General features: G+C 44.3%; 2 protein-coding genes across 2 annotated transcripts; one reads left to right on the top strand and one right to left on the bottom strand.

Moving 5' to 3' along the window:
* Nucleotides 1-13323: 13323 nt before the first annotated feature.
* On the bottom strand, nt 13324-36688 carry LOC149470666 (pancreatic secretory granule membrane major glycoprotein GP2-like). The gene is made up of 7 exons (XM_089661345.1): nt 36545-36688; nt 30799-30880; nt 23323-23531; nt 20732-20895; nt 17578-17820; nt 13889-14051; nt 13324-13338 (listed from the first exon to the last, which is right to left on the bottom strand). The coding sequence occupies exons 1-7, from the start codon at nt 36686-36688 to the stop codon at nt 13324-13326; spliced, it is 1020 nt and encodes a 339-aa protein (XP_089517471.1).
* Nucleotides 36689-51762: 15074 nt separating this feature from the next.
* Nucleotides 51763-52683, top strand: LOC149470665 (taste receptor type 2 member 8-like). Its single transcript, XM_089661343.1, has one exon. The coding sequence runs from the start codon at nt 51763-51765 to the stop codon at nt 52681-52683; it is 921 nt and encodes a 306-aa protein (XP_089517469.1).
* Nucleotides 52684-66305: the final 13622 nt, after the last annotated feature.

Raw genomic sequence — 66305 nt, 5'->3', positions numbered from 1 at the left:
CGTACATCTACCTGATCTGGTATTTCTGGGTAGGGGGCGGATGTGCTGTCATTCGCTACAGCACAAACCAATCAATGCCAGTTATGGTAGCGCAGTGCTGAATAGCAAAAAAAATGGCCTGGTCATGAAGGGGGGAACATCTTCTGGAGATGAAGTAGTTAATAAGACCAAAAATGCATTTATTTCTAACACATAATAAAATCTGCAGCATTTGCTAGAAAACTATTTAAACCCCAACAACAGTCATATAAATTCTTGAAGCACATGTTCTGTAGAACAAAATGGTGGCAATTTAATTTTTTTTCAATTATATTTGTAAAAATATTTATCAAACGTAAACTTTTAGGAAAAAAATGCACTGAAATGAGTTGCTTACCAACACAATATAATATTTACATTTTTGGTAAAGTATAAAAAATAGTCCCATAGTTCCATAGTTAGTCTGGCTGAAAAAAGACAAAAGTCCATCCAGATCAAACATAGAAAAAAAAAAAAGTTATAATCCTCCATCCACAGTTGATCCAGAGGAAGGCAAAAACCCAGCAAAGTACGATCCAATCTGCTCCTGCAGGGGAAATATTCCTTCCTGACCCCCCGAGAGGCAATCGGATATTCCCGGGATCAACTTTCCCTATAAATGTTCTATCCAGTTATATTCTGTGTATCCAAGAAAGAATCCAGGACTTTTTATTATAAAAAATGAAATGAAAGATAAAAGATGAACTTGTGTGGAATAAACAAATACCTAACGTGACAAACTTTAAAATTGTGCATTCCCATAAAATGACAAAAATCTGGTGTCCGAAAGTGACCCCTTCAAAGCCTTCACAGGTCATCAATTTGAAAGTGAATTGCTGTTTACATACATGTGCATATTCTACACGTGTGTTTGCATTCACGAGTGGGAGCATGGCACCGGGATTGATTAAACTATTACTTTGTTATTACCTATGTTATCATATATACATCTTTAAAACTTTTTTTTTAGTGTAACCTTATCGCTGTCACAAAGGGGATAAGAGTCCACCAATGTATTAGAATGGTCTAGTAAGTGGTGAGTCTATAAGTGGTCTGTCTTTCTTTAGGGGTCTATAAATATATTTTTATAAAGTGGTCTTTTAGTCTATTTTTTATAAGTGGTCTATTGGTCTATTTATATAAGTGATTTTTTTTTAGCCTATTGTTATAAGCGGTCTATTGGTCTATTTTTATGTGTTTTTTAGTCTATTTTTATAAGTGATATTTTAAGTCTATTTTTATAAGTGATCTATTAGTCTATTTTTATGTTTTTTTTGTCTATTGTTATAAGTGGTCTATTAGTCTATTTTTATGTGATTTTTTAGTCTATTGTTATAAGTGGTCTATTAGTCTATTTTTATGTGATTTTTTAGTCTATTGTTATAAGTGGTCTATTAGTCTATTTTTATGTTTTTTTTGTCTATTGTTATAAGTGGTCTATTAGTCTATTTTTATGTGATTTTTTAGTCTATTGTTATAAGTGGTCTATTAGTCTATTTTTATGTTTTTTTAGTCTATTGTTATAAGTGGTCTATTAGTCTATTTTTATGTGATTTTTTAGTCTATTGTTATAAGTGATTTTTTTAGTCTATTTTTATGTGTTTTTTTTGTCTATTGTTATAAGTGGTCTATTAGTCTATTTTTATGTGTTTTTTTTTGTCTATTTTTATAAGTGGTCTATTGGTCTATTTATATAAGTGATTTTTTTTTAGTCTATTGTTATAAGTGGTCTATTAGTCTATTTTTATGTGTTTTTTAGTCTATTTTTATAAGTGATATTTTTTGTCTATTTTTATAAGTGGTCTATTGGTCTATTTATATAAGTGTTTTTTTTGTCTATTTTTATAAGTGGTCTATTGGTCTATTTTTGTAAGTGATTTTTTTTTTAGTCTATTGTTATAAGCGGTCTATTAGTCTATTTTTATGTGTTTTTTAGTCTATTTTTATAAGTGATTTTTTCAGTTTATTTTTATAAGCGGTCTATTAGTCTATTTTTATGTGGTTTTTTTGTCTATTTTTATAAGTGGTCTATTGGTCTATTTTTATGTGTTTTTTTTGTCTATTGTTATAAGCGATCTATTAGTCTATTTTTGTGTTTTTTTTGTCTATTTTTATAAGCGATCTATTAGTCTATTTTTATGTGTTTTTTTGTCTATTTTTATAAGCGATCTATTAGTCTATTTTTATGTGTTTTTTTGTCTATTGTTATAAGCGATCTATTAGTCTATTTTTATGTGTTTTTTTAGTCTATTGTTATACGTGGTCTATTAGTCTATTTTTGTGGTTTTTTTGTCTATTGTTATACGTGGTCTATTGTTCTATTTTTAATAGAGGTCTATATTTATAAGTTCTCTGTCTCAGCTTTGAGCGGCACTGCAAGTTTCATTAGGATCTGGAACACATTACATGTTCTACCCTAACTACGGGTGAAACACGTACCATGTTCTAAAGGGTGAACTTGGTCTTCAAATTTCTTTGAAATTTTTTTTTTTTTAAAATCCATGCAAATGTAAATGTTCCCAGCTCCGCCTTCAGTACATTGGTCTGAAGGTTTGGACACGAGCTGAGAACACCTTGTGATTGAGGGATGAATTGTTGATGAGTGTAGACCCGGCACGGCCTCAGCTCTCATTCAGCACTTGACTCTTTCTTATACTTCGTACCCGGCAATGTGAACATTATATAAAATTGAATACAAGTTCTTGAGAGCCATCAGCCCGGAGTTGGGTGCCCACCCCGGTACCTACTGTATATATACCAAGGATATCAGGAGGTAGAGCGGTATACAGTACCTAGATTGAAAGCCTACATCATGGTAATCCCATAAAACAGCCAACTTCTTATATAGAAAGTGTGACCGGAGCTCCCACCACCCAGCCACCAACCAGCTTAATCAGTCACCAACATACTAGTTCAGTCCTGACTTTCCTCTTTATGGTGTTTTCTAAAAATACTCCAACATTTTTATTACACAACTTCCTGAACATTTGATATAAAACTCCAAGTTTACAGCACTGAAAGGAATGTTTATGTTCGGTTTGACTGACGGCTCATTTCCAGAGGAGTTTATAGTCTCAAGGTAACCAGGTGGATATATAGACCTTCATTCAAGTTTACTGACTATAATACGAGCCCCGAATATTGCTTCCGGACACGATATGTTCAGGTCTGTCAATCCTACAAGGATCCTTATCGCTACCTCGGGTAAAGCACATTCCCATTTTACAGTTCTTATTATTAATACATTCTTTAGTTTTCTAAGATGATGGCAGGGATCACCTCCAGGGGTTCTTGAACCATTGCTGCAAAGAAATACCCCTTTATCACTTCGGCCTCCAACCAGGTCAATAGCCCATGTGATGTGTGATGATTACTCCATGAAGGACCTCCCAGAAGGCTGCACCAGACCATGGAGGAAAACATTTGGCGAGCACTGTCACCTAATAGTAGATGGTAAAGAGAAGCACAGTGTACCCCACCATTTCTTCGAATTTCATCTAAAGTCCACCCAAGGTTTAAAGCACAGAACAATCTTCTTAGAATAGAAGGTGTTCCAAAGTGAGGGAATCCTTGTCTGTCACTAGAACTTTACATAACTGCTTCTGGCATCGCTCTCAAGAAAGGTCCCATGTAAAGTGCACTTGTTATCGCACCACCTGGCAAAGGAACAGAGGAAGTGTCGGCTTGTGCAATTCCTGCTCTCCGCAGCTACCTTCTTCCTCTTCTGCCTGTTCAGTGCACTCTGATGCTCTGGGATGGCGGGTCAGCAAACTACTTCCCTAGTTTGAAGTCAAGGGCCACATCAGAGGGCTGATTGCGGAATTCCTGGCTTCTTTATTAGACATTGGAAAAGTGAGCGTAGTCATCCAAGATCAGGAACTTTGTTATTCGCGGGAGTACCAGGGGAAAATAAGGAGTAAAAAAGCCTGAAAAGGTCAGCCCTGGAAGTCATAAAGGAAGAAGAACTGACCTAGAGGGCAAGTTCTGGTGAGAACCGGCCAAGTCTACGGAACAGCTGCATCCATCCAGTTACCGGGCCATGAGGGATATGCTGACCAGATCTGACCAGACCAGGATGATGATACAGGAGGTCTAGTGATAATTTTACACAAATGCGCATAAAGATTGCGTATCTGGTGAGTGCGCAGTCTTTATATTTTATCACCCGATGGTCCTGTATATTGGACGTCTGAAGATCACCCTGGATCTTAAGAGCACTCCTTCACTGGACTGTTTTTCACTCTCTTCACCTAGAGCCACCATATAGTGGCATTACTAATTTACAGTCACTGTTCACTATTGTGTAATTATTATTTGTTTGGTTATACAGCGCTGCACCTCCCTGTTCACATATAAGCTTCAAATATCTGTTTGCTGCTATGTAATGGTATTTTAGCAGCTGCTCTCTTGATCCGATGCATGGATCTGGCAGAAATCTTCCTCAATGTGCCTTTATCTGCACCAACCCGTCTGTGCTCTGAATCAGCCACAAATCTCTTCATAGTGCGATGATCACGCTGACGTTTTCCTGAAATATCGAATGTTTTCATCCCTCGTCCAAGGCATCGAACTATTTCACTCTTTTCGGCAGCAGAGAGATCCTTTTTCTTCCCCATATTGCTTGAAAATGGAGCTCTGCTTAATAATGTGGAACGCCCTCCTTTAGTAGCTTTTCCTTAAATTGGGCTCACCGGCCAATCTAATTATCACAGGTGTCCCAGATTGTTTTCAGTGATCAAAAGAGCCCTGACACACAATGCCATCCATGAGTTACACTGAAAAACAAAAGATTTCATCTTTGTGACACTTAAATAGAATTTGCAGAATAATTTTGGAACAGGGTGTAGAGTGGATTACTCACATACTTCCCATTAGGGTAATGCTGAAACCTCATATCACGAGTATTCCTTGTGCAGAGTTCCCGCCAGATCACGAGGCATATCATATGGCGCAATTACATGGCTCGGTGACTACAATCCGGCGGGAGTTCTATGATGAAGGCATGCGGTGTTTTAGTAGTGAGACATTCATTCATTCATGTTCCTGGTGTCAGTGGGGTTCCTGGTGTCAGTGGGGTTCCTGGTGTCAGTGGGGTTCCCCGCTGACAGCTAAATGGAAAAAGAATTGTTGGTATTGCCCAACTATTAAAAAAAATGTTTAAAAAACTATGTGGGGTCCCCCATCCAGTGGGGTTCCTGGTGTCAGTGGGGTTCACCGCTGACAGCTAAATGGAAAAAGAATTGTTGGTATTGCCCAACTATTAAAAAAATGTTTAAAAAACTATGTGGGGTCCCCCATCCCATCCATACCAAGCCCTTCAGGTCTGGTATGGATTTTGAGGGGAACCCCCATACCAAAATAAAAAATGGATTGGAGCCCCCCCAAAATCCACGTCAGACCCTTATCGGAGCATGCAGCCCGGCAGGTCAGGGCGTATGAATACCCACCCTGAACCATATCAAAGGTGCTTTGGGCTGGGGGGGCTGCCCGCTACCCATTCACAAAAAAAATGTGTAGTGTAAAAAAAGACAGGAGACATTCCTTTGATAAGTCTTTTTATAAAACTAAAAATTAAAAAAAATGTCCTCCGAAGTAGATCCAACGTCAATCATGATGCCCGCTTCCGCCGCTACCCGAATAAAAGAGAAAACCACATGTGTGTATGTTAGTTGTTGTTTGTACCCGTAATACTTCCCAGAAACAATAGTGGCCAATTTGTTTTTTTTTATACTAATTTTAGAAACTTTAAAAAATTGTGCCCCCCAAAAATAAATAAGATTCTGACCCTTGACCCTGACCTTTGACCCTGACCTTGACCTTTGGCCCTGACCTTGACCCAAACACTAACCCTGACACAGACCTAGATCAAACCTTGATCTAGGTATTTTTGTTTATTTTTTTAATTTTTTATTTTTAGTTATTATTTTTATTTATTTATTACACATACTTGTTTTTTTTTCTCTCTAAAAAGGACAAAGAGAGATACAATGTATCTCCTCCATTCAGAGGGAGAAAACAAGGGGGCCGGGCTACACAGTGACTGATCATTGTGATAGCCAATCAGAGGCCGTCTCAGCAATCAGGTGATTCGGGAGTTCCTGGTCCTGATCTTTAGTACAAGACCCGAGGCTCTTTGCGTTCGGTCGGCATCAAGGGGTTAATAAACTTGGCACACGATACAATTTTGTACTAGAAGAGAAGATCACAAGCTGCAAAGTTGATGACTTCGGCTTTATTTTTTTGTTTTTTCCAAGTGCATACATTCCAGATATTTTAGATCAATATATTTAGATGTTGTGCCGGCTCCGCACACCACTCAACTCAGCTCCATTACTGACTGCATGTAAAAAATCTGTTGTCTTGCCAAAAATGATCTAAGACTTTTTTGTGAAAATCGAACCTATTGGGCTGCTGCTGCTGTATGTCCTGCAACGAATACTGTAAATCAAACAATATTATTACTTTTGAAATGTATTTGTATCCAAATTAATTTTATCTCATTTTTTAAATCAGGTAGACCTTTTGTTTTTTTATATGTCATTTTTTTTTTTATAGAAAAAAAATAGAAAAAAAAATACCAACAATTAAATAAAAATGTTAAAATAAAGCATTTACTAAGATTTATGCACAATGGAGTGTGATTTTTTTTTTCCTTTACACTATACTCTTTGAGAATACATTTCACTTTAAAGAAGAATTCTACCTTTTGTAAAATAAGAGAAAAAAAAAATTACGAATACACCCATTTTGCAAAAAAAAGCAAAAAAAATGCGCATTTAATCTTTTTTTTTCTTTTTCATTTGGGACCGCAAAGCATTGCAACCTACAATCAGTGGATTGAGGACACAAATCTCAGTCCTCATGAGGCACAAGCAGGGGCGGACTGTCCATTTGAGAACTCGGGCACTGCCTGAGGGCCTGGGGTCAGTGGGGCCTCATGAGATGCCCCTGGTACCTTTCATAAGCTTTTTGGGGTGTGGTTTGAGTGTGGGTGAGGACACAGGGGCCCCATGATTCCCTATTGCCCAGGGGCCCCATGAGTTGTCAGTCCGCCCCTGGGCACAAACCTTCAGGGAGTATCAATGTGCTACAAGTGTGGTGATACCATTTGTGCTTCGTTGAGAACTACAGCCCCTCCCCCACATTGGCAGATGGGAATTGCAGCTTTTTACATATGATGGGAGGTGGTTTACGAAAAGAACTTCACAATCCTGTAAGTGGGGCGGCTGGTTTTCAAAGAGATAATAATATATTTTACTATGGTTCAATATTATATTATTCATATTATATTTAGATGAATAATATTTAAGGGAAATATAAAATCAGGCAGAAGAACCCCACAATCCTGTAAGCGGGGTGCCCATTTTTCAGGCAATTATAAGCTATGTTAATATTTTTATTATTACATTATTTATATTATATTTAGGCAAATAACATTCAAGTAACATAAAACAAGAGTCGGCGGGGAGAAGAACATCCCAATCCTGCGGGGAGCACGTTTGGAGGTTGGGGGGGGGAGTCATGGACTCTGACCATGTTTCAGGTTACACCCAAAACATGAAATGTGGTATAAAAGGTGAGGCTACATTTTAACTTTTCTTTCCTTTCCTACTTAAATAAAAAATAAAATAAAAAGGAGATTAAAAACAGCATGTAAGGAATCAGTTTGCAGACCCAACAGACTGATACATTTTATTTCCTATAAATTTGCACGGAATAATTGAGAAATAAAATCAAAGTAAATTATATTATACAAAGACATTGAAACATTTCTTCACAAATTGCAGGACTTTGCCTCCCTTAAAAAAAAAAAAATAACATCGATAATGGTTCCATCCGTCTCATCCTGGGACATCGAGTACTGGGTGCCGACTACAAAGATTGTGTCAGGATGATTAGAGCCGGGATGAGGAAAGTCCAGAATATGTGAGTGCCTGAAGAAGAAACACATTCATGTTATTTTCCTTTTTTGAGCCAACCTGCAGCAGAATCCAGTCTACGTTGGCCGCCATGTTGGATGAATCTCCGTGAAGTCAAGTCTCAATATTTACACACATACAGTAAAGAGATTCATTTAATTAGCTCAATTAATTAGCTGTATCAGGTATGTTTCCTTGCTTATATTAATATTATAAATAATTATAATACTACTACAATTAATTATTATTATTAAATAATAATAATAATAATAATAATAATAATAAAAAAACAATGAATACATCTTAGGATATGTTTCACATCTGTGGTCTTATCCTCATGTGGAAACATTTTGGAAATAGGTAGATAATCTCATCTCAACACTCGACCCGACACTTGTTTTGTTTTTTTTATAAAGCTGGCCCCAAACATATCAATAGCATGGACCTGGAAGACCACGTCAATTTCCAATTCTTTTCTAAGACAACCTGCAGCAGAGTCCAGTCTACGTTGGCCGCCATGTTGGAGGAATCTCCGTGAAGTCAAGTGTCAATATTTAGACACATAAAGAGATTAATTTAATTAGCACATGGGGAAATAAAAAGGTATCAGGTATGTTTCCTTGCTTATAGTAATTATAATACTACCAATACTACTACTATTAATTATTATTATTAATAATAATAATAATAATAATAATAATAATAATAATAATAATATCAATAGTACTACTGCTACTAATAATAATAAAACAATTAATACATCTTAGGATAAGTTTCACATCTGTGGTCTTATCCTCATGTGGAAACATTTTGGAAATAGGTAGATAATTAGATAATCATCTACAAGGTCTTGGATATTAAAATAAATAATAAACTCTGTTTCCTTGCTTATATTAATATTATAAATAATTATACTACTACTACTAATTGTTATTATTATTATTATTATTATTATTAATAATAATAATTTATTTAGGAAATAGGTAGATAATCTCATCTACAAGGTCTTGGATATTAAAATAAATAATAAACTCTTGTAAATAAAGTTACTGTACATCCAACTTCCCCAAACACTCGACTCGACCCGACACTTGTTTTGTTTTTTTAATAAATCTGGCCCCAAACATATCAATAGCATGGATCTGGAAGACAACGTCAATTTCCATATCTACTACCAAGATTCAAATTTCAAGGATCACAGTTCATGAAAAATGACCAAGCATTGAAAAAGATGCATAAAAAAGTTTTTTCTTTTCACACTAGAAAGACTGCCATTGTTCAAAACATAAAATCTATCCGTCGCTTCATGGGCAGATGGTGGCGATTTGTGGCACATTCTTTTTCTCCAGTGGAATCACATATGCAGTCCCTCCACTCCTCGGATTGGTATCTAAGAGCTGAACTCACCAACTCCCTGGGAAAGCTTTAAGTTCACAAGGTGACCCAGGCTTATGTCCCTCACGTTCTTCACTCTCCATCAACTCAAGGTTCCAGCAACCAATAGAAAACCTCCAATATCCTATTGTCTAGACACAGTCAACTGTCACCCATGGGTCTTTGCTGCGCTATCATTATTCAACTAATATCTATCAGCTTCCACACCTTAGGGTCCTTCTGCTCATTAGAGTCCTTCCAGGCTGTAGGGTCCTTCTATGCCTTAGGGTCCTTCCACTCCTTAGGGTCCTTCCACACCTTAGGGTCCTTCTGCTCATTAGAGTCCTTCCACGCTGTAGGGTCCTTCCATGCCTTAGGGTCCTTCCACTGCTTAGGGTCCTTCTGCTCATTAGAGTCCTTCCACGCTGTAGGGTCCTTCCATGCCTTAGGGTCCTTCCACACCTTAGGGTCCTTCTGCTCATTAGAGTCCTTCCACGCTGTAGGGTCCTTCCATGCCTTAGGGTCCTTCCACACCTTAGGGTCCTTCTGCTCATTAGAGTCCTTCCACGCTGTAGGGTCCTTCCATGCCTTAGGGTCCTTCCACTCCTTAGGGTCCTTCCACGCCTTAGGGTCCTTCCACACCTTAGGGTCCTTCCACTCCTTAGGGTCCTTCCACGCCTTAGGGTCCTTCCACTCTTTATGGTCCTTCCACACCTTAGGGTCCTTCCACTCCTTACTTTGACAGTTACCGACCATGCTATGACCAAAGCACAGCTACAGCATGGTCGGCAGTTCTGGGAGGTTGTCCATGGACATCCTCCCAGAAGCACACCTCTCGCATGCCCCCTGGGGCGTGCAGGGTCTGTGATCACTGTGTCCTTCAGACACAGCGGATCACGTGTCTAGGCAAAGGGCCAAACAGAGCCGCCTTTTACCATGTGATTAGATGTGTCCAATCACAGCTGATGACATGTAAATAGGAAATTCTGGTTATCAGTAGTCCTTACCTTACGCTGACAGAGAGGAGATTATCAGTGTAGCCCCACCAGTGCCCAACAGTGTGACAAATAGTGCCCATCAGTGCCAGCTATCAGTGCCCATCAGTGCTGGCTATCAGTGCCCAACAGTGCTGGCTATCAGTGCCCATCAGTGCTGGCTATAAGTACCTCCTCAGTGCTGGCTATCAGTGCCCTACAATGCTGGCTATCAGTGCCCATCAATGCTGGCTATAAGTACCTCCTCAGTGCTGGCTATCAGTGCCCATCAATGCTGGCTATAAGTACCTCCTCAGTGCTGGCTATCAGTGCCCATCAATGCTGGTTATAAGTGCCTCCTCAGTGCCTGGCTATTGGTACCCAACAGTGCCCATCAGTGCTGGCACTTGTTCACATTGCTGGATCGGCCTGGGTAAGTACTGGGGGGGGGGGTTCTGCATACTGTAGTTTTTTACCTTCATGCCTAGAATGCATGAGGGTACAGAAACACTTCAACCTTTACAACCACAAAGACTAAACTTTCACCTGATCTTATGGGCTGAAATATCCATTTATGGCACTTAGTCCCATGCTGGCTCCTTATCCGGTTATATTTCAGTAGATTCAGTCTGTGTACATCTGTCTGGTGTTCTCCCTATCAGGGATCCCATTTATTCCCCCTTCCTACTCACTGATTGGTCTATGTCTTAATCTAGGTTACATTTAGTAATGTGCAGGAGACACGTGACAACCTCTAAGTCTTCTGTGATCCTGGAATACTCTCTGTTCTAGAAGGAGCTTGGATGCTATGGTATCATTTGAGACTGGAACCCAACAGGCAAATAAAAACCATCAAGCATAAAATAAAAATAAAGTATCCAATCACAAGTTTACCTGAATTTACAATTGGTCCAATTGTCAAAGTACCATCAAAACTCTGGGTGGTTCTAGTTCCATCAGTTCGACTCCCTGCTCTGGGGCAGACCTGGAAACAAAACATTAAGAAAATAGAGATGGGTGGTGTGGCTTCATCAGTATAAGATCTTCCCTATAAAATCATCACAATATTCCCAGAGCCAAGCTGGTGAGCTGACTGAATGGAGCACTCATCTCATCTTATCATTTTCATATATAAAGAAAATCCTTGGTAAATGGTATGCAATATATATATACAGAGTTACACAAACAATGAATGGTTTGCATGACATTGCCCACTTACTCATAAGCAGGGATAAATCTTCTCGTATTTCAGTTTGTGCTGGAAGTGAGGACGTGCAACAACCTTCTATTTTAGGAAGGTCATGATGTATCTCATACTCTCTCATACAAAGACATTGTAGACAATTGTGCTCTTCCAGCCTGGTGGTAACAGTTTGGTGAAGACCCTTTTCTGTTCCAGCATGCCTGTCCCCTGTGTACAAAGCCAGCTCCATAAAGACATGGATGACCAATCTGGTTTGGAGGAACTCAAGTGTCCTGTACAGAGCCCTGACCTCAACCCTACTGAGCACCTTTGAATTAGAATGAAAGCCAGGCCTTCTCATCTAACATCACTACCTGACCTCACATATGTTCCTTTGGCTAATTGCACTCACATTTCCACAGACATACTCCAACATTTTGTGGGAAGCCTTCACAGAGGAGTAGAGCCAGCTCCATAAAGACATGGTTTGACCAGCTTGGTGTTGGAAATCAAGTGTCCTGTACAGAGCCCTAACCTCAACCCTATTAAACACTTTTGGGCTGAACTGGAGCGCTGATGGTGCACCAGGTCTTCTCATCCAACATCAGTACCTGACCTCGCATATGTTCCTTTGGCTGATTGCATACACTTTCCCACAGACACCCTTCAACATTTTGTAGGAAGTCTTCACAGAAACATAGAGCCAGCTCCATAAAGGCATGGTTTGACCAGTTTAGTGTGGAGGAACTCAAGAGTCCTGAACAGAGCCCTGATCTCAACCCTACTGAACACCTCTGGGATGAACTGCAATGCCGATGGTGAGCCAGGTCTTCTCAATCAACATTAGTACTCGAGCTCACAAATAGGCACAAATTCCCACAGACACCCTCCAAAATTGTGATTATTTTCTTCATTTATACTAAACTCAAAGGATTGTCTGATATCAGTGAATAATTTCTACATTCATGATTGTCCGACTGCCCAATACAAGCACCTCAACTGTGTGTTTCTCAGCAGATCCACAGAGATATATTCAGGAGCCAAAAAGCAATGAACTGACAATTTTTCAGATCATTTCCCCTAATTATGGACAAAAGGTATACAATTTTACAAATGTTTACCTATTTATTAAACTGCGGAAACCATTATGGTAAGTGCTGAGCCTGTGTATGTCCTAATTCTTGGTTTGAAGGGAATCCCTCTGTTATTGCAGAGCATGGAGGCACTCCAGTTACAGTTTTCTATGTCCAAGCTGTAATTGTTAAAATCGGTGGGTTTTTTTTAATTGGGTTTATTCATATTTTTATATTTGTAAACTTGGTTGCTGATAAACATGCGCACGCTGGAAATTTTAATTTTGTTTAGTTTCAGATGCATTGAAGAGTTTTCTTTTGTCATATTCATCATGTGGAACTGATTCCTATTCAGAATTTTGTTCATCCCTTCGGCATTTGTTTCAGATATTTGTTAGCCCAGGTGGTTTAAAAAGTTTTTCCAGAAGATTGCTATATATTTGATATAGTATCAAATCTTATGGATTGGAATCAGAAGGATTCAGTATTTTTTGGATGCTAGTCCTAAACCCTCAAAAGAAATAGCATGAGCTGATTGGACAATACCAACTAGTGACATGTGCATCCGAGTTAATAAATTGAAAGGAATTCTGATTCTTTTGTTATCTGATTTCAAATTGCCAAACGCATTTAAAAATTTAATTAATTTTCCCATGGGCCTGAACTACTATCGCATCACGTGACGTCATCCAAATGAAAAGAATTAAAGAAATTCATTCATTAACGTCGTTAAAACTTTTTTTCGGGTTTGTTGGCCTTCGTTACTGTGTCCATTTGGAGATTCAGAATCCAAATCCCTGCAAATGAAATTTTAATCTGAAAAATGAATTGTAAAGAAACACACACATCGATTGTTGATGTGGCCTCCATTATTGAAATGAGTAGCCAGGGTTTGTGATCGCCATTTTCCTTGGAAGTCCCAAAAATATCAACAATTGTGAGCTCATTGGTGCCCAGACAAGCTGGGGAATTTGCAATGTTTTGGTGTTGCTGACTATAGATTTGCAGGTTTGTTCGGTATGTGGAGAGTCATAGAGTTCATGAACTGTGTGTGACCAACTCCTTAGATTGTATTACAATGTTCAGGATTAGCAAACTGGTCAATTTCTGATTCATTCATCAATAATAATCAATAAACACTTCATTTATAGAACTGTCTGATAAAGTCACCTGAGCTGCTTGAAAATCTTGGAGTGAATGTCTCGGCAATAAGAGTCATCCCTCTGGAGAGGAGGGCATTGGTTTGGGAGTATGCCTCCATATTGGAGGTGCCCTTGGTATGGACTTTGGGACTAGACCATCCTTGTTCTCAGCTCCCACCCTCTTTTATAGCTGGAACCTACTTACAGGTCTGCAGGATTCAGTATAGCTGTCACACACTTTTACGGCACAGTGTAGATACACATGGTCATGATTTCCAACAAACTTGAACATCTGCACAGAAAACCGTCCTTTCCTGGAGACGCCGTTCTCTTCAACATTTATAGTTCCATCTTGCTTGTTAAGACATCTAAAGAAAGTACGAATGGAGACTGAAGGACGGGAAATCATTGAATACACATTGTACTAAAATACTTTACTTGGAACTAACATTACACAGTTGTGCTCAAAGGTTTGCATCCCCTGGCAGAAATCATGAAATGTCAGCACTGGTATTGAAATTATGACCGGTCATGCCAAACAACTCTTTATTTACCCTCTTCCCCTCCAGCCCATAAACGGCTAGACGGGAGTGCTGCCAATGCGGGTGGACGTCCCCCTGCATCCATTGCCTGTGCACGCTCCCTGGGACTGTGCAGCACCCGCTGTGTCCAGAGAACACACATCGCTGTACGGGACCTCTGTGTGGGGTCCTGATCATGTGATCACTGATTGGCCAATCGGTGATCACATGAACAGTAGTAACCAAGATGTCACTCCCCGACATCATTGCTTATTACTTGTGAAATCTGTGAATGATCACAGAGGTCACATGGTACAGGGCCATTCTCAACAGCCTTGTACTGTGTGACAAGCTGTGACCAATCACAGCTCACACAGTATTTCTCAATGGCTGCAGGAATGCAGCCAGAGAGAAGGAGAAATGATTCCTCTTACAGCCTTTATGGGTGTAAAAGCAATCAGTGTAAAAAAAGAAAAAAAATATCTTCATCACCCCCCACAAGTAGTACAGTGTCACCATGGTGACACTGTACTGCTCGGGTGACAGTATGTTACAAAAAAACAAACAAATAATAATATAAAAAAATAATAATATAAAAACATATAAACATATAATAAAAACAAACATAAATAATAATATAAAAAAATAAAATAGAAATGTAAAAAATGTTTTGAAAAATTATAAATTTTTTTTATTAACTGATTTTGGTTATTTTTTTTTTACTAAAAAGACAGCTGAATACATTTCAGCCAAGATTTATGAAGAAAGATTATTTATTTGCAAAATTTTATATTAAAAACACTTTTTTTTCAAAAGTTTTGGACCTTTTAATTTATATAGCAAAAAAATAAAAATCCCAGTGGTGATCAAATACCACCAAAATAAAGTTTTATCTGTCTCAAAAAAAATGCTACAAAATTCATATGGGTACAGTGTTGCATGACCGCGCAATTGTCATTCAAAGTGTGAGAGCGCTGAAAGGTGAAAATTGGCCTGGGCAGGAAGGGGGTGAAAGTGTCTGGTCTGGAGGGGGGTGGGGGGGAAAAGTGTCTGGACTGGAAGGGGGGGAAAGCGTCCGGACTGGAGGGGGGGAAAGTGTCCGGACTGGAAGGGGGTAAAAGTGTCCGGACTGGAAGGGGGGGAAAGTGTCCGGACTGGAAGGGGGGAAAGTGTCCGGACTGGAAGGGGGTGAAAGTGTCCGGACTGGAAGGGGGGAAAGTGTCCGGACTGGAAGGGGGGGAAAGTGTCCGGACTGGAAGGGGGGGAAAGTGTCCACACAGGAAGGGGGGAAAGTGTCCGGACTGGAAGGGGGTGAAAGTGTCCAGACTGGAAGGGGGGGAAAGTGTCCACACAGGAAGGGGGGGAAAGTGTCCGGACTGGAAGGGGGGGAAAGTGTCCAGACTGGAAGGGGTTGAAAGTGTCCAGACTGGAAGGGGGGAAAGTGTCCGGACTGGAAGGGGGGGAAAGTGTCCACACAGGAAGGGGGGAAAGTGTCCGGACTGGAAGGGGGTAAAAGTGTCCGGACTGGAAGGGGGGAAAGTGTCCGGACTGGAAGGGGGGGAAAGTGTCCGGACTGGAAGGGGGTGAAAGTGTCCGGACTGGAAGGGGGGAAGTGTCCGGACTGGAAGGGGGTGAAAGTGTCCGGACTGGAAGGGGGTGAAAGTGTCCGGACTGGAAGGGGGTGAAAGTGTCCGGACTGGAAGGGGTGGAAAGTGTCCAGACAGGAAGGGGGTAAAAGTGTCCGGACTGGAAAGGGGGTTAAAGTGTCCGGACTGGAGGGGGGGGGGAAGCGTCCGGACTGGAGGGGAGGGGGGAGTGTCCAGACTGGAGGGGGGGAAAGTGTCCGGACTGGAGGTGGGGGAAAGTGTCCGGACTGGAAGGGGGAGAAAGTGTCCGGACTGGAAGTGGTTAAGGATTATTATTATTATTATACAGGATTTATGGCGCCAACAGTTTGCTCAGTGCTGTACAATATAACGGGAGACAATACAGATCAATACAAGAGGGATAGGAGGGCCTGATCCTGGGAGCTTACAATCTAGGAGGGAGGGACGAACTGATGGGAGAAATAGAAGATTTGGTTATTAGCTGAATGCGGGATAGGCTCCCTGAAGAGATAGGTTTTCCGAGAAAGCCTAAAAGTGAGCAGAGTAGGCAATAGTAGATTGGTGTAGAAAGTTCCAGAGAATGGGAGAGGCTCTGGAGAAGAGCATGGGAGGAGGAGAAAAGGGAGCTAGAGAGCAGGAGGTCGTGGGAGGAGCAGACAGGATGATTTGGTGATATTTGGAGACAAGATTGATATAATTGGGGTAAATGTTCCCTCCCCTGGAATTTTTGGCCTTGCTACAGACACACAAGGTGACACAGACGGGTTATAATGGCCATTAAAGTATCAATTCCCACATCTGTGGCCTTTTTAAATTACAATTAGTTTCAGTGTATAAATAGTCAGTGAGTTTGTTAGCTCTTATGTGGATGCACTGACCAGGCTAGACACTGAGCCATGGGGAGCAGAAAAGAACTGTCAAAAGGTCTGTGTAACAAGGTAATGGAACTTTATAAAGATGGAAAAGGATATAAAAAGATATCCAAAGCCTTGAATATGCCAATCAGTACTGAACAATCTCTTATTAAGAAGTGGAAAATTCGGAGATCTCCTGATACCAAGCCAAGGCCAGGTAGACCAAGAAAGATTACAGCCACAACTGCCAGAAGAATTGTTCGGGATACACAGAAAAACCCCACAGACAACCTCAGGAGAAATACAGGCTGCTCTGGAAAAAGATGGTGTGGCTGTCTCAATGTGCACAATACAATGATACATGAACAAAAATGAGCTGTATGATTGAGTTGCCAATAAGAAGCCGTTACTGCACCAATGCCACAAAAAAGCCCAGTTACAATATGCCCAACAACACCTTGACACGACTCCCGGCTTCTGGCACACTGTAATCTGGAGTGACGAGACCCAAATAGAGCTTTATCGTCACAACCATAAGCGCTATGTTTGGAGAGGGGTCAACAGTGACAAGAATACCTTTCCAACTGTGAAACATGGTGGTGGCTCACTGATGTTTTGGGGCGTGAGCTCTAAAGGCACAGGGAATCTGCCAGAGTAATAGATCTGGTACTTTAGTTTTGGCTGGACACAGGGGGGATGAACCATCCAGCAGCTTCTACTGTCCACACTGGTAGAATGATCTCCGCACCCATGTCTCCAATATGTTCCTCCTCTTATGAGGATCCCAGTCTGCTGCCCATGTTTCATGGGAGTAAACCAAGGTTGGTTCACAGAGCCCTCATCTATGTCTCTTGGTAATCAGGAAGGAAATGTCGGGTATCAGTATATAGATCTTATTACATCTAAATTTACCTGTTTTGGATGATAGAGTATTTCAGGGGGTCATTCACATCATCTGTTGGGGTGGCATAGCAGTCCTCCATCACCAGGACAAGATTCGATGTGCCTCCCAGAACGAAGACTCCAACATACAAGTACTCATCTGTGGAGAGGGTGACTTGTAATCCCGTGTATGGAGTTGTGTGGCCTCTATCTTTATACAAAGCCATATATGTCATGAACTGTCCCTGCCCCGGAACGGTGATATTTATAGCCCTGCATTTCAAATAGCAAAATAATCATAAAAAACAAGTAAATATAAAATAATAATCACTTCAATGGCAGCTAAAAGGTAAACCGGTAAAGATTGGTGAATGTAGAAAGATTGACAATAGAAAGGCTTAATCGTAGATACAGACAATAAAGCAGTACGCGGATATTCTGCACAAGTAGGAGAGATGACGGTGGCCTACATACAGATCACCACAGAAAAGTGAACGTCACATGACTATCCTGATAAAACTGCTGAACCAGCACCTTTTTCCCATAATCCTCTATTACTGAAAACAAGCAACTGGTCCTGTGTAGTCAGTAGACAGGTGACAGGGCCTCTTTGTATGAATATGTGGCCAGGGGGTCAGAGAGCTTTTCTCCTAGTTCACAAGAGTTCTTCTTACCATGTGACAGCTGGCAGGAAGGTCATGGGATGAGATTGGGGCCAATTCATGCATCGTAGGCTGCAGACTGGATAAATCTGCATATTCGGGAGGTAAGCTTCTCTTCCAGATGAGTTCTAGGGGACATTGGCAGATTGACAGATTGGCGGATTGGCTACCATGCACAGCTACACCAAATCTGTTTCAATGAGTTTCTGGCTTGGCACCCTTCCTTCCATGCCATTACTAGTTTTTGTGGTACCCCATCTTTGACCCTCCCGGCACCCCACTTTTTTTTTTCTCTGCCCCCTACCTTCCCCCAGTCCTTCCCTTGTGGTACCACCCCTCTAATTAAAAGAAACATGCAGTGGCCCTCTCTGCTTTGGCCATGTTTTTTGCACTTGAGTCATGAAACCTCATGGAACATTCCATGTTTGGCAACAAAGATCAAACTGCAGTCATGTCTTAGCTAATGTTACATCTACTTTGTTGCGGGGGGTCATACCCTGCCTTTGTAACCTTTGGGGGGGCTATGGTTTGGCTGTATTGCTTCCTGACGGTGGCTTGTATGTATGGTATGGTTTATGTAGCCGTTATTTACAGTATATGGTATGTTGGGTGCTGCATTGCCCAAGTACAGAATATATAAAGAAACAAATTCCATATGTACATTATATGGCCAGAAGTAAGTGTAAACCCCACCGAGTGATTGGATTCAGATGTTTTTATGGAAAAGTACTCTTGATATTACATCATATAAAGTCATTGTAGACAAATGAGCTCTTCCAGCCTTGTGGTAAAAGTTTGGTGAAGACCCTTTTCTGTTCCACCATGACTGTGCCCCTCTGCAAAGCCAGCTCCATAAAGACACGGTTTGACCAGCTTGATGTGGAGGAACTGTATTGCCCTGTACAGAGTCCTGACCTCAACTCTGCTGAACACCTTTAGGATGAATTGAATGCCTGTTGTATACCAGGCCTTATTTTTATTTTTGGTGCCCAATGATGATGGGGGGAGGAGGGGGCTGATTTGTGAGCCAGGTCTTATCATCCAACATCAGTATTTGACCTCACAAATGGCCACAAATTATAGAAAGACATGGCTTGACCAGTTTGATGTGGAGGAACTGGAGTGTCCTGCACAGAGCCCTGGCCGCAACTCTACTGAACACCTTTAAGATGAATTGAATGCCAGTTGTATACCAGGCCTTATTATTTTGTTCCCAATGGGGGGGGCTGATTTGTGAGCCAGGTCTTTTTATCCAGCATCAGTATTTGACCTCATAAATGGCCACAAATTCTGTAAAGACATGGTTTGACCAGTGTGGTGTGGAGGAACTTGAGTGCCCTCTACAGAGCCCTGACCTCAACTTTACTGAACACCTTTAGGATGAAGTGAATGCCAGTTGTATACCAGGCCTTACTTTTTTTTTTTTGGTGCCCAATGGGGGGGGGGGGCTTATGTGTGAGCCATATCGTCTCATCCAACATCAGTATTTGACCTCCAAAAATTCTGGAAAGCCTTCCCAGAAAAGTGCTACACAAAGACATGGTTTGACCAGTTTGGTGTGGAGGAACTGGCGTGTCCAGTCCAGAGCCCTGAACTCAACACAAGTGACCACCTTTGGGATGAATCGAATTATGAGCCAGGTCTTCTCATCCATCATCAGTACCTGACCTCAAAAAAATGGGCACAAATTCCCAGAGACACCCTCCAAAATCTTGCGCAAAGCCTTCGCAGATAGTCGGGTGAATCTTCCAAAGAATAGATTTGCCAAGGGTTCAGCAAATCTTGTTTGAAATTTGGCAAACCCAAACTTAGAGGTCAACCCCATTGAATTCTACAGGGGAAGAGTCTTGTTAAATGCTTGCCATTTTTAGGGCTGATATGAAACTGCTGTAACATTGGTATTGGAAGGTTGAACTTCCATGGGGGAACATGTACCAATGAACACAAAATTCTATATCTTCCACATCATTCTAGCATATAGTGTAGTATACTATATGCTGGAACCTCTAACTTTGCTATGCTATAGATTCAAGCTTGTCTTTCACTTGGAAGATTTTGTTCACCTGACTACATCTGGCCACAGACTAGAGAGGGGTGTCCATTTTGGCCTATTGGGATACACTTTCATGGGAAACATTTACATGTTATGAATTTCAGTGGATTGTATTGAGGTTTATCTCCTTGTAAGGATCAGCTGTAGGTTCCAGTGTATTGACTCCTTCACATGTATTCCTGAAGAAGGAACTACGAAACGCGTTGATGTGAATTCTAATGGGATCTGTACATTGTGTGAACCTCTAAGCCAAGAGCTTTTTTAATTTTATTGTTTTTAAAGTGTTGTAATGAAGGATTGCTTTTCTGACACTTAGTTTCTGTATCTCTATGCCCACATACAGTCTATGGCTACTGATCTTGCTGCTGTTCATTGCACAATATATAAGGATGCGATTTCATTATGGCATTACTAAGCAGTCAGATATTTTTCATTCATCTTAGATTCACATTTTGATTTTTTCTCTTACCTGATGAAAGGATTCAGAGTCTGCCGTAGACTGGCTACCATATCCAACTCATAGACGCAAAGCAGGGTTAGATTCAGGGTGTTGTTCCTTGTGATTAAATCCCCGGGCTGGTCCACAACAATGGTGATAATAGCACGATACGTGATATGGGTGTCATTTTTGTACTTTAAAGAAACAAAAAATAACAATTATTATTATTTAAATAAATCAATAGTAGATGTATCTATTCCCTTTCCCATCATACACACACCATCTGCCAAACAAATGCCATGGACCTTAACTAGCTGCATGGGATTTCATTTTAACACCTGTCTAGAGCATGTGTAAAACACAAGTCCCGCGGGCCGAATCTGCTAGACCATTTCATGTGGCCCTCGTACCTCTCCTGCAGCTGCAGATCCTCCCTCATCTGCTCCATAACCTTGGCTCAGAATTCAGAAGGCGAGAGGAGGACAGAACTCTTCTGGCATATCCTGTGCTTCTCCATGGAGCCCCAGAGAGGCCTGTCTCTCCCTCCCCCCTATGGCTCGGCAGTCAGCAGCACAGAGGAGGACAGAACTCCTCCATCAGATCCTCTGCTTCTCCATTCAGCCCTGGAGAGGCTTGTCTCTGCACCTCTATCTCAGCAGTCAACAGCAGAGAAGAGGACAGAACTCCTTCAAGAGGACAGAACTCCTTCATCAGACTCTTCACTTCTCCATGCAGCCCGGAGATGCTTTTCTCCCCCTTCCCCCCATCTTAGCAGCCATCAGCAGAGAAGAGGACAGAACTACTTCATCAGACTCTTCCCTTCTCCATGCAGCCCCAGAGATGCTTTTCTCCCCCTTCCCCCCATCTTAGCAGTCATCAGCAGAGAAGAGGACAGAACTCCTTCATCAGATCCTCTGCTTCTCCATTCAGCCCTGGAGAGGCTTGTCTCTGCACCTCTATCTCAGCAGTCAACAGCAGAGAAGAGGACAGAACTCCTTCATCAGACTCTTCACTTCTCCATGCAGCCCGGAGATGCTTTTCTCCCCCTTCCCCCCATCTTAGCAGTCATCAGCAGAGAAGAGGACAGAACTCCTTCATCAGACTCTTCACTTCTCCATGCAGCCCCAGAGATGCTTTTCTCCCCCTTCCCCCCATCTTAGCAGTCATCAGCAGAGAAGAGGACAGAACTCCTTCATCATACTCTTCACTTCTCCATGCAGCCCCAGAGATGCTTTTCTCCCCCTTCCCCCCATCTTAGCAGTCATCAGCAGAGAGGAGGACAGAACTCAGATCCTATGTGTCTCCATGCAGCCCCAGATAGGTTTTACAGTGTTACTCTCCCTCCCCCACCTTGTCTCAGCAGTCAGGAGCAGAGTGGAGAACTGAACTCCTCCATCCAGGGGCAGACTGACATCTCATGGATGCACAGCATGTACCCTGTAGCATGGATGCACAGCTCTGACCCTGTAGCATGGATGCACAGCTCTTACCCTGTAGCATGGATGCACAGCTCTGACCCTGTAGCATGGATGCACAGCTCTGACCCTGTAGCATGGATGCACAGCATGTTCCCTGTAGCATGGATGCACAGCATGTACCTTGTAGCATGGATGCACAGCTCTGACCCTGTAGCATGGATGCACAGCATGTACCCTGTAGCATGGATGCATAGCTCTGACCCTGTAGCATGGATGCACAGCATGTTCCCTGTAGCATGGATGCACAGCATGTACCTTGTAGTATGGATGCACAGCATGTACCCTGTAGCATGGATGCACAGCATGTACCCTGCAGCATGGATGCACAGCTCTTACCCTGTAGCATGGATGCACAGCATGTATCCTGTAGCATGGATGCACAGCTCTGACCCTGTAGCATGGATGCACAGCATGTTCCCTGTAGCATGGATGCACAGCATGTACCTTGTAGTATGGATGCACAGCATGTACCCTGTAGCATGGATGCACAGCATGTACCCTGCAGCATGGATGCACAGCTCTTACCCTGTAGCATGGATGCACAGCATGTACCCTGTAGCATGGATGCACAGCATGTACCCTGCAGCATGGATGCACAGCTCTTACCCTGTAGCATGGATGTACAGCATGTACCCTGTAGCATGGATGCACAGCATGTTCCCTGTAGCATGGATGCACAGCATGTTCCCTGTAGCATGGATGCACAGCATGTTCCCTGTAGCATGGATGCACAGCATGTACCTTGTAGTATGGATGCACAGCATGTACCCTGTAGCATGGATGCACAGCATGTACCCTGTAGCATGGATGCACAGCATGTACCCTGTAGCATGGATGCACAGCATGTTCCCTGTAGCATGGATGCACAGCATGTACCTTGTAGTATGGATGCACAGCATGTACCCTGTAGCATGGATGCACAGCATGTACCCTGTAGCATGGATGCACAGCATGTGGTGCTGTAGTGCTGTGTAGGATGGGTGCATTCCTGTACATTGGGATTCAGCCGTAGATGAATGTCTCCATAGTGCACTGTACATACAGCATTGCCATGCCCGGGGTAGTGCAGCTCATAGGTGTGAATCCAGCCTTGGGGGGGGGAGGGGTCACCATACAAAGAGAAGAGTATTGGAGAACACTTACATAGGACAGGCCTCCGGATTGGAAGACATCCAGGGGGGCCCGGATTGAGAAGGTGTTTGTGATGGGGTCATCCCGGAAGATGAAGAAGACATAATCCTTCACATGACTCTGATTGAAGTAAATGTTGACATCATTGAACTGACATTTGTGGAAGGTGGCGCCCATCTCATACAGGCCGCAGGTCAGATCCGGAACCACCTGTGACAACGCTTTCAATGGAAGAAGAATATGTTTTATTCCAGGTCAGGGGCCCCATCGTTCTCTATTTTCTACACATCACAATCCCACATGCTGCAGCTGGGAGCTTGGTACCGACTTGGAGGGCTTGACAGTAAAAGTGATCAGGTGGCTTTAGAGGTGGCCTGATTATGTCTACAGGGCTCTCAAAGGAGCCCTCCCCCCTCCAGCAGTGCCAGTGGCTCCTGTAGTCTTACCCTGGCTCACCCATTCCACAGGGGAATCCGGAGCCACGGGAAACAGGCAGCAGGGCCGGGACAAGGATTTGAGCAGGAGGGGTGGCTGCCCTGGGCACTGTGGCATCATACGAGGTGGGTGGGCACCATGAATAGACTGGGGGGAAGAGATTTGAGTTGGGAAGGGGAACTTGGGGGGCAGCAAGGGTTAAGAATTGTCCTATGGGTGGAAAATTGGGAGGTATGGAAGAATAAAAAAGGCGATATTGTGGAGGGGGGATTTGTGCTGGGATGGGGGATTGGGAGAAGGAAATTTGTGCTGGAAAGGGGGATTTAGAGTGGGAGGGGATTGTGCTCAGAGGAGAAATGTGGGGGTTAGAGGATTTGTGCTAGAAGAGGGGAGATTTTGGGGGTGGTTTGTGCTAGTAGGGATAATTGGGGGGGGGGGGATTTGTCCTAGGAGGAGAAATTTGCGGGGGGAGGGGGATTTGTGCTAGGATGGGTGATTGGGGGAAGGGAATTTGTGCTGGGAGGGGGGATTTAGAGTGGGAGGGTATTGTGCTCAGGAGAGAAATGTGGATGTTAGGGGATTTGTGCTCAAAGAGGGGAGATTTTGGGGGTGGTTTACACTAGTAGGGATAATTTGGGGGGGGGGGGGATTTTTCCTAGGAGGAGAAATTTGTGGGGGAGTGGGGGATTTGTGCTAGGATTGGTGATTGAGGGAAGGGAATTTGTGCTGGGAGGGGGGGTTTAGAGTGGGAGGGGATTGTGCGCAGAGGAGAAATTTGGGGGTTAGAGGATTTTTGCTAGAAGAGGGGAGATTTTGAGGGTGGTTTGTGCTAGTAGGGATAATTTGGGGGGAATTTGTCCTAGGAGGAGAAATTTGCGGGGGGGGGGGGGGATTTGTGCTAGGATGGGGGATTGGGGGAAGGGAATTTGTGATGGGAGGGGGGATTTATAGTGGGAGGAGATTGTGCTCAGGGGAGAAATTTGGGGGTTAGAGGATTTTTGCTAGAAGAGGGGAGATTTTGGGTGTGGTTTGTGCTAATAGGGATAATTTGGGGGGAATTTGTCATAGGAGAAGAAATTTGCGGGGGGAGGGGGATTTGTGCTAGGATGGAGGATTGGGGGAAGGGAATATGTGCTGAGAGGGGGGATTTAGAGTGGGAGAAGATTGTGCTCAGGGGAGAAGTATGGGGTTTAGAGGATTTGTGCTCGAAGAGGGGGGATTTTGGGGGTGGTTTGTGCTGAGGACATTACGGGAGAGAGAGGATTTAATCTCAAATGGAGGGGGGCAAAGATTCGTGCTGATAGGGGTAGATATCAGCAGGGGTGGATTTGTACCGGGAGAAGAGGGAATGTATGCTTGGGGGGTAAGCATGTAAATTAGTGCTTGATTTTGTTTTTTTGAGGGGAGGGGCTTTTTGCTGACACATAATGCTCAAACATCTTGGGGGGGGGGGTGCAATTTGGCATGCTCACCTTGGGCTCTATATGACCTTGTCCCGGCACTGCCAGTAATCATGAGAACTTTCGGGGGGCATCTGTTCCCAAATCTCTCTCTCCTATTTTTCAGCTCACCCTGAGTTATAACATTAAATCTGAGCCTTTCCAGTTCAAACCTCAAACCAGATTTGCAGTAAGAGCAGCACAATGTAGGCATACAGGTGGGGTGGGGGGGGGGGGGGGGGGATTCATTCTGAATAAATTTCATGAATTTGAATGCCAGGTTTAAATTTCAGTTTTATTTTCGGCAGTTTGGATGTCCAACGACTTCTGGGAGAAAGGGACCAAAGACTTCTCCTAAGGATATGTTTGCCTAATATCTCCTTCTGCAACTGCCTGGGGATCCTTAGCTTGGCTGCCAGACCTAGTAGGTTCCATCTTCCCTTAGATTGATGGCAAGTCCCTCCGGGTTCTACCTTTCCTATGCTACATGCCAGTCCCACCAGGTTCCCCTCTTCCTTAGCTTGACTGCCATTCCCACCAGGTTCCACCCTTGCTTAGCTTGACTGCCATTTCCACCAGGTTCCCCCCTGCCTTAGCTAACTGCCATTCCCACCAGGTTCCCCTCTTCCTTAGCTTGACTGGCATTCCCACCAAATTCCACCTTTGCTTAGCTTGACTACCATTCCCACCAGGTTCCCCGTGCCTTAGATTGACTGTCATTCCCTCCAGGTTCCAATCTTGCTTAGCTTGACCGACATGCCCACCAAGTTCTTCCCTTTCTTAGATGAACTGCCAGCTCTACCATATTGCACTATTCCTTAGGTTGACTGCCAGTTTCACTGGCTTGCACTGTTGCCTTACTTGACTGACAGTCCCATAAGGTTCCAACTACCTTAGACTGATTACTAATGTCATCAGGTTCCCCCTTCACTAGGTTGACTATTAGTGCCACCAGGTACCACCCTCCCTTAACTTGACTGCTATTCCCACCAGGTTCTTCTCTTTTTTAGATTAACTGCTAGTTCCACCAGGTCAAACTCAGCCTTTGATGAACTGCTAGTTCCACCATTTTGTACTATCCCTTAGGTTGACTACCAGTCCCCCTGGCTTGCATGGTTTCCTTACTTGACTGCCTTTTCCCTAAGGTTCCAGCCTTCCTTAGACTGATTGCCAGTCTCACCAGGTCCCACCTTCCTTAGACTGACTACCATTCCCACCAGGTCCCACCTTCCTTAGACTGACTACCATTCCCACCAGGTCGCACCTTCCTTATGTTGACTACCATTCCCACCAGGTCGCGCCTTCCTCAGATTGCCTACCATTCCCAGCAGTTCCCACTCTTCCTTAGATTGACTACCATTCCCACCAGTTCCCACTCTTCCTTGGATTGACTACCATTCCTACCAGTTCCCACTCTTCCTTAGACTGACTACCATTCCCACCAGTTCCCACCCTTCCTTAGACTGACTACCATTCCCACCAGGTCCCACCTTCCTTAGACTGACTACCATTCCCACCAGGTCCCACCTTCCTTAGATTGACTACCATTCCCACCAGGTTCCACCTTCCTTAGACTGACTACCATTCCCACCAGGTCCCACCTTCCTTAGACTGACTACCATTCTCACCAGGTCCCACCTTCCTTAGACTGACTACCATTCCCACCAGGTCCCACCTTCCTTAGACTGACTACCATTCCCACCAGGTCGCACCTTCCTTATGTTGACTACCATTCCCACCAGGTCGCGCCTTCCTCAGATTGCCTACCATTCCCAGCAGTTCCCACTCTTCCTTAGACTGACTACCATTCCCACCAGGTCCCACCTTCCTTAGACTGACTACTATTCCCACCAGGTCCCACCTTCCTTAGACTGACTACCATTCCCACCAGGTCCCACCTTCCTTAGATTGACTACCATTCCCACCAGTTCCCACTCTTCCTTATGTTACCCACCAGTTCCAACAGGCTGTACTGTTCCTTAGCTTGACTCCCAGCCCCACTGGGCACCCCTATATTATCTAAGTATCCCTAATATAATTTTTAAATGAAGTGGCTGTGTTTTTGCCTGAACAACCCCCTCTGCCACTTACCTGACCAGATCAATTTTCAGGGAGTTTCATTGACTTAAAGCTACACTCTGATTAAAATGTCTTCCTTTCATTTTTTGAGCCGTGTATTTGCAATGCTAGATGACTTGAACCATCAGATAGTGTGAAGAGCTGGAGTAATTCCTTAAATTTGTGCATACATACCGGTCACTTTATACGGATCTTTGCAGAAACATCCAGTTCGGTTGCCCCTTTGCTGCCATTCCTCATCTGCTTTACATCTCTGTGTTGAAGCATCTAAAGAGAGCAGAGGACACTGATGGGGACCAATCAAACTTCTTGGGTTTTGGAAACCCAATGAATCTGCAAATTTTATTTACATTTTTCTGTGTATCTGCAAACAAATGAATCTAATCAACATCTGTCAAAGTCAAAAACTGATGGCACGGCAGTTATCCTCCGTTGGTCATCAATAACCGAGTATCCAAGTACCGCCCAGCACGCACACTCCGCTCCTCACAAGACCTCCTTCTCTCTAGTTCCCTGGTCTCCTCCTCCCATGCCCGCCTCCAGGACTTCTCCAGGGTGTCACCCATCCCCTGGAACTCCCTGCCCCAACCCATCAGATTATCACCTACTCTCCTCTCCTTTAGGCGCACCCTGAAAACCCATCTCTTCAGGGAAGCCTACCCCACCCCCTGCTAACTTGCCGACCTCCTCCACTCTTCCTACCACTCCATCCCCCACAGCTATCTCCTCCTGTACCACCACCCCCTCCCTCCTAGATTGTAAGCTCGAAAGAGCAGGGCCCTCGATCCCCTCATGTTTTGCATTGTATTGGTATTGTTCTGTCACATGTTCTGTCCCCCTTTGTAATGTACAGCGCTGAGCGAACTATCGGCGCTTTATAGATACTGTATAATAATAATAATAACAAGGATTAGAAGGAGATTTCTTCCAAACTTGATTTTGTGACAAACACAATGGTTACATCTTCACTAAAACGTCATTGAAATCAGTCTTCCATTTTATAATGGCGCACACTAAACTGAGATTAATTTACAGGAAAAAAGAAGTTCCCCATTGCTGTGCGGCATGGCTTTGTTTATTAAAAAAAAAAGGGATTACAATTTTAGTTCTGATACAGAATCAGGATAATGTATAATCGTTTTACAATACAAAACATACAATGAAATGCAGATGCAGCCTCTTCACGATAAAAGACCTTACTCTTAGTCCATCTTTCTTCCCTCTCTTCCTGGGTCACATCTCCTCCTTGTCTTCCACTTTCACCTCCCCATACACTTGTAGTACCTTCCCTGTCCACTGAGTTGCCTTCACTTTGCTATCACTAGAAGCCCCAATTCACTGACCTTCATTCAGCTCCTCTGGACTGGCTCCAATCTGCAGGTTGTCGCATGGCTCCAAACACTGAGCATAGTTCTATATCAGCTGGCACGACAGCAACTTGCACTCCTGGGGGGATGATACTGGATCCAGTGCATTTTGATCCATAGACTTTGGGGCATCCTACAATCACAACCACCCTCAAGACAGAGGACACCCAGGGCTGCAGCTACACCCAGGACACCTATCCCCACAGTAAGTCCTTCACAACTGTCTCCAATGTTAAGCAGGGTCTGCCTGTCCACCCGGGCATCTCAAAACCCACACCATCCACACAGCAAAACAACTGCCCACCACACAAACTGAGGGCTGCTGGCCACCGCATGTGCCTACACTGCCATATTGGAAGCCTTCCCCTCCTTCTGTTTCTGCTTAATCTAGGAATAGTGAGGGGTGTTCAGCTGTGAACTTTCACTGTATTCCTTAAAGAAGACAGATTCACAATAGTTTACAGGGGATCCCGTAACTCCCAGGATCCATTAAGAGCTCCATTGCACCTTTAAAGAGAACTTGTGACTATTATAAAACCAAACCAAAGCCAAGCCTGCGAAGAAAAGGGTGAGTAGTTGCTTCCACTATCATTGCCATTACTAATAGCTTCTGTCTTCAGGTGTAGGCATGAGGTTGGGGATCATTCCAACCATAGGTCCAATTTTACATTTAAAACCAAAACCAAGCCTGCAAAGAAAAGCGTAAGTTGTTACTGCCCCGATCACCCACGTTACTGGTAGCTGCTGTCTTCAGGAGTAGGGTTGAGCTTTGGGTTCTCAGCTATGGTTTCGCAGCAGACACCAGAATTCAAGAGTTTTGTGGATAGGGAACTTTTGGCTGAAAATGTTGCAAGTTTGCCACTGAAAATGAGGAAAGACCTGTAATGCAGAGCACAGGCTTTGCCCCAAGAGCCCATATTCTCAAAGAATGTGGCACTTGATTAGTAGAGATTTAAATTTGCTCCCAATAATTAATGTATAGGTTACATATCGCGCTGTCCTAGATCTGCTGTGTAGATTTTGTACATTAGATATTAAACATTTCACCAAACTTAATCAATTTCATCAAAATCACTGCATTTATCCCAATCAAAGGTTGAAGCCCCATGTACATGCTGGGCCTAGGATCCAAGGCGAGATAGTTGGAGGCACACAATGAGGCACTGCATTAGAAGAGTTTTGGGTTCACTCACTTTAATTATTGTATAGGGTACATACCTGGGGCTTGGCCTGCTGTGTAGGTCACTATTGATGTGCTGGACAAAACCAGTAATATTACGAGGGGCTTAGACATGGTGGTTGCTTTTCCGCAGGTTCAGACCCAGAAGTGATGGCTTCCGATGAACCTTCCCTTACCTGACACGCCAGTGATATGTTGTCTCCTTCTCACCCACATTTATTTATATCATTTTAGAAGCAAGTAAACATTTGATGTTGACAACCAATTTTACAGGCGCACGTACGTTCCTTTCTCCATGCCTTAATCTGATGAAATTTGATTCTGTTTATTGCCGTATTTGATCTCCCCTATCATTATCTCATTGGGTGAAAGTGTTGTCTTCCATCCAATGTTGTGTGTTTATTACCTTTGGTTATCCATTGAAAGATTAGAGTTGTTTAGAGTTTATAGCTGTTAATTTATCTGTGGCTGCACTGCATGGGTTAAAGTGGTATTAAAGGGTCTCAAGGATTTTATACATGTAGGTAAAAAATTCTTCTGTATGTAGCAGCCCCCCAGCCCCCCTCCAACACTTACTTGAGCCCCTTCTTGATCCAGTGATGTCCACAAGAGCCTTGGTTCTCTGGGAACTCTCACTCCTGATTGTCTGAGATAGCAGCAGCGGAAGCTGTCAATCACAGCCAGTGAGCCAATCAGGAGAGAGAGGGGGGTGGGCCGAGCCACAAGTCTGTGTGTGAATGTAAACGAAGAGCCATGGTTCAAGAGTATGCCTGCTCGGGTGCCCCCATAGCAAGCTGTTTGCTATGGGGGCACCCAACAGGAGGGAAGGGACAGGAGCACAGGCGGGGGACCTGAGAACAGGAGGATCTGGACACTGCATAGAGCAGGTAAGTATAGACATGTTTGTTACTTTTAAGAAATAAACAATACTTTAGAATCACTTTAACCGCTCCTTTTGTCTAAGGGAGCAAGGAAAAGCTATACTTACCTGATCCTTCAATCCTCTGGAAAACAGCGCTCCCCTCATCCAGCGGTGGACTGTCCCTGCTGTCGTCATGTCCAGAGCCAGTCTATGGGCATGATGAGTTCAGGAACAGTCCATTCATACATCTGCTAGCATCTAACATGCGGGGGGGGGGGGGGGCAGGAGTAGGAGGGGCTAGACTTGGATCGGCAGATTAGATAAGTATATCTCCGCTCTGCAATCCCCTAGACAAAAAAAAAAATGAGCAGTTAACCCCTGCAGTGCTGGCACAGTCCCACTGCATGGCAAAATACAAATGTTGTTGGAGTTCTTCTTTAAGCCTGGATTAAACTATTTATAGGATAATCTGCATCTCAATACGTATAAATTCTATATGTCAAAGCAAAATAAAAACAACGTATTCAGTAGATCGCTACACTACATACGTTTCGGTATGGTGTCTCCCTTTAGAGATCTCTCAAGTACAGAAACCTGTTGATCTGCCACAAAAGCCTTCCATTCCCATGTCCTATTGTGGACTGACAACGCAGCATTTCTGGGAACTGAATGGTGTCAGCCCTGCTCAGTGACTTTTGCTAAAAGCTCAATCCTTCCCACTCTCAAATCTCTACAGCATGCCGGCTATTCTGCAGACCAGCCTTTCTCCAGTCAAGGTACCCTTTAACAAGATGGACAATCTCGAGGCTTAACATAAATTGCTACAAAGGGTTAATGGCGGCAGGTGCAGGCGCAGCAAGGTAAGTGTGCATTGCCGGCCTGCTTCCAGGTTTGCGTACCTAAAATTTCCAATATATTTTTCTTCCCTATGAGTACATGCACACGCCCCCCCCCCCCCCCTCCTCCTGACCCATGCTATGATTGGACACAGCACGGGTTTGTCAGCAGCTTTCAGCCAAAGATTTCAGCTGAAACCTGTGTCCAATCACAGAACTGAGTCCTGTGTTTACAGACACACAGAACTGCGATCTGGCAGTTTGTTCTCCCTGAAAAGCAGGGAGAAAAAAACAGTCCGATTTGTGAAAAAACAGCGTACATTAAAGCCGGACATACGCGGGTCGCGTTCCCAAAGAATTTTATTTAGAAGAATTTTCATTGAAATTTTGTACCAGTATCTGGGCCACAGCAATGGACATGTTTTGAGCGACCATCGGGCATGTTGGAAATTTTTGAAAAATGAACAACTTTCTAATCAATGATGAGAGAATCGTGCGAGAAATGTAATTGAGAAAGAAATGATCATAAGCTGACCTGGAAAGAAAAGAAAATTCTTGGCCAAGAAAACCTTTTTCTGTAGCAACATGAGGTGAAATTAAAGGCTTTTCTTTTCCAAATTAAATAAAATTCATAATATATATATATACCCCAAGTGTAATTCCAAAAACCTATAGTCCTCTTTTTTTCTTCCAATTATTTCTTCCAAAAATTGTCTCTCTTATTTTCACTCTTCGTGTAATGTCCAAATATTCATGAGCCTCAGAAACCAAAAAAAACTCAACATAGTGTATTATCCTTATACAAAAAGAAAATTAGTGCCATTCATTGTGGATTACATCATACACTAAAACTGTGCATGTGAGAGAAAATAAAAAAAAAAAAAATATATATATATATATATATATATATATATATATATATATACAGTTGCAAGAAAAAGTATGTGAACCCCTTGGGATTACGTGGAGTTTTGCATGAATTGGGCATAAAATGTGCTCTGAACGTCATCTAAGTCACAACAATAGAAGAACGCAGTCTGCTGAACATAATACTACACAAACATTAGATGTTGCCATGGTTTAATTGCACATAACATGTAAACATTCAGAGTGCAGGGAGGAAAAAGTATGTGAACCTTTGGACTTAATAACTGGTTGACCCCCCTTTGGCAGCAATAACCTCAACCAAACGTTTCCTGTAGTTGCAGATCAGACCTGCACAACGATCTGGAGTCATTTTGGACCACTCCTCTTCACAAAACTGTTTCAGTGTAGCAATATTCTTGGGATGTCTGGTGTGAATCGCTCTCTTAAGGTCATGCCACAGCATTTCAATCAGGTTGAGGTCGGGACTCTGACTGGGCCACTCCAGAAGGCGTATTCTGTACTGTTGCAGCCATTGTTTTGTTGAATGACTTGTATGCTTTGGGTCATTGTCCTGTTGCATCACCCATCCTCTGCGGAGCTTCAGTTGGCGGACAGATGGTCGTACGTTTTCCTGCAAAATGTCTTGATAAACTCTGGAATTCATTTTCCCATCAATAACAACAATCCGTCCAGGCCCCGAGGCAGCAAAGGAGCCCCAAACCATGATGCTCCCTCCGCCATGTTTCACAGTGGGGATGAGGTTTTGATGTTGGTGTGCTGTGCCTTTTTTTCTCCACACATAGTGTTGTGTGTTCTTCCCAAACAACTCAATCTTGGTGTCATCTGTCCACAGTATATTCTGCCAGTAGTGCTGTGGAACATCCAGGTGCTCTTTTGCAAACTTCAAACGTGCTGCAATCTTCTTTTTGGACAGCAATGGCTTCCTCCGTGGTGTCCTCCCATGTACTCCATTCTTGTTTAATGTTTTCCTTATTGTAGATGTGTCAACAAAAATGTTAGCATGTGCCAGAGATTTCTGTAGGTCTTTAGCTGACACTCTGGGATTCTTCTTTACCTCATGCAGCATTCTGCGCTGTGCTCTTGAAGTCATTTTTACAGGACGACCACGCCTAGGGAGAGTAGCAACAGTGCTAAACTTTCTCCATTTGTAGACAGTCTGTCTTACCGTGGACACATGAAGATCAAGGCTTTTAGAGATACCTTTGTAACCCTTTCCAGCTTCATGCAAGTCAACAATTCTTGATCGTAGGTCTTCTGAGAGCTCTTTTCTGCGAGGCATGGTTCACATCAGACAGTGCTTCTTGAAACTAGTAAACCCAAAACAGGTGTTTGTTTTTTAAGGGCAGGACAGCTGTCAGCAACACATCCAATATCATCACACTGATTGGAGTCAAGGTTGGCTCACTCCTGGCTCCAATTAGCTCTGGGAGAAGTCATTAAGCTAGGGCCTCACATACTTTTTCCTCCCTGCACTGTGAATGTTTACATGTTATGTGCAATTAAACCATGGCAACATCTAATGTTTGTGTAGTATTATGTTCAGCAGACTGTGTTCTTCTATTGTTGTGACTTAGATGACGTTCAGAGCACATTTTATGCCCAATTCATGCAAAATTCCACGTAATCTCAAGGGGTTCACATACTTTTTCTTGCAACTGTATATATATAAATAAATCCTAAATCGTGAAAAAACTCTATGTGTGAGCACTGCAATGAACAGTCGTGATCCACTCAAGTGACAAGTGCTATAGCAGTTTTAATAATGTTATTTCAACCCACTACACCAAACCAAACAACACCCCAACTCATGTAGTAGTGAATAATTACCCCAATACTGTTTCAATAAGGCTTGTCAAACAACATAAGAGATGGCATCAGACTCCTGGGTCAATCCTGGGATTCCTCCTACACTCTCATGCGCAGCCTACATGAGAGTGGAAACTCTGCTCTGAATTTAGGAGCAGTTCAGCATTTTTGCCATATCATCACAGGAAGCTGCGTGAGGTAGACTTCACTGACAAAATCAATAGAGTGTAGGAGGAATCCCAGGATTGATCTGGACCCAGGAGTCTGATGCCATCTCTTATGTTGTTTGACAAGCCTTATTGAAACGTCTAGAGCAGGGGTGTCCAAACTATGGCCATCCAGCTGTTGAAGTACTACAAGTCCCATCATGCCTCTGCCTTTGGGTGTCTTGCCTGTGGATGTCAGAGTCTTGCAAGGCCTCATGGGACTTGAAGTTCCTCAACACCTGGAGGGCCATAGTTTGGACACCCCTGGTCTAGAGGAATCCATGTGTACTTGAGGCCTTACACACATTATACTTGTTAGACACACAGTTAACCCCTTGATTGCCCCTTCATGTTAACTACTTCCTAGCCAGTGCCACTAGTACAGTGTACAGTACTCTCTTCCCTGCATCCTCTCTTCCCCTCATCCTCTCTTCCCCTCATCCTCTCTTCCCCTCATCCTCTCTTCCCCTCATCCTCTCTTCCCCGCATCCTCTCTTCCCCTCATCCTCTCTTCCTCTCATCCTCTCTTCCCCGCATCCTCTCTTCCTCTCATCCTCTCTTCCCCGCATCCTCTCTTCCCCTCATCCTCTCTTCCTCTCATCCTCTCTTCCCCGCATCCTCTCTTCCCCGCATCCTCTCTTCCCCGCATCCTCTCTTCCCCTCATCCTCTCTTCCCCGCATCCTCTCTTCCCCGCATCCTCTCTTCCCCGCATCCTCTCTTCCTCTCATCCTCTCTTCCCCGCATCCTCTCTTCCTCTCATCCTCTCTTCCCCGCATCCTCTCTTCCCCTCATCCTCTCTTCCTCTCATCCTCTCTTCCCCGCATCCTCTCTTCCCCGCATCCTCTCTTCCCCTCATCCTCTCTTCCCCTCATCCTCTCTTCCCCTCATCCTCTCTTCCCCTCATCCTCTCTTCCCCGCATCCTCTCTTCCCCTCATCCTCTCTTCCCTGCATCCTCTCTTCCCCTCATCCTCTCTTCCCCGCATCCTCTCTTCCCCGCATCCTCTCTTCCCCTCATCCTCTCTTCCCCGCATCCTCTCTTCCCCCCATCCTCTCTTCCCCTCATCCTCTCTTCCCCTCATCCTCTCTTCCCCTCATCCTCTCTTCTCCTCATCCTCTCTTCCCCTCATCCTCTCTTCCCCTCATCCTCTCTTCCCCTCATCCTCTCTTCCCCTCATCCTCTCTTCCCCTCATCCTCTCTTCTCCTCATCCTCTCTTCCCCTCATCCTCTCTTCCCCGCATCCTCTCTTCCCCTCATCCTCTCTTCCCTGCATCCTCTCTTCCCCTCATCCTCTCTTCCCCGCATCCTCTCTTCCCCGCATCCTCTCTTCCCCTCATCCTCTCTTCCCCGCATCCTCTCTTCCCTCCATCCTCTCTTCCCCTCATCCTCTCTTCCCCTCATCCTCTCTTCCCCTCATCCTCTCTTCTCCTCATCCTCTCTTCCCCTCATCCTCTCTTCCCCTCATCCTCTCTTCCCCGCATCCTCTCTTCCCCTCATCCTCTCTTCCCCGCATCCTCTCTTCCCCGCATCCTCTCTTCCCCTCATCCTCTCTTCTCCTCATCCTCTCTTCCCCTCATCCTCTCTTCCCCTCATCCTCTCTTCCCCTCATCCTCTCTTCCCCTCATCCTCTCTTCCCCGCATCCTCTCTTCCCCTCATCCTCTCTTCCCCTCATCCTCTCTTCCCCTCATCCTCTCTTCCCCTCATCCTCTCTTCCCCTCATCCTCTCTTCCCCTCATCCTCTCTTCCCCTCATCCTCTCTTCCCCTCATCCTCTCTTCCCCGCATCCTCTCTTCCCCGCATCCTCTCTTCCCCTCATCCTCTCTTCCCCTCATCCTCTCTTCCCCGCATCCTCTCTTCCCCTCATCCTCTCTTCCCCTCATCCTCTCTTCCCCTCATCCTCTCTTCCCCTCATCCTCTCTTCCCCTCATCCGCTCTTCCCCTCATCCTCTCTTCCCCTCATCCTCTCTTCCCTTCATGCCTCTGCCTGATGTTCCTGTACTTCACTTCCTGGCTGTCAGCTGACCCCGGCTTGTATCCTGACTCTGCCTCTGCCTGATGTTCCTGTACTTCACTTCCCGGCTGTCAACTGACCCCGGCTTGTATCCTGACTCTGCCTCTTCCTGATGTTCCTGTACCTCGCTGTCTGGTTGTTGAGGACCTTTTGGCTTGTTCCTGGCCTCACTCCTGTCTGCTGATAAAGTGTCATCATATTCCAGCCTCTGGTCCCTCTCTGGTGATACAGTCCCTGCCTTCGTTTCACTCTTGTCTCTTGTCCTCATACCTCCTGTGACCTCTGCCAGGGGTGCTGGACACGAGGTGTAAGATATGCCCCCTCTCCAGCTCAATCTCATCCAGGAATATGACACAATCTAAGGAAGATTGCCTAAACAATTATATATTGAAATGAATTTTATTCAGTGAAACGCGCCAACCCATTGCATGGACAAAGTAGGACTGGCAATATCTTACCTAGGACCATGAATATTGGTTGTTTGGCAATAATACTGTATATGAGCCAATGGTTTGTGGATATTGTTCTCTATATGTTTACATGTTTTTATTGTTGTTTTCCATATAGACATGTCATGTGGTTGATGAGGTTTGTGTTGGTATGCTGGTAGGTTGTCCTTGTCATACATGTACTCAGCAATCTAACCATCTCCTTGACTCATTTCTCACCCACCTTCCCCAGGACATTTTTTTGCTCCAATTAACAGATATAAAAGACACGAGCAGCACTTCTCTGAGTTTTGTATTTCTTTCCCACATTCTTATCAGCACAAGGGTGGATTTTGCAAGAAATAGTTTTTCCTACTGACGCTCATCATCTATTACATGTGACCTCCATGACCGTTGGATAGATGCTGGTCAGGTTTTATGGTTCACACGTTGACTTTCTACCTTGTTTCGATTACATTTTTTTTCTATTCTTCTTTATTATAGGGTTTGCGTCTCTCCGAAATGGCAAAGAATTTGGCACCAAGTCATGAACCGCATTGTTTGTTGTCCAAAGACTCACCTTGTTCTGATGTGGATATCCCTCATGATTGATCTCTTTCTCTCAGATTGGACTCTTCTGCCTTGAAATGGGATTTGGAGGCAATTTGCTTCACTATTATATATCGCCATATTGAATTTCTGTAAAGCTGAACTGGATGTGGTCCACCATTGAGTGTGACCTTCCCTAAGGCCAGGGACAGGTGTATTCTTCACAAGTGTGATGTGTAAGGTTATCTTGCAGACCAGCAAACGTGCAGATGGAGGAAAACTACCCTACGCCTGTCTGTGTGCGTGTGGGTGGGCCGTGAGAAAGGTGGAAGTCATCCAGGATTCCAACCAACAGGATAGATTGGGGAACCTCAGAGGCATGCTGGCATAGCTTAGCTGCTTCACAACCGCTACAGTGCACCACATTGCATGTAAGATTCCTATCTGCTTGTGTGGCCAGCAAACTAGATTTGGGTGAGTCTCCCTCTAGTGGTGGCAGATGGTATTGAAGGCTGTGATAATTGTGTCACACCTGTATTTACTTTGCCAAAGCAAGCTCTCTCTCCTTCATCACCTCCAACGTGGACCTCCCTCTGGTTAGTGAAGCAGCGTGGGTGTGATTCCTTGACATGCTAACATCCCAAAACTGTCAGAGGCCAGTAAATGTATATTCATTAACTTTGCCAAGCGGCTCAGCAAGTCTCATAAATCTCAGCATGCATCTTTTTATATGTGCTTGTCGGGAACACCAATAAACCTTTATATTTAGAGATAAACTCCAGTCAGCTGAAAACCAGAAAGCATTAAGGATGTAGGATGTAAAAAAAATACACATATAACTAAATAATTGCTTCCCCCCCTCCCCCTCCACAGTGCTCTCTAGCACTCCTGGTATATAGGTGGACCCTCTGTGACCTTACATACAACACAGGACCACTATCTGCATTCTTTGAAAGATTAATGTCTTTACATTCACCAGCCACTTTATTAGGTCCACCTTGCTTGGACCCCCCTTTGTCTTCAGAGCTGCCTTCATTCTGCATGGCAGAGATGGTATTCTGCACTCCTTGGTTGTAACTAGAGATTATTGGAGTTACTGTTGCCTTTCTATCATCTCCAACCAGTCTGCCCATTCTCCTCTGACCTCTGACACCAACAAAGCATTTTCCTCCACACAACTGCCACTCACTGGATATTTTCTCTTTTTCGGACCATTCTCTGTAAACCCTAGAGATGGTTGTGCATGAAAATCCCAGCCGATCAGCGGTTTTTGGAATCCTCAGACAAGCCCATCTGGCACCAACAACCATGCCAAGTTCAAAGTCACTTAAATCCTCTTTCCTCCCCATTCTGATGCTCGGTTTGAACTTTAGCAAGTCATCTTCGACACGTCTAGATGCCTAAATGCATTGAGTTGCTGCCATGTGATTGGCTGATTAGCAATTTGTGTTACCAAGTAATAGAACAGGTGGACCTATAAAGAGGCCGGTGAGTGTATATAGGGAGACATTTTACTGCAATAACATGTTATCCTGATACATTCTTCAATCTTTATGGTCTTATATCGCTCCCAGAACACAGCAAAATGTCCGTATCCTTATACTTAAAACAGAATTCTGGGCAATTTTATTTTGGCCTGTGCAGTGGGGCCGCACCTGCATGGGTTCACTGCTCATTTAGGGAAGAGGACAGTGGAGATTTACTGATCCTTTCTTCCCCATGATCCAACAGTCTTGTAAATTGACTGCGGTATACGCACGTTGTTCAGTCCCTGCAACCGGACAATACGAGGTGAGATGGTGCAAGTCAGGCTTTGACAGCCATGGAACTGAGCCAACCAATCCTTCTGACTCATAGAAAACTTGGATACTCCCCTACCTGGGTCTCTGCAAAGTGGAAATGATCCAACTGAGAAAGAGGCAATCATTCCTCCGAGGTCCCGGGACGCCTCTGATTGTACCTGGGTACTGGACAGAACAAGTTGGATTTCCTGACCCCTTCACCAACATGTAGCAGACCTCCCAATTTGGTTCTGAGTCTCTCCAGATCCATGGTTGAGGTACACTAGGTGTTTAGGACAGGAAGGACACCTATGGGTTCTATCTGAGGAGATGAGTCCCTCCAGATCCATAGTGTGATATTAGTTGAGGTACACTAGGAGTCTAGGACAGGAAGGACACCTATGGGTTCTATCTGAGGAGATGAGTCCCTCCAGATCCATAGTGTGATATTAGTTGAGGTACACTAGTAGTCTAAGACGGGAAGGACACCTATGGGTTCTATCTGAGGAGATGAGTCCCTCCAGATCCATAGTGTGATATTAGTTGAGGTACACTAGTAGTCTAGGACAGGAAGGACACCTATGGGTTCTATCTGAGGAGATGAGTCCCTCCAGATCCATAGTGTGATATTAGTTGAGGTACACTAGTAGTCTAGGACAGGAAGGACACCTATGGGTTCTATCTGAGGAGATGAGTCCCTCCAGATCCATAGTGTGATATTAGTTGAGGTACACTAGTAGTCTAAGACGGGAAGGACATCTATGGGTTCTATCTGAGGAGATGAGTCCCTCCAGATCTATAGTGTGATATTAGTTGAGGTACACTAGTAGTCTAAGACGGGAAGGACATCTATGGGTTCTATCTGAGGAGATGAGTCCCTCCAGATCCATAGTGTGATATTAGTTGAGGTACACTAGTAGTCTAGGACAGGAAGGGCAACTCTGGGTTCTATCTGAGGAGATGAGTCCCTCCAGATCCATAGTGTGATATTAGTTGAGGTACACTAGTAGTCTAAGACGGGAAGGACATCTATGGGTTCTATCTGAGGAGATGAGTCCCTCCAGATCCATAGTGTGATATTAGTTGAGGTACACTAGTAGTCTAAGACGGGAAGGACATCTATGGGTTCTATCTGAGGAGATGAGTCCCTCCAGATCCATACTGTGATATTAGTTGAGGTACACTAGTAGTCTAAGACGGGAAGCACACCTATGGGTTCTATCTGAGGAGATGAGTCCCTCCAGATCCATAGTGTGATATTAGTTGAGGTACACTAGTAGTCTAAGACGGGAAGGACACCTATGGGTTCTATCTGAGGAGATGAGTCCCTCCAGATCCATAGTGTGATATTAGTTGAGGTACACTAGTAGTCTAGGACAGGAAGGACACCTATGGGTTCTATCTGAGGAGATTAGTCCCTCCAGATCCATAGTGTGATATTAGCTGAGGTACACTAGTAGTCTAGGACAGGAAGGACACCTATGGGTTCTATCTGAGGAGATGAGTCCCTCCAGATCCATAGTGTGATATTAGTTGAGGTACACTAGTAGTCTAGGACGGGAAGGACACCTATGGGTTATATCTGAGGAGATGAGTCCCTCCAGATCCATAGTGTGATATTAGTTGAGGTACACTAGGTGTTTAGGACAGGAAGGACACCTATGGGTTCTATCTGAGGAGATGAGTCCCTCCAGATCCATAGTGTGATATTAGTTGAGGTACACTAGTAGTCTAGGACAGGAAGGACACCTATGGGTTCTATCTGAGGAGATGAGTCCCTCCAGATCCATAGTGTGATATTAGTTGAGGTACACTAGTAGTCTAGGACAGGAAGGACACCTATGGGTTCTATCTGAGGAGATGAGTCCCTCCAGATCCATAGTGTGATATTAGTTGAGGTACACTAGTAGTCTAGGACAGGAAGGGCAACTCTGGGTTCTATCTGAGGAGATGAGTCCCTCCAGATCCATAGTGTGATATTAGTTGAGGTACACTAGTAGTCTAAGACGGGAAGGACATCTATGGGTTCTATCTGAGGAGATGAGTCCCTCCAGATCCATAGTGTGATATTAGTTGAGGTACACTAGTAGTCTAAGACGGGAAGGACATCTATGGGTTCTATCTGAGGAGATGAGTCCCTCCAGATCCATAGTGTGATATTAGTTGAGGTACACTAGTAGTCTAAGACGGGAAGGACATCTATGGGTTCTATCTGAGGAGATGAGTCCCTCCAGATCCATAGTGTGATATTAGTTGAGGTACACAAGTAGTCTAAGACGGGAAGGACATCTATGGGTTCTATCTGAGGAGATGAGTCCCTCCAGATCCATAGTGTGATATTAGTTGAGGTACACAAGTAGTCTAAGACGGGAAGGACACCTATGGGTTTTATCTGAGGAGATGAGTCCCTCCAGATCCATAGTGTGATATTAGTTGAGGTACACTAGTAGTCTAGGACGGGAAGGACACCTATGGGTTCTATCTGAGGAGATGAGTCCCTCCAGATCCATAGTGTGATATTAGTTGAGGTACACTAGTAGTCTAGGACAGGAAGGACACCTATGGGTTCTATCTGAGGAGATGAGTCCCTCCAGATCCATAGTGTGATATTAGTTGAGGTACACTAGTAGTCTAAGACGGGAAGGACACCTATGGGTTCTATCTGAGGAGATGAGTCCCTCCAGATCCATAGTGTGATATTAGTTGAGGTACACTAGGTGTTTAGGACAGGAAGGACACCTATGGGTTCTATCTGAGGAGATGAGTCCCTCCAGATCCATAGTGTGATATTAGTTGAGGTACACTAGTAGTCTAGGACAGGAAGGACACCTATGGGTTCTATCTGAGGAGATGAGTCCCTCCAGATCCATAGTGTGATATTAGTTGAGGTACACTAGTAGTCTAGGACAGGAAGGGCAACTCTGGGTTCTATCTGAGGAGATGAGTCCCTCCAGATCCATAGTGTGATATTAGTTGAGGTACACTAGTAGTCTAAGACGGGAAGGACATCTATGGGTTCTATCTGAGGAGATGAGTCCCTCCAGATCCATAGTGTGATATTAGTTGAGGTACACTAGTAGTCTAAGACGGGAAGGACATCTATGGGTTCTATCTGAGGAGATGAGTCCCTCCAGATCCATAGTGTGATATTAGTTGAGGTACACTAGTAGTCTAAGACGGGAAGGACATCTATGGGTTCTATCTGAGGAGATGAGTCCCTCCAGATCCATAGTGTGATATTAGTTGAGGTACACAAGTAGTCTAAGACGGGAAGGACATCTATGGGTTCTATCTGAGGAGATGAGTCCCTCCAGATCCATAGTGTGATATTAGTTGAGGTACACTCGGTGTTTAGGACAGGAAGGACACCTATGGGTTCTATCTGAGGAGATGAGTCCCTCCAGATCCATAGTGTGATATTAGTTGAGGTACACTAGTAGTCTAGGACGGGAAGGACACCTATGGGTTCTATCTGAGGAGATGAGTCCCTCCAGATCCATAGTGTGATATTAGTTGAGGTACACTAGTAGTCTAGGACGGGAAGGACACCTATGGGTTCTATCTGAGGAGACTACATCATATCCACATGTATAACTAAGGCGAAGGGCTCTTGGAAGGGCATTGATTACACTGATTGATTTTACACCCATAAAGGCTGAAAAGCAATTATTTTGGAGGTTTGAGATTCCTTTAATGATTCCTCCCGTTTCAGTTATTGTCAGCCTGTATAGATGAATTCTCTCCCTTCATATGCTGGATCAGGGGCGGACTGATAACTTATGGGGCCCCCGGGCACTAGGGGATCATGGGGCCCCTGTGCTGGATTGGAACCTGTGATCTCGGCTGTCCATACTTATTACACCTTGGCTATGTACCAAAGCGTGCTGAATACACTTCATTATCATGTCTCCTTGTCCTGTATGGATTTTGTTTCACATCCTTTCCAGCAGAAGAGGATCGACAAAATCCAGCAATGTGGCCAAACAATCCCCACGCAGAACATTTGATCTTTTCTAAGGTGGTCCGGCATCTATTTACTAAAGGCTTTGTTTTAGACTGAGAATATTCAGTGACTGACACCTGATTAGCACCTTTTCCTGGCTGCGTACAAGATGAAGGGGCAGCTTTCCAATGGCTCCCACCATCCAGAGATTACAGATGTTGTCACATACACGAGGGGCGGAGGATTTCCCACCGAATTCACAAATACCTAAATCCGTCTTTGTATCATCTACACTAACGGGAAAATGAGCGATCTGCTTCTGGCAGCCCACAGAATTCATCCACTTCACCTTCTGCATTCTTCAATCTTTGTACTCATCCATTTCCTCCTGTCCTCTGTTGGCTGCTGGCGGCTCCCATCACAATTAGTTACAGAAATTGTTAGACTACTTATGTCACTTTTGGATATTTCAAGAGCTTGACACTCAGAAAAGAATAGTTTCCCGTGTCATGTGCTCATCAGAATGTTGGGGTATCACATCATTCCAGAGCTGCGGGATATTGTGCAATGTGCGTGCATTATATCGCCCCCTTGTGGATGGCTCCGCATGTCACAGCAATGAACGATCAGAGCGCCGCGCTGCTGTGCAGAGACATGAATGACGGGCCACTTACTACCATTCATATCAAGTTCAGTCAATAAAAACCGGCATGGTGTCATTAAATAGAATGTACACCGCATCACATCGCACCGCATCGCATCACATCGCACCGCATCACATCGCATCACATCACATCACACCACATCACATCACGCCATATCACATCGCATCACATCACATCACATCACACCACATCACATCACACCACATCACATCGCATCACATCGCATCACATCACATCGCATCACATCACACCACATCACATCACTTCAAACGACATCATATCACATTGCATCACATCACACCACATCACATCACACCGCATCACACCGCATCACATCACACCGCATCACATCGCATCACATCACATCGCATCACATCACACCACATCACATCACTTCAAACCACATCATATCACATTGCATCACATCACACCACATCACACCGCATCACACCGCATCACATCACACCGCATCACATCACATCGCATCACACCACATCACATCACTTCATACCACATCATATCACATCGCATCACATCGCATCGCATCACATCACACCACATCACATCACGTCGCATCACATCACATCACACCGTATCACATCACATCACACCGCATCACATCGCATCACATCACATCACATCGCATCACATCACATCACATCACACCACATCTCGTCGCATCACATCACACCGCATCCAATCACATCACATCGCATCACATCACATCACACCACATCACATCGCATCACACCGTATCACATCACATCACACCGCATCACATCGCATCACATCGCATCACATCACATCACACCACATCACATCACATCACATCGCATCACATCACATCACACCACATCACATCGCATCACACCGTATCACATCACATCACACCGTATCACATCACATCACACCGCATCACATCGCATCACATCACATCACATCGCATCACATCACATCGCATCACACCACATCTCGTCGCATCACATCACACCGCATCGCATCACATCACATCGCATCACATCACATCACACCACATCACATCGCATCACACCACATCACATCGCATCGCATCACATCACATCACATCGCATCACATCGCATCACATCACATCGCATCACACCACATCTCGTCGCATCACATCACATCACATCACACCGCATCGCATCACATCACATCACATCACATCACATCACATCACATCACACCGCATCGCATCACATCACATCGCATCACATCACATCACACCGCATCACATCACATCACACCGCATCGCATCACATCACATCACATCACATCACATCACACCACATCACATCGCATCACACCGTATCACATCACATCACACCGCATCGCATCACATCACATCACATCACACCACATCACATCGCATCACATCACATCACACCGCATCGCATCACATCACATCACATCACACCACATCACATCGCATCACATCACACCACATCACATCGCATCACATCGCATCGCATCACATCGCATCACATCACACCCGAGTTTCCAAATGGTCAGTCCACCCCTGGCCTCATAAACAACGGTGCGGCTGCACTGCAGGGCAATATGTCACCGGATGTGTCATTCAGTAAAATGTTTGCTTTTAGCTGCAAAATTCACTTATATTAGCAATCATAATGTGTAAAAAAAAATTTAAAGAAAAGATTACTTCCCTAGAGTAGAACATGTTGCCATGGTAACATTATAGCCATGGTCACAGTGTGTTAAACAAAATCATACAAATAAAGGGAAAAAAATCATAAAAATGCTCACAATGCCTCTTACTAAACTTTTCAGACTGCCCATCCAAAAAGAGGTCATTTAGGGGGATTTGTACCATCCTGACATTTGGGGGGGATTTGTATTGTCCTGACATTTGGGGGGATTTGTATTGTCCTGACATTTGGGGGGATTTGTACCGTCCTGACATTTGGGGGGATTTGTACCGTCCTGACATTTGGGGGGGATTTGTACCGTCCTGACATTTGGGGGGATTTGTATTGTCCTGACATTTGGGGGGGATTTGTACTGTCCTGACATTTGGGGGGATTTGTACTGTCCTGACATTTGGGGGTATTTGTATTGTCCTGACATTTGGGGGGATTTGTATTGTCCTGACATTTGGGGGGATTTGTACCGTCCTGACATTTGGGGGGATTTGTATTGTCCTGACATTTGGGGGGATATGTACCGTCCTGACATTTGGGGGGGATTTGTACTGTCCTGACATTTGGGGGGATTTGTACTGTCCTGACATTTGGGGGGATTTGTACTGTCCTGACATTTGGGGGGATTTGTACCGTCCTGACATTTGGGGGGATTTGTACCGTCCTGACATTTAGGGGGGGATTTGTACCGTCCTGACATTTGGGGGGGATTTGTACCGTCCTGACATTTGGGGGGGATTTGTACTGTCCTGACATTTGGGGGGGATTTGTACTGTCCTGACATTTGGGGGGATTTGTACCGTCCTGACATTTGGGGGGATTTGTACTGTCCTGACATTTGGGGGGGATTTGTACCGTCCTGACATTTGGGGGGATTTGTACTGTCCTGACATTTGGGGGGATTTGTATTGTCCTGACATTTGGGGGGATTTGTACCGTCCTGACATTTAGGGGGGGATTTGTACCGTCCTGACATTTGGGGGGGATTTGTACCGTCCTGACATTTGGGGGGGATTTGTACCGTCCTGACATTTGGGGGGGATTTGTACTGTCCTGACATTTGGGGGGGATTTGTACTGTCCTGACATTTGGGGGGATTTGTACCGTCCTGACATTTGGGGGGATTTGTACTGTCCTGACATTTGGGGGGATTTGTACCATCCTGACATTTGGGGGGGATTTGTGGGGGATTTGTACTGTCCTGACATTTTGGTGGGATTTGTACCGTCCTGACATTTGGGAGGGTTGTACTGTCCTGACATTTGGGGGGGATTTGTACCATCCTGACATTTGGGAGGGTTGTACTGTCCTGACATTTGGGGGGGATTTGTACTGTCCTGACATTTGGGGGGTATTTGTACTGTCCTGACATTTGGGGAAATTTGTACTGGCCTGACATTTGGGGGTATTTGTACTGTCCTGACATTTGGGGGGATTTGTACTGTCCTGACATTTGGGGGGATTTGTACCGTCCTGGCATTTGGGGGGGATTTGTACCGTCCTGACATTTGGGGGGGATTTGTACCGTCCTGACATTTGGAGGGATTTGTACTGTCCTGACATTTGGGGGGGATTTGTACCGTCCTGACATTTGGGGGGGATTTGTACCATCCTGCCAAAGGGGTTGGGAGGATTATAAAAAGAAAAATGAATAATTGAGCAGAAAAGAAAGAAACCACAATGGGTGTTCTCAAAATCAGTAAATAATGAATGCCTTACAGTTCCATAAAAAGTCCGAGGAGAATGGTTCAACAATGTATGGTAACCCAATGTCCCAGTGGCAGCTCCACCATGAGACAGGAATGATCTTTGCTCTTCCTCCCACTCTTTGCTGTTCATCCTGGTAAGGCTTTTGGTTCCAGCCTCGAATTTTCCTGCCAGTCATTTTGCCAAATATGTTCCAAGAGGTTGACGCGTTTCACATTATTTGCTTCCTCAGGACCTCCTATTTTTGGAGGCAGAGAGGAATAACCTTAATGTCACCTCAAATGTGAGAACACAGGGCAGTAACCCACGGTGAGTGCCAGCAGGACAATTGGAGGCTTATGGGTGCATAGAGCGGGTCAATTTTGAACTGGTTGAAGAGGACTAGTATACCCAGCATGGCTAATGACACCGATTAGGTCTATTTAGACCAGCAACTTATAATACTTCTGATAGACCCAACCAGGACAGGGGCTTTTGGGGGGGACTGCAGACTGGCCTCTTACCTACTGACCAAAGGCCTTGACACCTGAGGGGACTTTATCCTTTGGGAAGTGTGTGCCTGCGGTGACCTTTTATTTTGGATTTAAGTCCATGTGTCCCCAAAACACACTGACTCCGAGCATTGGGGGACCCGGACACAGATTTGGGGTCTCTGTGCCCATTTGGAATATATTTGGCATAGAGAAGGATAAGCATCAATACCTCTGTAAGGGCCATGGCCCCGGATTGTTTTTAATGTGGTGATTTTAATGAAATTTGGAATAAAAATGTATTTTATATACAGACACGTGTCTGTCCCACCTGGTCCCAGTAAGGTCCCACAATTCATGGCTTTGGAGATATAACGTTTTGGGATGTGATGCACTAAATAGCAGTCCCAAGTTTTAAACATATGAGTTCATTTTTATACAATCCATATAAAAAACAAAACAAATAAAAACCCTCTTTATGAACTTCATCAAAGTCAGGCTGCTGTATGTGCAATGTGAACAGTGAGGGGAACACAACCGTCACACCTGAACGAGTTAAACCCGCCAGGATAATGGACATGTTTTTAAAGATTGCATTACAGTTTGCTCCTTGCTTTAGATGTTGTCACTGAAATTAAATCCTCCACATTCATGCAAATGAGACGGATCCCTGAAGACTGTTTCCATGAACTTCAAGCACATCCGTCTGTCTGCCATCACCTTCCATTAATGCTGTATGTGGTGTTATGGACCAGGACTGTATGGTAGGGATCTGGTGATTTGGATCACTTGACATTGTATAAAGTGATATACCAAAAACAAAAAGCAGCTGCTGCTAAGTCTATAGAAATAACATTAAAAATAATAATTCAATAAAATTAAAACAGGAGAGCAAGTGAGAATATCCGTTATCCAAGCCGGGGTCAGATCAGGAGAGCAGGTGAGAATATCTGTTATCCAAGCCGGGGTCAGATCAGGAGAGCTGGTGAGAATATCCATTAGCCAAGCTGGGGTCAGATCAGGAGAGCAGGTGAGAATATCCATTAGCCAAGCCAGGGTCAGATCAGGAGAGCAGGTGAGAATATCCATTAGCCAAGCAGGGGTCAGATCAGGAGAGCAGGTGAGAATATCCATTAGCCAAGCTGGGGTCAGATCAGGAGAGCAGGTGAGAATATCCGTTATCCAAGCCGGGGTCAGATCAGGAGAGCTGGTGAGAATATCCATTAGCCAAGCTGGGGTCAGATCAGGAGAGCAGGTGAGAATATCCATTAGCCAAGCCAGGGTCAGATCAGGAGAGCAGGTGAGAATATCCATTAGCCAAGCAGGGGTCAGATCAGGAGAGCAGGTGAGAATATCCATTAGCCAAGCTGGGGTCAGATCAGGAGAGCAGGTGAGAATATCCATTAGCCAAGCCAGGGTCAGATCAGGAGAGCAGGTGAGAATATCCATTAGCCAAGCCGGGGTCAGATCAGGACAGCAGGTGAGAATATCTGTTAGCCAAGCCGGGGTCAGATCAGGAGAGCAGGTGAGAATATCCATTAGCCAAGACAGGGTCAGATCAGGAGTCAGGTGAGAATATCCATTAGACAAGCCGAGGTCAGATCAGGAGAGCAGGTGAGAATATCCATTAGCCAAGCTGGGGTCAGATCAGGAGAGCAGGTGAGAATATAAATTAGCCAAGCAGGGGTCAGATCAGGAGAGCAGGTGAGAATATCCATTAGCCAAGCTGGGGTCAGATCAGGACAGCAGGTGAGAATATCCGTTAGCCAAGCCGGGGTCAGATCAGGAGAGCAGGTGAGAATATCCATTAGCCAAGCCAGGGTCAGATCAGGAGTCAGGTGAGAATATCCATTAGCCAATCCGGGGTCAGATCAGGAGAGCAGGTAAGAATATCCGTTAGCCAAGCCGGGGTCAGATCAGGAGAGCAGGTGAGAATATCCATTAGCCAAGCCGGGGTCAGATCAGGAGAGCAGGTGAGAATATCCATTAGCCAAGCCGGGGTCAGATCAGGAGAGCAGGTGAGAATATCCATTAGCCAAGCCGGGGTCAGATCAGGAGAGCAGGTGAGAATATCCATTAGCCAAGCCGGGGTCAGATCAGGAGAGCAGGTGAGAATATCCATTAGCCAAGCCGGGGTCAGATCAGGAGAGCAGGTGAGAATATCCATTAGCCAAGCTGGGGTCAGATCAGGAGAGCTGGTGAGAATATCCATTAGCAAAGCCAGGGTCAGATCAGGAGAGCAGGTGAGAATTATCCATTAGCCAAGCCAGGGTCAGATCAGGAGTCAGGCAGAGAAAACAGGTCCAGGAACAAGCCGAATTGGTAACAGCAGATCACAGTAGCAAGGGAACACAGACAAAGGTACTGGGGAGCCAGAGATCAACCAGCAATTTGAGGGAGTGATGGGCTTCCTTATAAAGGCCGTCTGGCACCAAACTGAGCTAATGTGTGTGTAACTATGCTCCAGTGCGCATGCGTGTTCTGGTTGACATCCGTGCCAGGTCTCCGAGTACCTCTGCTGTGGACAGAGCCCTGACACTTCAACTCCTTGCTCCTCCCATGAACTTCCTAATTAAAGCCATGTCTCTGCACTTCCTTCATGCCAGATTATTACTCTCTCTTTAGTCAATATCTTGCTCATCTTACTCCTTCTGCCATCCGTATCTTCACTTCCACTAGTTCCTGACCTTTGGCTTGTTCCTTGACTACATTTCTGCTTGATCTCAACTTGCAACCACTTGATACTGACCTTTGGTTTGTTTACTGATCACTCTTCTGCTTATGCCTACCTGCTACATCTGCTACTTGACCACAGCTTGTTCATCTGATGGGGTGATCCTGAGGACCGTGACATGGTACTAACATGCAGCAAAACCCATCTCCACCATCAGGAGCTCTAGTAAATGCCAGTTAATGCTTAGAACCCACACCTCAGGTAAGCCTGCATCATACTCCAGGGTGACCTGATTGTTTACTTATCCTGCTAGTCGGTGGGAGCCTTTCAAGTGCTACAGCTACTGGTCTCCAAGCCTGACACCTGACAAGTAGGTTATGGAGATTGTAGGACACCACCTGAGGCTTGTGCCTAACTTTGCCACTATAGCAGCATCACACACTGATCTGACCAAAAGGAGAAAATCCAACATGGTAAAGTAGAATGAAGAGACAAAGAGATCTTTCTAAGTTGAAGGCAGTATTGTGTAAGGGAACAATGTTTACCACTTCCAGCTTCAGTCAAGAATTTCTTGTACAAATAGATGTTGGCTTGGAAGTAGCCTTGTCCTGGGAAATTTCTGTCAAAAAAAACATCCAGTAGAATACCTCAGGAGGAAACTAACCAAAAATGAACCAGTCCAGAAAGTAAAGGGAATGTCTGACCATAATGTGGGCGCTAGCCTCATTGAGGTCTCGATGTACCTTTTGGGCAGACAGTCCCAATTGATTAAATACCATTCTCTACAATAGATGGTTCAAGAAGGTAACATTGCAAAGATCACAAAGTGGTTTCCAGCCATACAAGACTTTACATTTTATGGGGAACACAGGCCAGGAACCCAGAAAAGGGTCCATCTTCATTGATGGACTTTCACAAGACCACTGTGTTTTGCCAAAACGTTTTCCTTTCCACAAGTTTAAGCAGGGGAGGAGGATACGTGAGGTACTGACTTTCAGGTGTGTAAAAGGCTTGCCTTTTCTTTCTTATCTTTTCTTTATCTTTTATATCTTTTCTTGTATATTTTTGTGTCTTTCTCTAAGATTGTCTGCACAGTGTTATACAAACTCAAGTTCACATAAAAATCCTTGTCTGTTGTCCATCGATATGATAAATCAAAAGTCAGACTGCAAATGTACGGAATGGTCAGTCAGGGACAATCAACCTTCAGTCTTGAAATGGTTAAATAAATGATTACAAAGGAAATTATTTAAAAACTATTTACACAGTTTGTTCTGTGCTTTAGATGTCGAAATTGAAATGAAATGCATCACATTTATGCAAAGTCAATCATGTGACGGATCTCTGAAGGCTTTTTCCATAATTCAGATTCTAAATCCATCATTCCGTCTGCTATCACTGGACGTGACCTGTCATCTCTGTCTGGAGCTCACACCAAACCTAACATGTTGACTCCTAACTCCCTGTATTGTTTAATCTCTGCAGTCTTGGGACTCATCTTGGCAATACCTCCTAACACTTGTATTGTGATGGGTAACCTGGACAGCATCAGGAAGAAGGAGAAGTTGAGTCCCACCGATGTGATCTTTCTGGGGAAGGGAATGGTGAATATTGTCCTCCCATGTTTGTTGGTTCTCCAGGGAGTGTACTTTGCCTTGTCTCCTGAAGTCTTCTCATACATCAGAGACCTATACTTAGTTGTTATGATATCAGTTTACTCCCTAACATATTACAGCTTCTGGCTGACTGCCTGGCTCTCCACTCATTACTGTACCAGCATCACCAATCTCAGCTATGGGTTCTTCATCTGGTTAAAGAGAATTGTGTCAAATTTCCTGAGTCAGGCTTTGTTTTTGACAGCACTTGTGATATCCATTGTGAGTGTTCTGGTTATCTGGAATTTCAATGAAGAAAGTCTTATCCAATCTGCTAAGAACAGTACAGAAGCCCCTATTACCTATTATATTTACCATGTTAATTATTCCTGTTTTGTTCCCACCACCTTCCTAGGCATCATTCTGCCATTCTGCCTTAGTCTTCTGTGCCTGGTCCTCACTATCTCCTTTCTGCTCAGACACGTCTGGAGGGTGAAGAATAACGACTCTGGATCAACACGTCCAAATCTTCAGGCTCATGTCACGGCACTGAGGACAATCTTCTTCTTACTTCTCATGTTCACCTCCTTCTCCATGCCTCAGGTGCTTATGTTTTTCAGAAAATCCCCAGAGTCCACAGACCCAATAGGTATGGTTTCTTGGACTGTTCGATCACTATCACCATCGGTGGAAGCTGCCATCATCTTCCAGGCCAGCAACAAGTTGAGAAGGATCATTCTGAGAAGATTCTGGAGTAACACAGAGACTTAAATATGTAAATGTTCTTTACCTTGAGCCTTGAATGTATATATATATATATATATATATTTAAACAGGGGCATAACTATAGATCATGGGGCCCCATTTCAGAATTTTGATGCCCTTCTAACTCTCCACTTACATCCTCCCTACTGTCATTGATCCTAGTATATCTAAATCAAGAACAGGTACCAAGAGAGTTACCAGCATAGTCAGTCCACTACTAGGGACCAGTGCTGTAGATATAAGTAGTCAGGGAAGAGGGGGGCATCAGTGCAGGGAGTTATGCGTGTAATTCCAGGCAAATCTTGACTATACTTAAAATGTAACTAAAGGCAAAACCTTTTTTTTTTCTAGTTTTGGATGTACTGGAGAGGGATTAGAATGCCGGTCAGTTTCTATCGCTATCTGTGCCCCTGTTGGGGAGATTCCTCCTCTCTATTTGTCCTGTTTACCATTATCATGGAAAGTAAAGGTAAAAAGAAAATCTCAAATTTTGGGTTGTTCCCTAAAAAGTAAAAGGAGGGAAATCTGCCAAATGGGGGAGAGAACTGGGTGTCCCCAAGAAACTCCCTTAATTTGCCGGGATTTCCTCTTACTTCCTGTTTGGCTATGGGACAGGAACTAAAGGAAAATCTCCACAATGGGACACAGAGAGTGAAGAAAAAAATCTGAAGGGGTTATATCCCTCCCTTACTCTATCCAAAATTAAAAAAAAAAAAAAGGTTTTGCCTATAGTTCTAATTTACAGCTGCTCCCACCCCTATTCTAAGACTATTTTAACTACATTGTGAAAGAAAAGATGAGTATACTTACCTATTCTGAAGCCAGTCACATGATCAGATCCCAGCAGTGGCTGGAGTGTAGAGAAGGGACATCTGAGTATAGTAAGCTAATAGGTGACGTCATCACGCAGGCTATGCAGCCATTGTCTCTGCCTCTATAGCTATCATGACACCAATGACTACAACATTTCTAACTGTCTTACATTATTAGTGTGATAGGGATCAGCTTGTAATGTAACTATACTTGGTATTGTGTGTTTATGCCTTCAGGGACTTTCATGTTCTCTTAGATGTTAGTATATATAGGACTGCTTCCTAATCACACCGATCTGACCTCCCGATCGCACTGGAAATGTTTCAGACTGAAATAGATTATGGTGAACCCAAGATACACCGACTTTCACATAAGATTCACATAGAAAAACAGCTAAAAGTTGTGTGAATCTCGGGAGAATTGTTGATAAATAGACTACTCTTTGATATCTCTGATTTTCTGAAATCCCCTCAATGCTCATGGTATCCTGAGATCATGAAGATCGCTCAGCTTATTGTATTTATAATAAATTGTTGTTTGCTTCCATCCTCAGCCTTTTCTTCAAAATGTCTCCATATCAAAATACAGTGATAGCAAAACTTGCCATTTTGTCGGGGAAGAAGGAGAGGAGTGACAGTGATCGGTATGTACAGGAGAGGAGTGTGGAGGTGTGACAGTGATCGGTATGTACAGGAGAGGAGTGTGGAGGTATGACAGTGATCGGTATGTACAGGAGAGGAGTGTGGAGGTGTGACAGTGATCGGTATGTACAGGAGAGGAGTGTGGGGGGTGTGACAGTGATCGGTATGTACAGGAGAGGAGTGTGGAGGTGTGACAGTGATCGGTATGTACAGGAGAGGAGTGTGGGGGGTATGACAGTGATCGGTATGTACAGGAGAGGAGTGCGGAGGTATGACAGTGATCGGTATGTACAGGAGAGGAGTGTGGAGGTATGACAGTGATCGGTATGTACAGGAGAGGAGTGTGGGGGGTATGAGAGTGATCGGTATGTACAGGAGAGGAGTGTGGGGGGTATGACAGTGATCGGTATGTACAGGAGAGGAGTGCGGAGGTATGACAGTGATCGGTATGTACAGGAGAGGAGTGCGGAGGTATGACAGTGATCGGTATGTACAGGAGAGGAGTGTGGAGGTATGACAGTGATCGGTATGTACAGGAGAGGAGTGTGGAGGTTATATAGTGATGGGTATGTACAGGAGAGGAGTGTGGGGGGTATGACAGTGATCGGTATGTACAGGAGAGGAGTACGGAGGTGTGACAGTGAGCGGTATGTACAGGAGAGGAGTGCGAAGGTATGACAGTGATCGGTATGTACAGGAGAGGAGTGTGGAGGTTATATAGTGATGGGTATGTACAGGAGAGGAGTGTGGAGGTATGACAGTGATCGGTATGTACAGGAGAGGAGTACGGAGGTGTGACAGTGAGCGGTATGTACAGGAGAGGAGTGTGGAGGTATGACAGTGATCGGTATGTACAGGAGAGGAGTGTGGGGGGTATGACAGTGATCGGTATGTACAGGAGAGGAGTGCGGAGGTATGACAGTGATCGGTATGTACAGGAGAGGAGTGTGGAGGTATGACAGTGATCGGTATGTACAGGAGAGGAGTGTGGGGGGTATGAGAGTGATCGGTATGTACAGGAGAGGAGTGTGGGGGGTATGACAGTGATCGGTATGTACAGGAGAGGAGTGCGGAGGTATGACAGTGATCGGTATGTACAGGAGAGGAGTGCGGAGGTATGACAGTGATCGGTATGTACAGGAGAGGAGTGTGGAGGTATGACAGTGATCGGTATGTACAGGAGAGGAGTGTGGAGGTTATATAGTGATGGGTATGTACAGGAGAGGAGTGTGGAGGTATGACAGTGATCGGTATGTACAGGAGAGGAGTGCAGAGGTGTGACAGTGATCGATATGTACAGGAGAGGAGTTTGGAGTGTATGACAGTGATCGGTATGTACAGGAGAGGAGTGTGGAGGTATGACAGTGATCGGTATGTACAGGAGAGGAGTTTGGAGTGTATGACAGTGATCGGTATGTACAGGAGAGGAGTGTGGAGGTGTGACAGTGATCGGTATGTACAGGAGAGGAGTGTGGGGGGTATGACAGTGATCGGTATGTACAGGAGAGGAGTGTGGGGGGTATGACAGTGATCGGTATGTACAGGAGAGGAGTGTGGAGGGTATGACAGTGATCGGTATGTACAGGAGAGGAGTGTGGGGGGTATGACAGTGATCGGTATGTACAGGAGAGGAGTTTGGAGTGTATGACAGTGATCGGTATGTACAGGAGATCAGTGTGGGGGGTATGACAGTGATCGGTATGTACAGGAGAGGAGTGTGGAGGTATGACAGTGATCGGTATGTACAGGAGAGGAGTGTGGAGGTATGACAGTGATCGGTATGTACAGGAGAGGAGTACGGAGGTGTGACAGTGAGCGGTATGTACAGGAGAGGAGTGCGAAGGTATGACAGTGATCGGTATGTACAGGAGAGGAGTGTGGAGGTTATATAGTGATGGGTATGTACAGGAGAGGAGTGTGGAGGTATGACAGTGATCGGTATGTACAGGAGAGGAGTGTGGAGGTATGACAGTGATCGGTATGTACAGGAGAGGAGTGTGGGGGGTATGACAGTGATCGGTATGTACAGGAGAGGAGTGCGGAGGTATGACAGTGATCGGTATGTACAGGAGAGGAGTGTGGAGGTATGACAGTGATCGGTATGTACAGGAGAGGAGTGTGGGGGGTATGAGAGTGATCGGTATGTACAGGAGAGGAGTGTGGGGGGTATGACAGTGATCGGTATGTACAGGAGAGGAGTGCGGAGGTATGACAGTGATCGGTATGTACAGGAGAGGAGTGCGGAGGTATGACAGTGATCGGTATGTACAGGAGAGGAGTGTGGAGGTATGACAGTGATCGGTATGTACAGGAGAGGAGCGTGGAGGTTATATAGTGATGGGTATGTACAGGAGAGGAGTGTGGAGGTATGACAGTGATCGGTATGTACAGGAGAGGAGTACGGAGGTGTGACAGTGATCGATATGTACAGAAGAGGAGTTTGGAGTGTATGACAGTGATCGGTATGTACAGGAGAGGAGTGTGGAGGTATGACAGTGATCGGTATGTACAGGAGAGGAGTTTGGAGTGTATGACAGTGATCGGTATGTACAGGAGAGGAGTGTGGAGGTGTGACAGTGATCGGTATGTACAGGAGAGGAGTGTGGGGGGTATGACAGTGATCGGTATGTACAGGAGAGGAGTGTGGGGGGTATGACAGTGATCGGTATGTACAGGAGAGGAGTGTGGGGGGTATGACAGTGATCGGTATGTACAGGAGAGGAGTGTGGGGGGTATGACAGTGATCGGTATGTACAGGAGAGGAGTGTGGAGGGTATGACAGTGATCGGTATGTACAGGAGAGGAGTGTGGGGGGTATGACAGTGATCGGTATGTACAGGAGAGGAGTGTGGGAGGTATGACAGTGATCGGTATGTACAGGAGAGGAGTGTGGGGGGTATGACAGTGATCGGTATGTACAGGAGAGGAGTGTGGGGGGTATGACAGTGATCGGTATGTACAGGAGAGGAGTGTGGAGGTTATATAGTGATGGGTATGTACAGGAGAGGAGTGTGGGGGGTATGACAGTGATCGGTATGTACAGGAGAGGAGTGTGGAGGTGTGACAGTGATCGGTATGTACAGGAGAGGAGTACGGAGGTATGACAGTGATCGGTATGTACAGGAGAGGAGTGTGGGGGGTATGACAGTGATCGGTATGTACAGGAGAGGAGTGTGGAGGTGTGACAGTGATCGGTATGTACAGGAGAGGAGTACGGAGGTATGACAGTGATCGGTATGTACAGGAGAGGAGTGTGGGGGGTGTGACAGAGAAGGTACACCTTTACATTTATCATGTCTTTTGACCTTGATCTCCATAGTGGTGACCATGTCCTGTCTTCCATAGGAAATGTGGAGGGTGAAGTAAAGTGATTCTGGTTTTGGTGGTTCGGTTCTTGGCTCACATCAATACTATTGAAACAAATGGCATAAAAAGGAAAGGTGCTACTAAAATGCTGCATGCTGCATATATCCACCGCAGGCAGTGAGAGTAATAAATCAGCAGATATGGAATATAAGAAGGCGATTCCTAGTCAGCTATATCAGAATGACCGGATTGACCAACATATCCATAGTCTTCTACACGGTAGACGTTTACGATAGGATGGGACAACACAAACACTGAAGAAAGAGATGTTCTATCGTGTAGCCAATTTGTTAGAAACGAGAAAGATACAAAAAAAGTAGTTTCTGTATCATCTTGCACCCTCAGAAGGCAGAAACAGATGCACTGCACCGCCACTCACACAACCAAGTCAGGAGTTTCCTGATGATGCGATTTGTGAAATGCATGGAGGCCTAGCCGTTTGTCGTCACTCCGGTCCCTTTGTGTGTCACGTCCGATGACGGATCTGAGTCGTGGAACGTATGCCGCCTGGCACCTTTCCTTCTTAGGCCAAATGGTTATAGTGTTTTTCTCACTGGTAACGGCAGCTTCTCCTTATTCATACGTTACAGTTGGAGGTGGCGCCCCATCTTTCTGTTTTGACTATAAAAACAATGTTGCATAATGTTTTCTATTGGTGTGGATCGGTTCTTTATGATGAAAATCAATACTAAAGACCATTTAAAATATTATTGACCAGGGGTGGACTGACCATTTGGAAACTCGGGCACTGCCCGAAGGCCCGGGGTCAGTAGGGGGCCCCATGAGATGCCCCTGGTTCCTTTTTCATAGGCTTTTTTGAGTTTGGGCAAGGACACAGGGGCCCCATGATCCCCTATTGCCCGGGGGCCCCATGAGTTGTAAGTCCGCCCCTGTTATTGACTACATTATAATCACATCCACCACACTGGATGAATACATCATCATTATCCAGGCTGCAAGATATTCCAAAATCCTCTTCAAGTAAAACGTGTGAAGTGAGCCACGTCAACGGCTGAAGCATGAAGTAGACAAGGCACCGATATCTCCTAGACATTCAATAAAACATCACCCTTTTACCGATTGTCATGAACTTGGATGCTGGCCACTGTCACAAGTGTAGGAATGACCTTACTTAGAAGAGACCATTTTCTGAAGGCGAAGTTTAAGGAATAACAGGTATTCCACCAGGGATCACTTCATGAGAGTTTGGGCTTAGCTGCACGCTCCCCCAAGTCATTCGCAGGTAGGTACTCACAAATGAGTACTCACAAATGGACAGGTGCCTGTAGAGCAGACAAGGTGATCAGTTACAATAGAGGTGACTGGTAGCAGATCTGCTGGCTGATAGGAACTGTAGAAAACTAGTAGAGACTGGTAAGGACTGTAGCAGACTGGTGGTTACAGTAAAGAACTAGTAAAGTCTATAACAGACAGGTAGCAACTGTAGTGGACACCTGACAGAGACTATAGGAGGTAGACTGAAGCACCATAACTGTCATGGTCCAGATTTGAACCAGCAACCTCTGTAGCCATAGACTGTAGCTCTTCTCACCGTGCCACCTGAAATGCTGGACAGCACCCCATCTGATACCTTGTCTCTTGTTTCTGGTGAACCTGGATCTCTTTGCTCCTCCCATGAATTTCTTAATTTAATCCATGCCTCTGCACTTCCTGTTTGCCAGATTATTGTGCTCCTCTCCAGTCACTATCTTGCTCCGTTGTGTACCTGCAGCTGTCCTTATGTTCACTAACACCTTTTGACTTGTTCCTAGGCTACTCTTCTGCTTGATCCTAACCCACAGCCATTCATTATTGATCTTTGACTTGTTCCTTGACTATGCTTCTGCTTAATTCCTACCTGCAACCAATTGTTACTGAACTTTGACTTGTGTATTGACTATGCTTCTGCTTGATTCCTACCTGCTAAATCTGTTACTGGACCCCAGCTAAGGAGCTTGACCTAATTCTAATATACAGAAAAATCCATCTCTCCCATCAGGAGCACTGGTCAATACTGGTTAGTGCTTAGATCCCGCAACGTGGGTGAGTCCGTGTCCTCTGCTAAGATGGCCTGCTTGTGCACTTATCCTGCTGTTCAGCAGGAGCCTCTCTACTGCTATAACTGTTGGTCTCTGAGCTTGCTCCCTGACCATGACAACAACTCTGAATAGAAGTCCATGGACTTGGTGGCCCTGGAGGATTATGTGCAAGGCCACTGAATTTTGATTGAGCTGGCATTAGGACAGAGGACCACTGACCTCTGCCCAGCAGCAACAGTACTTCTAGAGCTCCTAGGAGCCAGGGTGGGCAGCCCTTCTCCAAAGCAGCAGTGGAACTCGATACAGTGGAACTCCTAACCCCATCTGAAGCGTTGGCAGAGGGGCAGAGTACCGCCAGTCTCTGCCCATATACAGTTCAGGCAAAAGTGCTGGCAACAGGGCAGACAGTCTACTACCTCTGCCCACACCTACAGGGACATGGGAACCTCAGGTATAAGCAGTCTGCATTTCATCTCTCCAGTGGCAGTTCCACAGTCCAGGAGAGGAGGTGGTTGCCCTCACTTCACAGTGGCAGGCTAAGGAACAGGGCGAGGAAGTTCCAGTTTGCACCTATGCTAGTGTCGTCTAATCCTTGTGTGCAATGCCCAGCTATAATACCTTGGTCCTGTGTCCCAGCAGCGAGATAGCAATTCTCTGATGGAAGTACCCAGGCAGGGTGGAAAACGGTCCATCACAAGCTCTCAATACATCAATGTGACTGGGATTCCCCTCTCTCACCAGATAGAGGAATTCAATGGAGAACACGGGCAGAAGACTTGATTCATCTTGAAGATCTCAGTGTTGCTAGACCCTATGTGCCAGAGTCACTAACATCTACATTGCAAAGAGAAGTATGTGTTGTTTCTGATGCTCCTTCTGTGGCGATAGCAGCTGTAGTGTATCTCAGGGTCATAGGCGGCAATGGTCAATGTCAATTCATTATTATGTTAAACTCTACACACAATTGAAGGAAATCCAGTAGGTCAATTCCTCCAAATTTGTCCGATCTTCAGAAATCAGCAAGATTGTCTAAGGGAGGCTTCTGCCCTTTATCAGTGTTTCCTACAGAGGGGATATCCTAAATGGATGCCAGACAGAGCGCTTTTGATTACTAACTCCACACAGAGAGATGATGTATTGAGGGGCAATCCTTGTAAACAAAAAAGATAAGACAGGTAACAATAAAAGGGAATTGACCCTTTCCACACCGTACAGCATTGTGAATAGATACCTTCCTATCTGTTATGAGGATTGAGCATGTGCAGAAATCCTCCTCATGGATGGAATCAATGTTGAGTCAAGAAAAGCTCCAACATTAGGCAATCTTTTGTCTCCCGGCTTTCTTAGTCCTGATAGGATTCAATCCACCACGTGGTTCCACTTTAAGGGCAACTTTCCTTGTGGAAGTTCTAACTGTCTGTATTGAACACATACTAGGAGGAGATACCATTCATTCCTCTACAAATGACAAAGAGTTCAGAATATATCCATTGTAAAATTGTAATACGACTTACGTCATCCATGTCATTTCCTTACGTCATCCATGTCATTTCCTTACGTCATCCATGTCATTTCCTTACGTCATCCATGTCATTTCCTTACGTCATCCATGTCATTTCCTTACGTCATCCATGTCATTTCCTTACGTCCTCCATGTCATTTCCTTACGTCATCCATGTCATTTCCTTACATCATCCATGTCATTTCCTTACGTCATCCATGTCATTTCCTTACGTCCTCCATGTCATTTCCTTACGTCATCCATGTCATTTCCTTACGTAATGCATGTAATTTCCTTACGTCATCCATGTCATTTCCTTACATCATCCATGTCATTTCCTTACGTCATCCATGTCATTTCCTTACGTAATGCATGTAATTTCCTTACGTCATCCATGTCATTCCCTTACGTCATCCATGTCATTTCCTTACGTCATTCATGTCATTTCCTTATGTCATCCATGTCATTTCCTTACATCATCCATGTCATTTCCTTACATCATCCATGTCATTTCCTTACGTCATCCATGTCATTTCCTTACATCATCCATGTCATTTCCTTACGTCATCCATGTCATTTCCTTACATCATCCATGTCATTTCCTTACATCATCCATGTCATTTCCTTACGTCATCCATGTCATTTCCTTACATCATCCATGTCATTTCCTGCAGGGTAAGTCATGTCATTTCCTTACGTCATCCATGTCATTTCCTTACGTCATCCATGTCATTTCCTTACATCATCCATGTCATTTCCTGCAGGGTAAGTCATGTCATTTCCTTACGTCATCCATGTCATTTCCTTACGTCATCCATGTCATTCCCTTACGTCATCCATGTCATTCCCTTACGTCATCCATGTCATTTCCTTATGTCATCCATGTAATTTCCTTACGTCATCCATGTCATTCCCTTACGTCATCCATGTCATTTCCTTACGTCATCCATGTCATTTCCTTACGTCATTCATGTCATTTCCTTATGTCATCCATGTCATTTCCTTACGTCATCCATGTCATTTCCTTACGTTATCCATGTCATTTCCTTACGTCATCCATGTCATTTCCTTACGTCATCCATGTCATTTCCTTACGTCATCCATGTCATTTCCTTACGTCATCCATGTCATTTCCTGCAGGGTATGTTTTGTTCAGTGTGTAGGAAGCTCAATCCGGCATCTTAAGGACCGCTTTTAGGAACATTTGTACAGCTTTGAAACAAATCATTCTATTAATGTTTTCCCACCACTTTAGTAAATGTCATGCGGGCGACATGTCAGCTATACAGGTTCAGATTATAGAAAAAATATGTGGCCCAAAAAGGGGTGGTGATATTTTTCCTTTAATATGCAAACAAGAAGTCTTTTGGATTTTTTTTTTCACTTAAAAACACGTATCCCACATGGATTGAACTATGAATGGGACATTACACATTTTTATGAATGGATAGTTGCTAGATAGTTGCTCTTTTTGCTCGAGTCTTGTTTCCCGGATTCTTTAACATTTTTTATACATCTTACATATTTTTTTATCTGGGGATTATCCTGGAATTTTGGAAAAATTTTAGATGTGGTCCCATTACATTAAAGGGAAATTCACCTTGTTCAAATATTTTATTGAAAGTTGTACAGAGCAAATTTCAAACACATAATCCAATAAGGGACAAGATGTAAGGAAAACATAGGCAAAAATGACAAAAAGGGAAACATCATACATAGTTACATAGTTAGTCTGGCTGAAAAAAGACAAAAGTCCATCCAGTTCAACCAAAAAAAAAGTTATAATCCTACACCCACAGTGGATCCAGAGGAAGGCAAAAACCCCAGCAAAGCACGATCCAATTTGCTCTGATCCCCCGAGAGGCAATCGGATATTCCCGGGATCAACTTTCCCTATAAATGTTATATCCAGTTATATTCTGTGTATCCAAGAAAGAATCCAGGACTTTCCTACAGCAATCCACTGAGCTGGACACAACCAACTCTGGAGGGAGTCTATTCCACATTCTCACAGCTCTCACTGTGAAGAAACCTTTCCGTGTTTGGAAATGACATTTCTTTTCCTCCAGATGTAAAGAGCGCCCCCTTGTCCTCTGTGATGACCTCAGGGGGAATAACTACACCGAGTTCACTATATGAACCACTGATGTATTATACATGGAGATCATATCCCCCCCCCTTATGTATTATACATGGAGATCATATCCCCCCTTATGTATTTATACATGGAGATCATATCCCCCCCTTATGTATTATACATGGAGATCATATCCCCCCTTATGTATTATACATGGAGATCATATCCCCCCCTTATGTATTATACATGCAGATCATATCCCCCCTTATGTATTATACATGGAGATCATATCCCCCCCTTATGTATTATACATGCAGATCATATCCCCCCTTATGTATTATACATGGAGATCATATCCCCCCTTATATATTATACATGGGGATCATATCCCCCCCTTATGAATTATACATGGAGATCATATCCCCCCTTATGTATTATACATGGAGATCATATCCCCCCTTATGAATTATATATGGAGATCATATCTCCCCCCTTATGTATTTTACTGGGAGATCATATCCCCCCTTATGTATTATACATGGAGATCATATCCCCCCTTATGTATTATACATGGAGATCATATCCCCCCTTATGTATTATACATGGAGATCATATCCCCCCTTATGTATTATACATGGATATCATATCCCCCCCTTATGTATTATACATGGAGATCATATCCCCCCTTATGTATTATACATGGAGATCATATCCCCCTTATGTATTATACATGGTGATCATATCCCCCCTTATGTATTATACATGGAGATCATATCCCCCTTATGTATTATACATGGAGATCATATCCCCCCCTTATGTATTATACATGGAGATCATATCCCCCCTTATGTATTATACATGGAGATCATATCCCCCCCCTTATGTATTATACATGGAGATCATATCCCCCTTATGTATTATACATGGAGATCATATCCCCCCTTATGTATTATACATGGATATCATATCCCCCCCTTATGTATTATACATGGAGATCATATCCCCCCCTTATGTATTATACATGGAGATCATATCCCCCCTTATATATTATACATGGAGATCATACCCCCCTTATGTATTATACATGGAGATCATATCCCCCTTATGTATTATACATGGAGATCATATCCCCCCTTATGTATTATACATGGTGATCATATCCCCCCCTTATGTATTATACATGGAGATCATATCCCCCCTTATGTATTATACATGGAGATCATATTCCCCCATTATGTGTTATACATGGAGATCATATCCCCCCTTATGTATTATACATGGAGATCATATCCCCCCTTATGTATTATACATGGAGATCATATCCCCCTTATGTATTATACATGGAGATCATATCCCCCCCTTATGTATTATACATGGAGATCATATCCCCCCTTATGTATTATACATGGAGATCATATCCCCCCCTTATGTATTATACATGGAGATCATATCCCCCCCCTTATATATTATACATGGAGATCATATCCCCCCTTATGTATTATACATGGAGATCATATCCCCCCTTATGTATTATACATGGAGATCATATCCCTCCCTTATGTATTATACATGGAGATCATATCCCCCCCTTATGTATTATACATGGTGATCATATCCCCCCTTATGTATTATACATGGAGATCATATCCCCCCTTATGTATTATACATGGAGATCATATCCCCCCTTATGTATTATACATGGAGATCATATCCCCCCTTATGTATTATACATGGAGATCATATCCCCCCTTATGTATTATACATGGAGATCATATCCCCCCCTTATGTATTATACATGGAGATCATATCCCCCCTTATGTATTATACATGGAGATCATATCCCCCCTTATATATTATACATGGATATCATATCCCCCTTATGTATTATACATGGTGATCATATCCCCCCTTATGTATTATACATGGAGATCATATCCCCCCTTATGTATTATACATGGAGATCATATCCCCCCTTATGTATTATACATGGTGATCATACCCCCCCTTATGTATTATACATGGAGATCATATCCCCCCTTATGTATTATACATGGAGATCATATCCCCCCCTAATCTCCTCCTCTCAGTAGAGAATACATTCAGTTCCTCTAATCTTTCCTCATAGCTGATCTCCTCCATGCCTCGTATCAGTTTGGTTGCCCTTCTCTGTACTTTCTCCAGTTCCCCAATGTTCTTTTTGTGAATTGGAGCCCAAAATTGAACTGCATATTCCAGATGAGGTGTTACTAATGATTTGTACCCGGGGGGGGGGGGGGGGTGATATCTCTCTTTCTGGAGTCTATACCTTTCCTAATACAAGAGAGGATTTTGCTACCTTTAGAACCCGCAACTTGGCATTGCTGCCATTATTAAGCTTGTGATCTACCAGAACCCCCAGATCCTTCTCCACCATTGACCCCCCAGATCCTTCTCCACCATTGACCCCCCAGATCCTTCTCCACCATTGACCCCCCCCACCTGTACCTCCCCCTTAGTATGTATGATGCATGCATATTCTTAGCCCCCAAGTTCACACATATCAACAAATAGTACAGTGCATGGTACAGGATGTTTAGGCAGGGCGAGGAACGTCTCCAAAGTGTTTGACAAGACAAGCTGGTGGCACGAGCGTCCATATTGAGTTTGATAAAGTAAAGTAAATTGTCTTCTCTGGGGTATATGGGTACCCATACCCTCCGGTGGGGCGAGAGGGCTGTAACACTGCACTCCCACCAGGGAAGTACCCAGAAACTGCATGAAAAAACCTGTATAAAAAATATGGGATTGAAGAACAGGAGTCAAGGGGGGGGGGGGATGTGATGAGGGGGAATAAAGGTAAAGGTAAGTCCTCTGGGAGGGGCCAGGGCCACCTACAGCAGGGGTGACTCGAGTCATCTCGATGGTGGCTGAGCTGTCAGGGCAGCAGCAGAGTATCATCAAAATCAAGGGGCGTGACCCGGGGTTTCCACAGCCTTTCATAGGAGGGCAATCTATCCAATAAGGTTGCCTCAAAGTTGGGATAAATCATCGCCTTCGTAATCCTGAGCTTCATTGCTAAGATACTTAATGAGGGGACGTTCACCTTTGGGGACATGTTACATGCTCCACCCATTTTTAGGGTGGAACATGTAACATGTTCCCGATCCTACAGCTGACATCGCCGCCCACTGCCCCCCCCTCCCTTCCGCATG

Source organism: Staurois parvus, unplaced genomic scaffold, assembly GCF_062004578.1.
Source record: "Staurois parvus isolate SC_StPar_1 unplaced genomic scaffold, SC_StPar_1.0 ptg000034l, whole genome shotgun sequence".
Lineage (NCBI taxonomy): Eukaryota > Metazoa > Chordata > Amphibia > Anura > Ranidae > Staurois > Staurois parvus.
The sequence above is the reverse complement of the archived record's forward strand: the minus strand, read 5'-3'. Positions and strand labels throughout refer to the sequence as shown.

Coding starts and splice junctions, on each gene's coding strand:
- LOC149470666 (XM_089661345.1), bottom strand. CDS start 36,688: ATGAGGACAAGAGACAAGAGTGAAACGAAGGCAGGGACTGTATCACCA. Junction 20,896..23,322: donor AATCCGGAGGCCTGTCCTAT/GTAAGTGTTCTC, acceptor GTTTCTTTAAAG/TACAAAAATGACACCCATAT. Junction 17,821..20,731: donor ACTCTGAATCCTTTCATCAG/GTAAGAGAAAAA, acceptor TTTGAAATGCAG/GGCTATAAATATCACCGTTC.
- LOC149470665 (XM_089661343.1), top strand. CDS start 51,763: ATGTTGACTCCTAACTCCCTGTATTGTTTAATCTCTGCAGTCTTGGGA.